Consider the following 55,642-nt stretch of genomic DNA (forward strand, 5'->3'; position numbering starts at 1 on the left):
TGAGTTTTACATTTAACAATTAGAGACTTTAAGTTATTCCTCAAGCAAATTAAAAAGAAAGAAGGAAAGATATCATTATTAGAAATGTGGCTTGGGCCAGGCAGTGGTAACGCACGCCTTTAATCCCAGCACTTGGGAGGCAGAGGCAGACAGATTTCTGAGTTGGAGGCCAGCCTGGTCTACAGAGTGAGTTCCAGGTCAGCCAAGGCTATAGAGAAACCCTGTCTCGAAAAAACTAAATAAATAAATAAATAAATAAATAAATAAATAAATGAAAGAAAGAAGAAAGAAAGAAAGAAAGAAAGAAAGAAAGAAAGAAAGAAAGGTGGTTCAGTTTGCCCAGAATTCGTGAAGTCCTGGGTTTTGTCTCCCAATACTTGGGAGGTAGAAGCAGGAAGATCAGAAAGTCAAGATCTTCCTTGGCTGCTTAGGGAGACTGAGGTCAGCCTCAGCTACTGGAAACGTACTACACACATTCGCGCACACACACAAATAATGGCCAGGGATTCAGACCGAATAGTGTCTGTGGTGCAGCAGGGACCTTGATATTGGATCAGCAGTCTCAGATTCCACTCTTCTCCAAGGGTTCGGGATCTGGCTGGGCACAGCAGCCAGGGGCTGGACATGTTGTGGAATGTGAGACCATAGCGTGCTCAGGAAACAGGTCTCCTTCATCTGGAGGAAGTCTTGCATGAAGGGCTGGTGTAGGGATGGCTGCTCCAGCCTGGGGCCCTCTGGTTTTGTCACATGGCCACTGCACAGCCTTCTCAGCGCCAGCTCCTGCAGGTACACCTGCTCTTGGCTCTGGCCCAGGCATGGTGTGCCATCTCAGACACTCGAAAGCCCTGCTGAGAAGGCAGGAAAGCCATGATTGAGGCTGGGTGAATAATGCTGAATGGAATTCACGCTAGAACTTCTGGTTCTCACAGCTGCAGATGGGGGAGATCACCAAGGGAATTCGAGGTATTGTTCAGTACTGACTGCAGCTTCCATTGTCAGATTCTGATTGCAGCTTTTGTTTCACTATAAAGTACAGTTATTAAATGCCAGCTGGGAACAAAGATGTGTTTACATGCCAGGGGGTCAGTGAAGGGATGCCAGATTTAGAGTTGCCTTAGCTGTTGGCTGGGGGTGGGCCCATTGTCAAGGGTGGGGGCAACCTAGGAGCCTTTAAATTTAAAATGTTCCTCATGGAGTCACGGGATGGTAACCAAGAAACTATTCCAGGCAAGCCTGAGTCTCTCTTTGTTAGCTTAGGTATGTGTTTACTTTTGTGGACCCCAGAAGACAAATCAAACCAGAATCCCTACAAACATTAGACACATCTGGAATCCTTCAATCTCCCCCCAGCACTGAATCTATCTGGTCCTGCCATACTAAACTCCCCAAAGCCCAAGCTGCCAACCCCATGCCAGTCTCCTTGATACATGTAGAGTCTGTAGCAGCTCAAGAAACTGGGATAAACCATTTAACAGCTCATAGTGATGGGGCCAGTCTGCGGGCCAGACTTTTTACAAGTATTATTAAATTTAAGACTCCCTAGGAAACCATAAAGGTCTATCATCCCCTCTATTTGCAAAGAAGCAATGTTAATGCTCAGAGAAGTCAGGTAATGGGCCGAGATCACCCAGCTGCTCAGATGGATTGTAGAACCCAGGTTCCTTGAGATCCTTTCCTGGGGTGGGACAAGGCAGCCATGGGATTGTTGTAAAAACCGACATTTCTATGTTCTCTTATTAAGGAGCAGATCGTAGGACACATAGGACACAACCCTCTGGGACACTTGAGGCTTTTAGCTCTTGTTGCTGAGTGCTAATAATTGCTTCTGGAGTATGGGGAGATGGATGGAAATAGCTACCTTTATCTGCAGCTGGAGTTTAGCTGAAGCAGACTGATTGGTGGTGATCTGAAAAGGATTTCCCACGATTGTAATGCCAAGATGGAATCATTCCCAGTCTCTTCTGAAAAGAGCCTTCACCTTCAAGAGAGACGGCTCAGTGGTTAAGAGCACTGACTGTTCTTCCATAGGTCCTGAGTTCAATTCCTAGCAACCATACAGTGTCTCACAACCATCTGTAACAGGACCCAACGCCCTCTTCTGGTATGTCTGAAGAAAGTGACAGTGTACTGAGTACTCACATAAAACAATTATACAATAAATAAATAAATCTTAAAAAAAAAATAGAACCACTGCAAATAGGAAAAAAAAAAAAAAAAAAAAAAAAGAAGAAGAATGCTCCTTACCTTACATAGCAAGGGGTAACTTAGCCATATGGTAACCTTGAGCTCAGAAAATCTTGCTTTTCAAGTCTGGTTGACAAACTGGAGCAAAGGGCTCATCTGTATCCCAGAACTGCCACATGTGCTCAGAGCATTAGACTAGGATACAAGCAGGCATCTCCTGTGCTTAGAAGCTCCTAGAGCCCAGAGATCACAGAGTGGCCGGGGACTCTCGGCACGTCAGTGGCACTAGGTGGCTTTCTGTCTATCACATCTATCCAGATGTAGCTCTGCCCTGGTTGTCTGATGATTAGAAATCAGGAAAAGAAAAAAAAAAAAAAAGAAGAAGAAGAAGAAACCAGGAAAGGCTTAATTCTGCTTCCTTCAAGTGGTAGAGCTGATCTCTCCCCCCCCCCCCCCCCGAGTGTGTGTGTGTCTGTCTCTCTCTGTGTCTCTATCTCTCTCGTTTTTTTCTTTGTGGGCCTGGGATTCTGGCTAGTTGCTGACCCACTTGGCAATCTTACTTTTCTTGCACCTGGCCAGGCACCAATCCTTCCAGAACAGTCCTTTACATTCATCCCTGGAGCAGGATTGTACTGAGCACGACATAGTTCCTGAAGGAGACTGCAGCCACCTCATTTGTAGTCTGGCAAGTCCCTCAACCCAACCAGCCCTGGGTAATTACCAGGAACCATCCTTCCTATCACTAGCTGGTTGCCAGGTGTGTGGGTGTGGCAGAGCGCCAAGGACCAGCTCCTTCAATGCAGCTGCAGAGCTAAAGTTCTGGTTCTCTCTCTCCTGGCTCCAGTTCACATTTACACCAAACATTAGAAAAGAGCTGGGTGGTTGTTGTTGTTTTTTGTTGTTGTTTGTTTTGTTTTTTAACTCTGCCTCCAGGTTTCTGGAGGGAACAAAGGACAGCACCGGGTTCAGAGAAGGTTCTGTTCATGCTTAATCCTTGTCTCACCTTGGTCCTGACGTCTGGCTAGACAGGGATTTACCTCAGGAATTGTTCCTGCGGTTTACCTTTTGAGTCTGACTGAGCAGAGAAGGAGGCTTGTGATGTTGTTCAGCACACATTTCTGTTCAAGACGGAGAACAGCTGTGAATTAAACATTAGATTAAACACTGTCAGGGTCGGGCTTCGATTCTGGTGGGACAGAAGGAAAATAAGGCCAACGAGGTATGTGGGTGATGTTCTGCTCAGATTTATGTAAATAATATATGAGTGCTGCAAAGGAGGGAAAGCAAGGCAGAAAGGTCAGGAGTGCCCTGGGAAAGGGAAGTCAAAGACTGTGTCCAAGATGAAAATGGCAGTTGGGAGACGGTGGTGCATGCCTTTAGTCTCCGTGCTTGGGAGGTAGAGGCAGGCGGATGTCTGTGAGTTTGAGACCAACAAGGTCTACAGAGTGAGTTCCAAGATAGCTAGGCTACACAGAGAAACCCTGTCTCAAAAACTAAAAATGAGAGAGAGAGAGAGAGAGAGAGAGAGAGAGAGAGAGAGAGAGACAGAGAGAGAGAGAGAGAGAGGACTAAGATGAGGGGTGGGGGTTGGGGAGGGGGAAGGAGAGAACTCAGGGTGTGTCTGTGAGGGAATTTCCAGAGAAGTTTACCAGAGGGGAGACCCATCCTGAATATGAGCCAGATGCAGTCTGACTAACCCTGATTCTTCTGCTACCATGTCTCTTCTACCAGGATGGACCAAACATACCCTCAAACTGTGAGACAAAAGAAGCCCTTCCTAACTTAATTGCTTTTCTCAGGTATTTTGTTACGGATATGCAAACAGCCACTCTGTTATATGCATCCTAATTACTCCCAATGGACTCTCCTAGGGCTCCAAGGGCTGAAAAGCCAGAAATTTCTTCCAAGCCAAGGAAGTTTAGCTGGTCCTCGGCAAGGCTGTGTAGCTGAGATTTCTCAGAAGGTATGGTGTTAATCATCTTGGATGTAAGGAGCTGGAGATGCGAGTAGGAGAGCCAGCACAGGGCAGTTGGCCAGTTACCTACGCCTCCAGCCTAGCATCTAGCTCTGAGACTAGCATATCCTAGTTATCTCACATACACAGCAGAGGAAAGGTGTCATGAGAAATGTTGAGAAACACTTTCAAGTGAGAGGGCACGATCCACAGTAGTGCAGACAGGATACGGAGGACACAAACCCCACAAATGTTTATTGTGAGCTTCAGTGTGTGCCACTCACTGGGAAAGGTGGGGTATGTAATTCTCTCCCAGTTCTTTGCATGTTTGAATATTTCACCTTCTTCAGGTTTCAGCTCAAATATCTCTTCCCCAGAGAACGTTACTGGACAAGCCATCCTCTCTGATGAAGCCTGCCTTCCCTGTCTCCATCTCTGAACCACATTTTTCTGTCCCACATATTAAAATGTATAAGGATTGTATTTTGTAAAGGGCTAGCTTCCCTTATGAAACACAGGCTCCACGAGGGCAGGGACTTCGCACAATGTAATTGCTCAACAAATAGGCTGAATGTTTCTAAATATTTCCTTGAAAGAATTTTGAGCAATCCTTTAGATTTCCTTGGTCTCCCGCACTATTACCACTATTATAAGGATGAGGTGAAATTGCATTTTGAGAAAGAAATGGTTAGGAGCAAAAAACTGATGCACAACCGGTGAATTTTATGTTTCTTGTACCCATTTGCAAATTATCAGCAAAGGAACCAAACCTATTTTTAAAGATCGTTGCGCCTCGCAGCTCTAGGAGATGACATCAGAGAACCCCAAGTTCCACGTCCCAAGCCGAGCCTCGTGGTCCTCGAAAACTGCAAGCCCCAGGATGCAGCGCGGCATGGGGAACCCAGCGCCCCGCGCGCGGCCGCGAGCCACCACCCTGGAACTAGAAAGACACCCGATTCCTTTGCCCGCCACGCCGCCGGGCCCGCGCGGAGCCTGTCGGGACTTGTAGTGTTCGCGGTTGGGAGTGCCCGCTCCGGAATCTCAGTCGCTGTCTGGTCGGGTAGAGGCAGCGCGTGCACGCGTGCGCAGTGCGCGGGCGGGCGGTCGTGGGCGCCGCTCCCGGCAGCTGGGTGCCTGAAGGAGCCGGGACCGCGGTGGCGCGGGTGCTCCGGGCGGAGGCCGCGGTAAAGTGGGGCATGAGGCGTGTAGCTCGGGTGTGCGTGTGTGGAAGGGGAGAGCGGGGCGAGGGATACGAGTCCGAGGCGAGTGTGAGGCGGCCACCGGCAGCAGAGGGGGCGCGGGGCCGCGCCTTCTCGCGCGTCCGCGGGCGCGCACACCTGGGCGAGGCCGGGCTCACCTGTGCGCGGGCTCTTCTGCGCTCGAGGCCCGCCCTGCGGGTCCCCGCCAAGGCCCACGGCCCCTAGTGTCCTCGCTGCGGTCGCCGCGGCTCGGCCCCTGCCCGGGATCCCGGTGGCGACGCCTGTCGGAGCGGCGCGCCTCCAGGGCCGTGTCCGCCCCATCCCCGCTGCTCGCTCCGGCACTGCCCCGCTTCCCCGCGTGTGCGGACAGCGAGTGGCAGGGTTGGGAATGCCCTGACCAAGGTCACGCGGGTGGGACCCGAGAGGCGCCTGAACTCTGGGCTCGGGACTTGGAGGAGGGCTGCCTTGCTCGGCTGGTAGTTCCTTTCGGATGCTTTCTATCGACCCTCCCGGGAGAGCGTCCGGGGAGAAAGTGGTGTCAGGTTGAAAGCGACCTGCTGTTCGTGGTGCTCAGCCTTTGGTAGAATCCTCGTTCTCCTCGACACCCAAGCTGAGGCTGGACCGAGGGCCGAGTAAATTCGGAAACTAATATTGTCTAGGGCCAAGTTCCGAGGACAGGTTTAAGGAACAGATAGATATTCAGGTAGTTTATGGCATTTCGTTTTCTAGTTCGCCTTCCCGTTCTTTCTAATACTTGCTTGGATGAGTTGGTCGTTACCTATTTTAGTAAGATTTTCTGTACTCTCATGAAGTCGTGTTGCCTTTTGTAAATTAGTTTTCTAGCTAGAAAAGCTTATTTCCTGTGTGTTTAATGACCGGAACAAATAGCCCACTCCAAGGTTTATACCATTGTCTTAAGACTGTAGAGCAATCTGCTCTCTAGCTTCCAGGCTTTCTACGTTGACGGCCACCGGACGAATCTGCAGCGAAGTTTAGGAGAGTGTTAAGTGACTCAGACTCTTTGGGAGTAAAGTGAAAAACCATTTTTAGTTTACAGCTGGAGTTGAGGAACTACTATTTCAAAAATAGTAACACGAATTTTGAATACAGTGCGTTTTAGTTTTTCATACCAACAAACTTACGGCAAAGCATTTTTCCTCAAATTTAAATATTCTATATTTTGGACTAACTCTTCCTACGGAAAGTTAACTTTATTTTTAAAAGCCGAGATACATTTAAACACGAATATTAAGTCAGGCAGAAATCAAATTAGTAGCTTATTTTATAGTGTTATAAACTCTACCCTGTGCCAAATGTCAGATTTTTTTCTGAAAAATAACACTGTGTCAAATAGACTTACTGTGAATCTGTGCTTGTAGTAAAGGGTCACTAGCTTGCCACAGCAGGGAAGTGATATATATACATGTTGCCTTCAGTCTCCCTTTATCTTTTTGGATGATAGTTTCACTGTTGCTGTTGGGGGGTGGGGGGCGGGGAAAGCAGCAGGTTTGTATCTTTTTTCTGTTTGGGTTTAGCAGTGTAGCAAAATAGGAAAGACTGTGCTGTGTACATCTGTTTGGCGGAGGCTGTGACAGTGGGACAGGATAAGTATACAATTGTGAGGAAACGGCCATGAGTTCATAAGCAGGAAGGACCTTTTTAGAAGTATTTAAGGATGTTAAGAATAGCATTGGATTCTTTAAACAGTTACTGTGGGCAGTAGTCAAAGATAGGATAAGATGCCTCGGGCAACGCCTAGGAAGACACTCGGGAAAGGTGGAAACTTACATCGTTGTGTGGACTTTGCTGCTGAACAACTGACTGCTGGGCCTAAGGCTGATGAACATTCTTTACTGTTATGCTACTATTCAGATTGTAAATCCTGCTCTCCCCTTTATAAATTGTAATCCAGAAGGGAATCTAAGAAATACTTTACTAGTATAATTTAAATCAGACTTTAACATGGACAGGTTGCGTGGTGTGCACTTGGTCTTGTTTAAATAGCTCTGTAATGTAAGAATGAGGAAGATGGCTTTTTGGTGGGATGTAGTGACTTCAGATGTGGCAGAGGCTACTCTGCTTTGACTAGAAAGTTTCAAGAGTTGTAGTAGTGATGCTTTAAGCATCCAATGGTTTCCAGCTGCTAGCTGAAGATACACAAATGACCACCTCCCACAGCCCTGAGCAGTGCATTTTTTGGCATATCAAGACTTTATTTAAAATTTCAAAAATTGGTTCTGATCTGCAATAATAGACTAAGATTGATTCAATAGGAGATAAACATCATATTTTAGTTTTATTTATTTATTTTTATTCATCTCTTTCCATCGTTTGTGAGTATGTAGCATTTGAGAACAGATTGACTATGAAATTACTTCATGGGGCAGAAACATTCAGGAGCTTTAGAAGCTTGCCTACAGTGCTCAGTTATTCTTAGAAATATTTGTATGGGATGTTTTCATGTAAGAAAAAGATACCCTGTTGAGGCCTCTCAGCACCTGGGAGTCAGAGGCAGGTGGGTCTCTGAGTTCTAAGCAAGTCTGTCTACATAGTGAGCTTCAGGGCTCAGGATTGCTAGCCAGAGCTACATAATAGAAAAAGCTTGTCTTAAAAAAGACAAAGAAAGAAAGACGTCCTGTTGATAACTTGCTGCATAACTAGGACTCTTTCAATTCAAGAGTAACTAAACAACTTAAGGATTAGTAGTTTTCCTGGGAAGTTCTGTGTGGTAAAGAATGTGTGCATTTGTGACTCCTGGACTATATTTAAATGAACATTTGATGAGCCGTTGGACAAACTGAATAGCTTTGGTCCCTCCCTCCCTCCCTCCCTCCCTTCCTTCTTTCTTCCCTCCTTTCTTCCTTCCATCCTTCCTTTCTCTCTCTCTCTCTCTCTCTCTCTCTCTCTCTCTCTCTCCCTCCTTCCCTCCCTCCCTCCCTCCTTCCTTCCTTCCTTCCTTCCTTCCTTCCTTCCTTCCTTCCTTCCTTCCTTCCTTTTTCAAAACAGGGTTTCTCTTTGTAGCCCTGGCTGCCCTGTCTCACTGTGTATGCAGATCAGACTGGCTTCAAATTTAGAGATCCACCTGCCTCAGCTTCCTGAGTGCTGGGATTAAAGGCATGCAGCACCACTACCTGGTAAATGGCTTTGATTTTTTTTTTAAAGATAGTATTTTGGTGATTTTTTAAAAATTATTTTTCTTGAATGTAAAAGAAATTTAGAGTCATTGAGGATTTGAATATTTTTTAGAGTCAAATAGTTTCCAAATAGAACTTTAATATGGCTTGTCAGTCTGATAACTTCACACTCCAAAAGTTTTGATTTTATACCTTTTGTCAACCTTGCTTCTTGGAGTGTAACCATGAGTTCTCAGTTCTGGATTTTGTTTAGCCTCTTCTTGAGGAAAAGATAGTTGTTAGCAGTGCAAGAGTGATCTCAGAGGGCTTCTGATGTAGCTTAGCCAGTACAGTAAATCCTCCCTGAGAATTTCCATGTCAGGTGTTCCCTCTGTTACTAAGGTTGGTTATGCAGGTCCATTTGCCGTTGGATTATTGAGCAGTCTGAGCTAGTGACAATAAACGTAAGTCAATTTTAATGTTCATCATTCACTATTTTTAATCTGTTTTGAATGATCTTTCTGTTTTCCATTCTTGCTCCATGAATAAGGATAGTTTTTCTATCATTTATAGCTGTTAAAAATGCCTTTAATCCTAGTACTTGGGAGGCAGAGTCAGGCCCACCTATATAGTGAGACCCTGTCTAGGAAAAGGAAAAAAAGCTCTAATCTAATGTATTCCAATTTAAAGCATAAGTCTCATATAATTTAGAACTCCTTTGCCCTCTTACCCAGCCACTTAACTGGCCACGTACTGCCTAACTCTTGGGCTATAGAGAGACTGCCAAATATTAATTACTCTGTAACCATTTTGCTGTCCCCCTTTGGGGATCTGCTTGGATAGGGACTAGTCAAAAGAATGGGAAATGTACTTATTTCCTGTCTGTTTCTCCTTAATTAATGGTGTAGGCCATTGATGTCTGAAAGACAAGCTGGTGTCTCTGCTGAGATTTTACGTGGAGACTCCCTCTTGCACAGTTCCTGGATATGAAATTTTTGTGGCCAACCCTTTTTCATTCCTCACTCCACCCAGTTGTTACCTTTAATGTGTGTGTGTGTGTGTGTGTGTGTGAGAGAGAGAGAGAGAGAGAGAGAGAGAGAGAGAGAGAGAGAGAGAGAGATGAAGAGTGGTAAGGCTTTTTTTTTTTTTTCTCTGTAGTTAGGTGTTTTGATAGTGGTAAGACCAACCACTTGAGCACAGGTATGCTGGCAATAACCACTCAGTCCACTTCCTTATGTCATGTGGTGCTTGCAGACTGCTGCTCTGCTGCTTTTATTTTAGTTTTTTAATTAATTTTTTAAAATCAGTTTTCATTGTTTCCTTGCTCAGGGAGGCAGAGTCTGTTGCACAGTCTACTGTGCAGGCTGAAAGTGAATTGGAAGATGCAATGTTATCTCCCAGTCTCCTAGGTAATGTAAATAATAATAAAATATCTTGGAGACCCTTACCACTATTTTGGATGAATACTTTCTGTTTTTCCCTGTTCTTTCCAAAGACACTGAACACTTCTCTCCTCGTTCTCTCTCTGTGTCAGTTGTTTCTAGTGAAGAGAAGGATGTTAAGGTAGTACGTGGGGAGTTCTGAAAGCTATGTGTAGTAGGTAGGTGAAGGCCATGCCTGACTGCACAGATGTATGTACAGTGTGGACTTTGTCCACAAATTTAGCCAACCATAGATTGGAAAGGTTTCTTCTGTTCTAAGGATGTACAGGCTGTATTTTTGTCATATTGCTATATTAACATCCATCTACACAGCATTTAAGCTGTGTTCAGTATTGTAAGTAATCTAGAAGTGCTTGCTGTACAGAGGAGGAAGGTCTGTGAGTTATATGCAAATACTGTGCCACTTCACATGAAAGCCTTGAGCAGCACCAACCTTGGTAGCTGTGGGAGACCTGAAACCAATTTCCATGGGTAAGGAAGGATAACTGAATGCCCTCTACTTTGTTTCTGTGAGATTCTGGTTCATATAGTATCTGATTAACAAATAATACAATGTTTTGTGGCCTGAGGAAGTCTTTCAGTATAGAATTTACTTTTTCATTTTTCTTTCTCTAATTTTTATTTTGTGTCTTGACTTGGTTCCTTACTGATGTGTAAAGTGATAACTATAAGTGTGAATTTGTGACTGGGTTTTGAATCTAACCATATTCCTTGGTGTAGATATCAAGCTGAAGAGTGGATTTGAGGAGGTGGGTTGATCATGTAATTTTGTCTTTTCTTGATGCCTGCTTTACTGAGAAATTAAATTCAAATAGGAATACAATACTATGGGCCTTTTTCTTAATGTCATCTAAACAAACTAGATTATGTGATTTTTTTTTTTTTTTTTTGGTCTGATGAAGAAAAAGCAGCTCTGTATCTAAAAACCTGAACATTTGACACAGTAATTATGGGTTACTTCATAGTTCATTCAGATGGTAGTTTGTGAATACCTTCCACCATGCTATTGTAGACTTTGAAGAAACAAAAACAAAAGCCTCTGCTCTCATGAAGCTTGCATTCCAGAGTGAGGAAATAGACAAGATGCAGGTGAACAATAAGTCCTCACCTGTTAGCTATTGATAGGATCTAAAGAGGAGAGTGAAGTAGAAAAAGGAAGATGAGTAGTGGGGTAGGAACTCTGCAGCTTCAGCTAAGGTCTTAGACATGTCTTCACTGAAGGAGTTGTGTTAGACGACTCTTTGCTCTACACTGGGAGCTTGTTTAGTTAGTCTGGTACCAGATGAATGTGTGGGTAGGTGGGTATTGAGGGAGCAGGGAGGTGAGGCCTTCTAGTTCTTTCTAAAGGCCCTAGATTTTACTCTGAGTGACCTGGGATCCTATTGAAATGACAGTGTTTTGGCCTTGGATGAAAAACTCTGTTGACAGGGTTCAATCCCAGAGTGTTTTATATAGTCTGTTTTGGGGTGTGTGTGTGTGTAGAGTGGAGCATGAGGAGGTCCCAGGCATCAGGGATTTCAGAAACTTGAAGGTAATTCTATTGAACAGCTGGTGTTGACATCACTGCCCAGTTCCAAGTGTTTTGAGCAGTAAGAGATACTATGTATAGTGTTAGAGGACATGGGTTCCCCTGTGGCCTTAGACTTTGCTTTTCTCAGATGTAATATTGTTAAAAGGATTAAACTAATATTTACAACAGCACTTAAAAAGAGGTAAATGTATGTGTTTTTATTGAATAAGCAAGTACTGAATCATGTTTTATTAAGTTTTGGGATTGCTTTCATTTCAGTGTTGAGAATGGGTTGTGATACGGTAGAGACCGAAGCAAGAACTATCTGTCTGTCCGTTCGTCTGTCCATCCATCCATCCAAATATATATGTATGTGTATATATATGAATATATATTTATATATTTTATACATTATATATTTATATGTGTAAATATATATTTGACTATATATATTCAAATTCTTTAAAAATATATATCTGTCACCAAAATTTTGAGTATTTGTATCACCTCTTCAGAGTAACCCATTTTCTATCCATAGCCAATTTTCCATTTCCTGCCTACCCTCCCCTAAGTAGACAGCTGCTAATCTACTTGCTTTATGCATTTATTCCTGATAGTTCTTATCAATAGAATAGTATAGTGTACTCTACTGAGAGAGAAGTCATATCCATTAAGGTTAAGTTTCTGGATTCATTTGATTTTAAAACACTTGATAAAGGTGGGGCTATAACATCTCTCCATTGCAAAGATACATTTTCTTTTCTTTCTTTGTTTTTTTTTTTTGTTTTGTTTTGTTTTTTGAGACAGGGTATAACCTGTCTCTGTATAACCCCCTTGTCCTGGAACTCACTCTGTAGACCAGGCTGGCCTCGAACTCAGAAATCCGCCTGTCTCTGCCTCCCAAGTGCTGGGATTAAAGGCGTGCGCCACCACTGCCTGGCAGTTCCAAACAGTTTGAATTGTGTTGTAAATTATGCAGCTTTTTGTTCCCTTTTTTTTTTCTACTTAGAATAGTAATGATTTTGAAATTCATCCAAATTGTTTCATGTCAGTAATTACTTTATACTATAAACTAATTTTCCATTGTTTAGCTGTGCTACATTTATTGTCTATTCACTTACTGAGGGGCATCTTTGTCTCTATGTCTTTGTAAATAAAGCTGCTCTGAGCATCACCAGCCTTTCTGTTCTTACATATTTTCATTTCTCTTGTGCTGATCTGTGGGATGGGATTGGGTGGGCCACATGGTAGAACTATGTCTGAACTGGTTTACTATTTTATATTTCCTATCAACAGTGTATAAATAAATCATGCATCTTTTATGTTCTTGATGGTACATTGTATTGCTAGTCTGCTTCATTTTGGCTGTTTTGTTGAGTATACATGGCGCTATTTGTTTAAGCTCAGGATAACTGAAATGTTATATACATGCAATCAGTTTTACCCATTTTAGTGAACAGTTCTGTAACTTTTGACATGTATATGACTGTGTAACTGCCACAATTAAGATATGTCCCTCCAAAAAAAAAGAAAAAAAATCTTTTTTTTTTTTTGGTTTTTTTTCGAGACAGGGTTTCTCTGTGTAGCCCTGGCTGTCCTGGAACTCACTCTGTAGACCAGGCTGGCCTTGAACTCAGAAATCCGCCTGCCTCTGTCTCCCAAGTGCTGGGATTAAAGTCGTGCGCCACCACCGCCCGGCCAAAAAAAAATCTTCTAACTCCTTTGTAGTTGGTTCTTTCCCTGGTCCAAGTACTGTGATCTTTTCTACCATGGTGGGGCAGCTGCTTTGCTCTTTTTATTTTGTATGTAATTTATTCTTGTAATATATTTTTCTTTGTCTTTTATAGCTTCATATATATATATATATGTGTGTGTGTGTGTGTGTGTGTGTGTGTATATATATATACATACAGATATGTATATATATATATATCCTTGTTATATTCACCTCATTATTGTCTATTATCCACCTTATTTTCTTTTTGAACTTATTATTCTCCCCAACCAGTGTGCCCCAGAGGCTGTAGCGTTAAAGCAAACATCACTAGACAGTAGCTTGTCAGGAAAGGATGGAGCCCCATACATACATCCTCTGTATGTTGAAGGGTCCAATCTTGTGAAGATATCCATAGCTGCTGTTCATAACTGCAATGGCAGTGTCATGTCTGGATGGCAGTATTTTGTGGCACTTCCCTCCTTCCTCCAGTTCTTTTAATTCCTTTCACTTCTGCATCTTCAATGGGCCTTGAGAGGTGGTCTGACAGCAAATGTGGACTGAGCTTTATAACAGTCGCTATTTCTCAGCCTTTTGACTAGATACGAGTCTCTGCATTTATTATTGTCTCTTCAAAAAGGAACTTCTTTGTCCTAGGCTTTCAGTGGCGCTAGTCTATAAGTTTATAGTAGTTTAACAACATGTCCATTTAGGAGAACAGTGGTAGTAAGTTCTCCCCTTGGATCCCTGGCCTCCCCAGTAATAGGCTTTGACCAGTTTATAATATCAGCTATGTATTTCTTCCTGTGGAGCAGGCCTCCAATCCAATCCCAGAGTGGTTGGTTATCCCTAAAGTAGTTGGCTACTGTTGCTCCAGGTGGCCATATCTTGCCTTGTGGGTCAGTGTTGTAGTACACATGTCTACAAGTGGGTGAAATCATTGACTGTTTTCTTCCTTAGTATGCGTCATCTTTCGGCACTATGAACTCAAGCCGGCTGGGAAGGATTCTACAACTCAACCCCAACTTGATTTCTACGTCCTGTAGCATAGATAAGCGCCTAGTTTATATTTCACCACAATCAAGGTATAGAACACTCCATTACACCTTAAATTTACCATTTTGAAGTCAGTCTCTTCCTTCACCTAGTAATCTGTTCTGTCTCCATGGCCTGTTTAGCCTGCCTTCTGTCACTTAGCACAGATGAGGTTTCTGTTGCTCTGTACATCAGTACTTCACCCCTTTCCAAATAAAGCGGCATTGCAGTGGCTAGAGGATGTGCTCACTCAGCAGCCGGTCGGTTGGGCTGCTCTGATTCTTGATATTTAGGAGTAATGTTGCTGTAAATGGTTGTTTACAGGATTTTGAGTGAGCAGACCTTCATTTGATTTGGATAAATACCCAGAAATAGAATTTCTGTTTTGTATTGTATGGGTATTTTTAACATTATTAGAAGCAACTCAGGGAGTGGAGGCAGGTAAATATTTGAGTTCGAGGCCAGCCTGGTCTACAGAGTGAGCTCCAGGACAGCCAAGGTTACACAGAAAAACTCTCAAAAAACCAAAACCAAAACCAAACCAAACACAACAACAAAAACAAACAAAAACCATTATTAGAAAATGTTGCTAATTTGTTTTTCAGAGTTGGTAAACCGTTTTGCACCCCAGCAGCATATATAAAAGTTCACTTGTCCTACATCCCCAACAGTAGGTATTAGTTTGTTGGTTTTTTGGGGAGCTGCCCTAGTAGGCATCAACAACATCTCAGAATTGTTTTTAGAAATCCGTTTTACCTCTTAAATAAAGAAGAGCATTATTTCACATCTTTGCTAGCTGATCTGCTAAGCTTCTTTCCCATTTTACTGCTGTCTTATTGTAATAATTAATTCTGGTCTTAGATACCAGTTATCTGATTGAGGTATACTGTATGTTTCCCCACTGTTTGTGGCTTCTTTTTCTTTATTTTTTGCCCTGGTAGTGGTAGGATCCAGGTCCTTTCTTGCACATGCTGAGCGAATGTATGCTGTAACACTTTTAGAGATTTATTTTTTATTTGATTTGTGTGGGTGTTTGGCCTGCTTTTATGTATGTACACCGTGAGTATGCAGTGCACAGTAGAGGCTGAAGAGGACACCAGATCCCCTGGAACTGGAGTTAAAAACAGTCTCATGAGAGTGCTGGGAATTGGACTTTGGTCCTATGGAATAGCCAGTGCAGTTAATTATTGCACCCCTCTAACAGATTAAATCTTTAGCTCCTCTTTACCTTCTGAAGAAATTGGGTTGTTTGTCCTTTTGTTCCCAGTTCGGCTTTTGCTGATTGGATTCTTGTGGAATAGTTGAGTATCTTCCTCTATCTTCTATGTTTCTTGTAAATTAGTAGTTGAGTATAGGAGAATCTAGTAATTTGATCAGATTTATATAAAATCTTTTCTTAGGTGAAAATCTTAGGTTTCATGGGTGATGTTTGAATGTCTTCCGGGTCCTCCTTTCTTTTTGTTTAGCTGTTTATTCTGATTGTTTTTGTTTTTTGTTTTTCGAGACATTGTTTCTCTGCGTAGCCCTGGCTTTCCTGGAACTCACTCTAGACCAGGCTGGCCTGGAATTCAGAAATCCGCCTGCCTCCCCCTCCCAAGCGCCGGGATTAAAGGCGTGCGCCACCACTACCCGGCCTGATTAATTTTATTTCGAACAATATAAAGAGTGCTTATTAGGAGTCTAGTGCCTAGGAATCTGTGTTTAAGCATTTGTTATTTTTCTGCTGTCTTTTATTTGTTTGTTTTTGAGACAGGGTCTCTTCGTGTAGCCCTGGCTGTCCTGGAACTCTATGTAGACCAGACAGGCCTGGAACTCACAGTGGCCCCTGTGCTAGGATTGAAGGTGCACCACTACATCTGGCCTTCCAGCTGTCTTAGTTGGGAAGCTCACTTCTCTTGTCAGTGTTGACTTCTGAGAAATGGAGATGCTGATGCCTACTCATAGGATTGCTTTGAAGATTGATTATGCTTAGAAGAGAACCGGCTACTGAGTCTAGAATACAGCAGTGGTCAGTAAATGTTAGCTATTGTGTGAATTTTAAAATGCTCTCAGGGATTGGAGAGATGGCTTAAGAGGTTTAAGTGCATACTGTTCTTGCAGAGGACCCAAATTAGAATCCTAGCACTCATAACCTCTTCTATCAGGCAGCTCAGGGTATCTGGCACTCTCTGCTGAATTTAGCACCTACACTTGCATGTGCACACCCTAATACAGACACACATACCCCTAATTAAAAATAAAGTAGATCAGCCAGGCATGGTTGCATATTACTTTAATTCCAGCACTGGGGAGGCAGAAATATGAGGATATCATGAAGTCAGCCTGGTCTACATAGTGAGTTTTAGGCCAGCCAGGGTTATATAGTGTGACCTTGACTTAAAACAAACAGAAAAGAAATCTTTAAAAAAAAATTTAAATCCATGAAATAAAAAGTAGATCATCTTGATTTATGAGGAAATTAAAATTTGAATAGCTATTTTTTAGTTCACTCGGTTTTATTTTAGGGGGAGATCAAGTGAGCAGAATGGCTCTTTGTCTTCACCAGTTTGAAATTGGATTTACTATATATATTTGTGGTAAGCTTCAGCCCTAAACTGTGCAGAGATTGGTATGAGCTTCTATTAACTGGCCTTACCTGCAGTGGAAACTTTGCTGCTTGTGGAATAGACTGCAGTGTGTCTTGACGTTCACTGAGGAATTTCTTCTTTCTAGGAGCTTACTGTTAATGTTTTCATTTTGCAGTGTAATGTTCAAGCCCAGAAATGCCTTATGTGGATCGACAGAATCGCATCTGTGGTTTTCTAGACATTGAAGAAAATGAGAACAGTGGGAAATTTCTTCGACGGTATTTCATCCTGGATACCAGAGAAGATAGCTTTGTATGGTACATGGATAATCCACAGGTTTGTAAAAACTGAAGCTTACCTTATAACAGCATAGAGAAGTTGTATTTATCACAGTCTTTGATATAGATGCTAAATTTGTCTTCTTTACAGTACAGTACATAGTTAGGTTTATTTCTACTGGTTTAACTTTCTCCCCTGTTGGTATCTGTGACCTGTACTCTTTTTTTGTTTGTTTGTTTTGTTTTTTTTGGTTTTGTTTTGTTTTTCGAGACAGGGTTTCTCTGTGTAGCTGTGGTTGTCCTGGAACTCACTCTGTAGACCAGGCTGGCCTCGAACTCAGAAATCCGCTTGCCTCTGCCTCCCAAGTGCTGGGATTAAAGGCGTGCGCCACCACCGCCCGGCGACCTGTACTCTTATTTGAACTTCAGAGGGTAAAATTAGCTTATTTGATTAAAATTTATACCTGAATATGTATCCCTCTTGTGAGGCAAATACTGTTTCTAATAGAAAGTGTTTTGACTAATCACAGGTTCAGATGCTCTGCCTAGGACTGTGAGTGTTACCATTGGAAGAATTACTGAAACATTGATACTCTTGGGCAGATGTAGTTCTTTGATCATGTGCTGTCCACTGAGTGTCAGTCATTGTGATGAGTCTGTGATGGAAACAGACTTTCGATTTTGTTGTTTCTCGAAAGTCTCTGGGATAGATGTAAGAAGTTGAAAAGTATAATCCTACTTTTGAGAGCTCAGAGAGAGCTCCGTAAGTAAAGGCACTGGGGCCAACTCTGAGAACCTGAGCTGACTCCTGGAATCCATATTGTAAAAGGAAAGAGCACATTTCCAAAACTTGTTCTCTGACCTCCACACATGAGCCATGATGTGCAGGCCCTCCCTCCCACTCTACTGCCCCAATAAACATAATAGAAGTAAATAATAAACAAACAAAGAAATGAAAGTCCAAGTTTTAAGATCCGTGAGAGACCTGAAGTTAAAATGATCTGTTGAATAGTTGAAAAGTTCTGTTGGTGGAACTTGTTATTTCAAATACAAACTATTCTAAAACTAAAAATGGAGGTATGTGTCACAGTGAAGTATGTGGAAAATGACGGGTGAGCTTCCTACCTGGTATGCTGGTCGTCCCGCACGGAAGAGAGCAGGAGCTTTAGAAAGGTCACCGTGCTTCACATAGCCAGAGACAGATCCCTACAACTAATCTCTATTCTTTATTACCTGTATGTGTTTTGATATGGTAATGTGTAAATATTCATTTATATATAAGACTGAGGGTTGCAAAGGATCTTAATTTAGTCTCTTCCTTTATAAAGAAAAGCATCTTTAGTTTAGATATAACTTGAATGACATAATGTTAAATATGTCTAGATCATATTTGAAATTGTCAATTACTACTTTTATTTGAGCTAAAATCCAGTTCTTTGGATCTTCTCAGCAGTCTTGATTTAACCCTATGACTGACTCTCAATCATGTAGGTTTAGCCCTTTATTTACAGGCCATCTTTGAAATTTGAGGAGATGGGGTATATTTTAATCCAGTTTATATTAACTGTGTACTCACTTTGACGAGACTTTTTAGCTAGCAGTGGCATGCTCTGGCAGTGTCCATGTAGACCTTACTGACAACTTTGTTTTGTTCCCTTATCCTTGAGTCTGAGGACCTTCGTTAGGAGGCAGCTACCTGGCTGAGCAACTGCATGGTTATTATCTTCATTTACTTGGTCTGAGTCAGTGGCTGAAATAACAGGGCAGCAGAAATCAAAAGTTCATGTTGACTCCTTTTCCTCAACATATGAATCAGATTGTTGTCTTTCACGGTCTTGGGTATTTAGCTGGGACATGATTCATAGGTAAAACTGAATCTTTGCTAGATCTCAGCTGCTGGTTCCTGCATATGCTGTCAGTGTAATTTCCCATTGACCTCTCTTTGCAGAGGATCTTATATATGATTCTCCAGAATTTTCCCTAAAACCCTTTTATTTATTTATTTTTTTATTCTTGTTCAGATTCTTATTCCAGTTTTCCCTTTTACCAAAACTTCTCACTTAACAGATATAAACAGATAGGTAAAAAATGAAGTATATTTGTTACCCTGTAAGAAACATGGACTTGGAATTCAGAAAAAAACATAACTACAAAAAGCAGAGGGAGCTGACATTGTAATAGAGATGATAACATTTAGAATTGACCTAAGATTGGATTTGACTCTGGCCCAGAGGTAGAGGAGTAATGATTCCAGGATTTAGAGTAGGAGGGCAAAGGCGTCAGCGTAGGAACCTGCAGTGTGTTTGGGTTGATAGTCCATCTTGGCAAGGAGGTATCTTTTAAGCTTTGCACTCAGCTAGGTCTTTCACATACACTTTTTGTGCATAAAGGGTGTGTGTGAGGCAGGTGCTGGTGATTGTCCCAGCTGTACTAAGATCAGGCTGTCCTAATGGTACTTCTATAGTCCAAGGCTGGTCTTGAACTCTTGATCTTCCTGCTTCTATCTCCTTTGTGCTGGAATTACAGGTATGCAACACCAGACTCAGCTCATGTGTACTCTTTAAAAGGCCTTTGTCCTTTTTGTAATTAGTACATTGAGTTTTTTTGAACATTTACATAATTTAAAGTCTCTTTTCAGCTTGTGAACTTACACACTTATCTCTGTCAGGCAGTGTACTAGCCATTAATACCAGATTTATTTCACCTTTTACAAATAAAAACCAAGACACACCTCTTCCTGAAATCTCATTGAGACCATTAGATTAAGCTATATGGAATTGCCAATTTAAAGCCATTTTGAATTACTGAAAATAACAATTCCAGATGATTCCATCTCACTGCATCTGTCCTAGTGCATAAGGGCTTCGGTAAAGCAGCAGCTTTGTTTTGTTTTTGTTTTGTTTTCAGCATTTCTTAGGGAGTTACTTCCTCCTTTTACTGCTTTCTTTACCACTAACCATCAGTTTAAAATCCACTGTAGTCTATTATAAGGACTCATTTTATGGCTAAGTTCTGCTGAGGAAGTTGGTAATGATACAGAATTAATAAAATATATGTACTAGAAAATGAATTTTAAGAGACTTGAAGAGTTTGGTGTTTGGTAAAAATGAGCTGAGGAACTTACAGCATATTTTCTTTTTTTTTTTTATTGAATGTTGTATTGACTTATTTTTACTCATTGTCAGGTAACACAGTTTGAAGTTAGTTTCTTTTTGAGCATTTTCTGATTGAGAGCAGTCATAACTGGGTATTTGAGTATATTTTATCTTCTAACTACTTATGTTTCTTCCTGCTGTGAACCTGTGTAATCTAGATTCCCATGCATCGTGCTGTGGTTTCTCATTTTTCTTCTTCATACAAGACTTAGAGGTCTTTTCAGATAAGTAAAATAATGGACTGATAGAAGACTTAAAAGAAAATGTTATTCCGAAGGGATTGTCATTTATATTATACAATGCTATATTTATTATTATACATGTATATTATATTGTAATATGTTATCACTTTGTATGTATAAATACACATAAATATGTGTTATACTTCTATATATGTTATATAATATAATGTTATTTATAATATATAAATGTTACATTGAAGGAGAGCAGTGTTTGAAAACTCACTTTGGTTATAGTTGAATATTGCCAAGGACATTTATGTATTTCATTTCCTCATCTAATTTTTTCTAACCCTAATTCTTCTCTATTTTTAATAAACCAAAAAATTGGAGTTTACTATTGTTCATCCCATCACAGTGTTTCATAATAGTGTCCAGCTTCCTCTTCTTCTTCTTCCTCCTCTCCCTCCTTCTTTTCCTCTTCCTCTTCTTCCTCCTCTTCTTCCTCCTCCTCCTCCTCCTCCTCCTTTTTTTATGATACAGATAAATCCCAAATTTAAGAATGAAAGTATTTTGGTATGCTAGGCAGTGGTGGTACATACCTTTAATCTTGCTTAGCACTTGGGAGGTAGAGACAGGCAGTTTTCTGAGTTTGAGGCCAGCCTGGTCTACAGAGCTAGTTCCAGGACAACTAGGGCTACACTGAGAAACCCTGTCTCAAAAAAGCAAAACAAAACAAAAAATTGTTCCAATCTATACACTTCTCTTCAGAAGACTTAAGAGAATCAGTTGATTGCTTGTGGTGACACACACCTATAATTTTAGCATTTGAGAAGTAGAGACAAGGAGGAAGGTCATTATTCTTGGCTGCATAATGAGTTTAAGGCCAGCCTGTGCTACATGAAATACTATCTCAAAACAGTAACAAAATAAAATGAAAAAAAAATATTAAAAAGAGAGTCAGTTACTATCTTTGAAAACATTTGAAGTAGGTTTTAGTATAGCACATATACCATCTAAATGATGTGTCTTCCATCCCTCTGCTCTCACACTCTTTCTGCCTCCTCTTCCTCTGAGTTCCTTGAGTCCTGGGAGGAGGGATTTGATGGAGACTTCTTATTTGATGGGCTTAGTGTTTTGCATACTGTCTGGCTGTGGGTCTCTGTTTGATCCCATCTGCTGCAGGAGGGAGCTTCTTTGAGAATGACTGAACAATGTACTAATCTGCTTTCTGCCTGGAGTCAAAAGAGAGATATTTGATAAAGAATTTTACTAGATCAATGTAAGATAAGTATTTTTAAAAAACATAACTGTATTTCTTCTCATTGCTTTTATAAATAGAATTTGATGTTATAAGGTTTTAAGCTCACAAAAAAATTATTAGTTTAACTACAATAAGAAAGACAGCACTTTAACTGTAGGATACACCACAGTGGAGCAGAGAGACTCAGCTGCTTATCCAAGTTGACATCTTTTTATTTTCTTTCACTTTTTTTGCCTTCAGGGGCTAGAACCTGGGTCTTCACACAAGCTAGGCAAGTGCTCTACCACAGAGCCACACCCATAGTCCTACAGTGTTATCTTGATGTCAGATCTAATAAATGTGTACACTGAATAAAGTATATTTATAAAACGTTATTTAAAAAATTTTCAAACATTTTTAGTTCATTATATTATTATTAACATTAAATGAATAAATAATGTTGGGTATTAATTGTATTTTAATAATTATTTTTAGAACCTGCCTTCAGGATCATCACGGGTTGGAGCCATTAAACTTACCTACATATCAAAGGTAGACTTTATATACTATTTTAAAAATTAATTAAATTTTTTGTTGATCTTTGATATTTCTGAGACAAAGTCTTAACTATGTAGCCTAGGCTGGCCTTGAGTTTTTAGTCCTCCTGAGTGCTGGGATTACAGTGTGTGCCACACATGCAACTCCCGTTGTGTTACTGTCATATGTGAATTCTGCCCCAGGTATGAGTGTGGATAGAACAGAGCAGCTTCTCTCGGTCATTTAGCAGTGATGCTCAGGTTCTGGGCATGCTGAAGATAGTACTTGGCTACTGTTGTTTGTTGTTAGGCAGTTCTTAAAGTTGATATAACTGGAAGGAATATGAGTTTAAGTTACGGGATATGGCAAATTACAGAAGTAACATTGGCTTTTATGATAAGGTACAAGAACGTCAAAAAGGAGAAATTGCTAAGGTCAGTGGCAAACCTGTAATCTAGCTATCAGGAAAGTGGAGGCAGGAGTGCTTGCTTGAGGCCAGCTTTTGTTACCTTGTAAGACATTGTTTGAAAATTAAATGATGAATAGAGAGAAGTCAGCTGACAGACTGTCTTGGAAGTTCTGAGGAAGAGTTTTTAAGTTTATATTAGTAGTTAAACATTTTCCCAACTTTTAAAATTCCATTGCCTCTGATATTTTGTTTTTATATATTTTTGAGATTTTAATTTTTATTGTGTGTGAACACATGTGCTTGTGTACATATATTGTGCTTATGGGTACCTGCAAAGGCCAGAAAAGGGCATCGGTTCCCTGGAGCTCAGTTAGGTGATTGTGAGCCACCTGGCATATGGGTGTTAGGAACTGAAATTGGGGTCTTTGAAAGAGCTCCAAGTGCTTTTAACCTGAGCTGTCTCTCCAGCCCCCGTGTTTTATTTTGAGGAAAATATGCACTGTCATCATGTTGAAGGGATAAGGCGGTTTTCCTTTTCACTTCGATTTACTAATTTCTGTTTCTTAAAATTGATTTTGTGGTACTGGATTTTAATTTTTACAAATTTGGATTATATATTTGTTTAATAGCTTTTTTGTTTCTTTTTGCTTCTTAAGACAGGGTCTCATTATGTACATAACTTTGGTTGACCAGGAACTCACAATGTAGACTAGTATGGCCTTGATTCAGAGATCCACTTGCCTCTGCCTCTAGAGTACTAGGATTAAAGAAAGGCATGTGATACGATTCCTGGACTGACTTATTTTCTTACTTACTTATTTATATATGTAAATATATATTTACATACTTAGTTGTTTTGTTTAGACATGGTCTCTCTTAGTAGTCTTGACTGCCTTGGAGCTTACTATGTAGATCAGGCTAGCCTTGACCTCACAGAGATACAGCTGCCTCTGCCTTTCTAGTGCTGGGATTAAAGGTGTGGACCACTACAACTGTTTGTTTTTAGTGTTTTGAAAAGTTAAGATTAAGTTACTGAGGTGTTAGCCCTGGGGGCTTGTCTGTGTGTAACTTTGTTTTACACAATAGCTATGAGCATCTGTTGGTAACTTAAATTCTGAGGTGCAAATGGCAGTGACACACTTAGTATTGTTGATGGTAGTAACACAAGTATTAATGGGTAACTCAGTAGTGATGAGCTAATGCCTTGGTCTTGTGACAGGTGTGGATTGCTTTAACAGTAAACCAATTTACAGAAATGCCTCTGTTTAAGACACCTATCTTTGTAGGTAAAATACTTTATCAGTTTTATAATAGAGGCATTTGTTCTCATTGCCAAAGCAGATTTCTGTTGTTCCTTAGACTAAATATATGATAGATTATATATTTAAACAAAATAAACAGTTCAGCTTAAGTTGAATTGTTAAATTTTAGAAGAAAAAAATTTTCTGTAAGTTGAGACATTGAAAATGTTTTTCAGAGTAGTTGGCAGCCTGCCTTCTGTAGAGATGGTTACTGGGAGAAGTAGGGTTCCATTGTGAGAATGAACTCTGACCCCAGTTTTGCTTAATTGCCTGTAGTACTTGTACACTAGGATACAAGCATACTGCCAAGTGCTTTCACTCTCAACAGAGTGATGTGGGAAGAGTTAGTTGAAATAAGCTGATGAAAATGGGATACTACCTATAACTCAGATATTGCCTTGTATTTTAAGATGGGAGATTGTTCTTGAAATGAAGTATTAGTTTAGGGAAGTAGGCAGGGAGTGGCCACTGTTTCTCCTCTGTTGCTACTCCTGTTACAATGTAACTTTTTGTACAGTACTTCTCTTTTCTCTCTGTCCTACAGCTTACTGTAGTTTGCATTGTATAATTTTATTGTTCCAGTTTAGGCATATTGTTTTTCCCTACAATTTATTCCCAGAACAAACTTTGTCATGACTGGGCTTTGAATTGTAGTTGGGATTCATCAGGAATTCTAGACTAGAATTCATTGTGAAATACAAAATATGGGTTCTGTCACTGGGAAATAGCCCATCAGTGATGGTGCATATGGTGCTGAAGGCATCGCACTCAGAGGGACAGTACTGAAGTCCTGCAGCTTGTTGTTTCACCTTGTGAGATGAGCTGCTTTGCATTTAATGACCCCTGAACCAGTGGAGATGGAATGCCATGTTGACTTCTCAAAGACATTAAGGCCTTCTGGAGTTTTGGACTTCAGATAAACAAGCATATAGTTCACCATCTTTGCTTACTGTTGGCTGTCAACATAGAAATATGAGGTTTGGGAATATTCAGTTTCTGCATTCTTTGAGGGCATGTTGTAGGTCATGTCAAATGACATACACACATAGTATTTGTGTGACATAATGTCTGCTGGTATACTTTCAACTTCTTTACATTTCCTGGAGAAAAGAAATATATCCAAAAAAAAATGTGGAAACATCATTTGTCTTATATTAAAATTGGGACCCAGGTTCTATATCTAATTTGCTATCTTTAGGTTGCTTTTAAATTTTAATTTCAGATTGGTATGCTAAGTGAGAAATTGTGCATGTGGATGATTGCATAGTATTGCATACTGAGTATTGTAGTGTGCGGAGAAGGAGTAACTCAACATCTTTTTCTTACTAGGTTAGCGATGCAACTAAGTTACGGCCAAAGGCAGAGTTTTGTTTTGGTAAGTAGCCATGTTTACATTATTTTATTTTCTAAATGATATCATTCTACCAACCTCCTCTTAGTTGTTTTTTAAAAAATGTTTATTTGTGTGTGTATGTATGTACATGCATGAGAGAGAGTATGGGTGTGAGAGAGTGTGCATGCACACAAGTGTCACAGTAGACACTTATGTAGACATCAGAGAATAATTTAGGAGTCAGTTACCATAGTCCACCATGTGGGTTCACGGGATTGAACTCAGGCTCAGTGCCTTTTCTTGCTGAGCCATTTTCCAGCCCTGCTTGTTATTTTGTTTGTTAGACTGATAAAATTTTTATCATATTATAAAGGAAAACAGCCACAAGACATAAACCTATGGCTTAATGAATTATACTATGAGATGTTCCTTTACAGCTATCATCCCTGGTGAGGGTGTACTCATGTGTAGCTCTTAGGATCTCATCCAGTAGTATTTCAGGTAGTTTTTAGCTCTGTACCTTGTATTCTCTATTAACCACATAAATAAAAGACTTGGTCTTGTGTGAGGGAAGGAGATACTTACAACTGGAGGCAGGAAGCACTGAGGGTGGTAGATTGATGAACAGGTGCTTACTGAGAGCCCGGACACGTTGGGCTGTGGGAATGTGGAGTGTTGGTGCTGGCTGACAGATAAAATGCCTGCTGTTACCATTCCATCAGCATTTTTCCAGCAGTCAGCAGATAGAGGGGACATAGAGGGGAATGCCTCCTTGGATGAGGATATCCATGCTGGGTACCCAGTAAACTGCAGACCATTTTTTACCACTTTTTAAGTGATAAGAAATAAGACCTCATGGGCGAAGGTGTGCAAGGGAGACCATGCTGTATAAACTGGAAGCAGAAGTCAGTGTGGTAGCTGAGCAGTGCATGTTGTTATTTTGAGAAAGGGAGAAAAGTAGAGAGCTCCTGAAGTGAGTGATGATCCTGGCTTCATGCATGGGAGTTAAGCAGATAGATGAGTCATGTGGCTTTTGAACTACTGTAAGGTCTCAGTCTGGGATGGGGCTGATGGTAGTGAGAGAAACTAGAAGACTATTAGAAGAGAAAGTACAGAGACTTGCAGACTTGGCAGCCGCCCAGCCAGATTCCATATCCTGGCTATCATGAATAGTACTGACAGGGGTTTGCAGGTATGTCTTTTGTATGCTGAATTCATTTTCTTTAAGCTTATGCCCAGAAGTGGTGCTTTGTTGTTGTTTTTTATATATGGGGAAAGTAGAGGCCTGAAAGTAGAGGGGGTTAGGGAAGAAGAGAAACAGTGGAACAGGATCCTGGTGTGTGATGCTTAATCTTGATTGTCAAGTTGGTGGAATTTAGAACCACCATGAACACAGCTCTGTAACAGAGGTGTGAAGATCATCCTAATGTGGGTAGTACTATTACATGGTCTTGAAGAGGAAGTGAGCAGAGCACACCGATCATCATTCTCTGCTTCCTGACTGCAGATGCAGTGCGACCCACCACCTCCTCTTCCCGTTACCATGCCTTCCCTGCCATGATGGGCTGTATCACCTGGGACTGAAAGCCAGAATACATTGTTCCTTCCTTAAATTGCTTTGTCAGATATTTTGTTTTTGCAGTGAGGCAAGTAACTAAAACACGGAGCAAGAGAAAGGTCCAGGGAACGTGAACATACTCCCTGGTACAGTGAGACCCTCTTTGCTTTTACAATTAATATGCATTAATAAATGGAGAAATTTAGAGTGTGTTAAGAGAATCAGTAGTAGGTCAAACAAGACTGCCACCCTCTCTACGTTATAGTGATGGAAGGGACAGAAGGTAAGATTGACCAATTGGTATAAAAAGGGACTATTGAAGTTAAAGAAAAAGGTATTTTGGGGCAAAATTAATGCTAATGTTTAAGTTCTTTGCTCTCTTCAGTATGTAAGGGTGACTTTGTCCTGCAGGTTGACGTTTAGAGCAGTATCTGATGGCAGCCACATGTGTCCAGTAAGGGAAGGTATGAACAGACTGAAGTTAGCAACTCAAGAGGCCTACTAAGAAGCTCTTGTGAAAGTTGGACATTCACTGCAGATTAGAATTACAGTTACTAAATAAGAGAATGTTTTAGAGCCTTGTAATTAAGGTGTCAGGGCTCATTAGCTAACAGAGAACTTTGATAGTGATTGTTTGAGAAAATAATATAAACTCAACAACCATAGTCCTTGGGCCTAGTTAGAATAGTGAGTTTAGTTGAAATTAAAGGTTAAGAGGAGCTTCTTGTTAGTCCTTCTGATGGTTTGATAGTCATTCTAAATGGCATCATATCTCTAATTGCCCAGAAACAGTGGGAATGAGAAATACTCAAACCTTACCTTTGATAATGGGAGGTGGTCCTATTTGAGCAGGTGGTCCCCAGTATATAAATATGGAAGGGAATGGAGGAATGATAGCTAAGTTTGCAGAGCAGAGAAAGACCAATGAAGAGCTAATCATTTCAGTGTCCTGCCCAACCTTTCTCTAATAGGCTTAGGTAATGGGGCTTGTTTGGGGGAATGGGGGAAGCTACAGTGAAGGGGGACTAAGAACAGGTTCTTTGGATGTCTTTAGAACAACAGCAACAACAAACAGCCTCTAGTCTCTGTCTCCATCTGGCTCCCGTGGGCAGCCACCCTTCCCCCAGCCCAGCAGGGAATGGGATGTGTGGTTTCTCCAGAAATAGAAACTAACACTAATCCCAGAGAAGGGAAGGAATGAGGCATGAAACTGGAAAGGAGGATTAAAGGAGAATCTGAATACTGAATGCTGCCCTGTCCTGCCTGCAGCCCCAGGGAACCTGCAGCCAGCTGCTGCCAGTGATAGGTGGGAGCCTGCCTATCCTCAAGAACTAAGGAATGATGCTGACATCTGGATATTTCCACTAGGAGAGCTTGCTGACAGTGAGTGAGCTATGCAAGGTCGCAACCCCACAACCCAAGAGGGTACAACCAGCCTTTTAGTCCTTCCTTTAAGAGAGTAACAGACCAGATTATTTAGTATTTGAGGAGAGTTATCAGACAGAAAAAGAAACAAGTAATGTAAAACTCGGGAGAAAAAAATTTTTAAAAATGGGGAAAAAAGTAGAATCAGCAGAATTTAAGAGTGGTAATAGAGAAAGCTGTGTGGCAGTCTCACTCATAAACCTCCAGTCTCAGCATTCAAGAGGATGGCAGGTCCCAGGCCAGTCCGGACTACCTACTGAGCCACTTTCTCAAAAATTAATTAATTAATTAACTAACTAACTAATTAATAGAGGAAGAGAAACTGGGCAAGCGAGAAAGGACCTGATGTGGCCACACTTGCGTCAGAGAATTTTTGCTGCAGTTACATTAATGTCTGTGCTGTAGTTTTATACATTTGCTTTATTTGCTCTGTTTGAGCAAAAGTTAAGAAATAATAGTAAAAAAGATTTGAATAAGAATGTACTCGGATGAAAAACCAGACCAGCCTCTGATACTCAGGTTCATGTGAAACTCTTGTCTAAAAAGCTTGGCAACTTAGAGGGGTCCTGGCCTTGTGTTTGTAGTCAAGGCTTCCTCTTCCTTCCCCAGTCTGCCCTCTTTCCTGCACTTCATACACACCTCTTTCCAGTAATTCATGCTCTTTGGAAATCTGAAGATGGTGATAGAAGAGGAGTATTGTGTCCATTTCTTTACACTGTCCATGTTTCTCTGGGAAAGGTGATTGATTCATAGATGAGGAGATCAGGACTCAGCCTAGACTGTTCTAGAACCCTGTATAAGCTCAGTCGCTGTGATTCCTGGCTTCTTGGTTTGTAGCAGATGTCTGTGCCCCTCTTGTCATGAAATAAAAACATATGAGATTGTACTTAAACCACAAGTTATGCCAAGAGTTGCAGGTTTTTTGTTTGTTTTAGTTTTTAGTATTGGGGGCTAGAAATGCAATCCGGAGCCTGTGCATGGTTAGCAAACTTTGAGCCATATCTCAAACTGCACTGCAAGGAGGTTTATTTATTTATTTACTTATGTTGGCCTCTTTTTTTCCTTAAAAAAGGCCTTTATATAAATATTTCTCATTAGAAGTATGTGTATTATACTTTGTGCCAACTGTTGCAGTACACTATTAGATTTTTTTTAATTTTTATTTTTTATTTTATTTATTTATTTTTTTGTTTTTTCGAGACAGGGTTTCTCTGTGTAGTCCTGACTGTCCTGGAACTCACTCTGTAGACCAGGCTGGCCTCAAACTCAGAAATCTGCCTGCCTCTGCCTCCCAAGTGCTGGGATTACAGGCGTGTGCCACCACCTCCCGGCTTAAACTTACTATTTTATTTTGAGTATATGAGTGCTTTTGTTGTAGGTGTGTCTGGGCACCAGGTGTGTGCCTGGTGGCGCCTGTCAGATTTCCCTGGGACCGGAGTTACAGACAGTTGTAAACTGCTTCAAACAATATTTTGGAGAAGTTTTGAAAGCATACTGAACTAACTGCTGAAGTTAACAACAGTAGCTGTTTGTTGATAGACACAGTGTCCTTGGGAGTTCTTAGTTGTGCTGAAATACACACACACACACACACACACTTTAATTTTCCATTCATACACAAGTACAATTGATGACAGTTTTATTGCTTTTCAGATAAATTTTTCTGTGGTACTTCATAGAGTGTACTTTGATTTCTTCCTAAGCTTAGTATCTGAGTGTTAGTACATTAATTATTCAGTGTTATGGTGGAGACTCTTCAAAGTTTTTTGTTTTCATTTGGTTTTGAGACAGGGTTTCTCACTCTGTAGTCCTGGCTGCCCTAGAATTCACTGTGTTGACCAGGCTGGCCTTGGACTCACAGATATTGGCCTGCCTCTGCCTCCCAGAGTGTTGGGATTAAAAGTGTGTGTTATCATATCTGGCCTTGGGAATTGGTATTTGAACAATTTCAATATTGTGGCTATTCAGATGCCTTGGCTCCTACAGTAGTATTTGCTTTTCTACACAAATGCATATGATATAAATAGGTGTGATTGAAGAGCTCCTTATGGCTTGTAGACATCTGTTTACGGATGTGTTTTATGAAGTGGGTAGTCTCAGGCCCCAAGGGGCCATTTGTAAATTTCATAGAGAGTGTGCCTTTAATCCTAGAACTTGGAAGGCAGAGCCTGGTGGATCTCTGTGAGTTTGAGGCCAACCTGGTCTGCATATTGAGAATGTAGGCCAGCCAAGGATACATGATGAGACTATCTCAAAAAAAAAAAAAAAAAAAAAAAAAAAAAAAAAAAAAAAAAAGGTTTGTTTTATATTTTTTGTTGTTGTTTTGTTTGGTGTCTCTCTCAGTGTCTGTGTTTGTGTAAAAGCTCCAAGTGTATTTAAAATTAAGTACAGTTATTATTTTTGGGCTAAAAATATTATAGAGGCTAAAACATAAAGATGTTTATAAGCCTAAGTTATGGAGGTTTTGAAATATATGAAATCTACAAGATTAATGGGAAAAATGATAGGATATTTGTTTTGTCAAAGACACCATAACAAAGTGAGAATTCATGACAGACTAGGGAAAGTGCTTGTGATAAAACAATAAATTAATAGAAAAGTCTCTTCAGATCAGTAAATTACAACTGAGCAGCTCAAGAGAAATGAACAAAAGAATATACAAAACTCATGGAGCAAATGCAGGTGCCTGATACATACACAAAACTTAAATTTAAATTTAAATGAGGTCTGGTTATCTACTAATTGTCAACTAATTAGGTCACTAATAGTATGCTATATCAGTTAGGGTCTGTTGGGTAGAACACCATTTGAGGCACTTGTTGCTCCCAAGGTAATTATTACAGGTGGTTAGCTGTTGCAGTGACTCACACATTGGAGACAGTATGAAATGCTCCACTCTGGGGCGAGGAGATAGGAGGAAAGAGGTAAGACATAGCCTTAGATCTGGAGGAGCTGCTACCCGGAAGCTATGAAATAAAGGTTTAGACTCAGCCCCCAGGCTTCAAGACTTTAAGCAAGGATGTTATTTAGCACAGATGCTAATAACAATACAGATGAGAGGTATTAGAAACCTTGTGTACATAATTGGGAAGATGCTTCTATATAGGGATTCAGGTTGTTTTTTTGTTGTTTTTTTCTCCGAGACAGAGTTTCTCTGTGTATCAGCCCTGGCTGTCCTGGAACTTGCTTTGTAGACCAGGTTGTTCTCAAAGTCACAGATCCACCTGACTCTGCCTCCTGAGTGCTGGGATTAAAAGCATGAGCTATCATAAAAAGAAAAATTTAAAGTTCTGTTTTAATAATTTTAAAAATTAAAAGCTATTTTATTAGTATGGGTATTTTCCTGGCATGTATGTCTGTGTACCATTTGTGTGCAGTGTTCGGAGACTAGAAGAGGATAGTGGATCCTCTGGAATAGGAGGTTCAGACAGTTGTGAGCTGTCAGGTGGGTGCTGGGTATTAAAGCCAAGTCCTCTGGAAGTATAGCCAGTGCTCTTAACTGCTAAGCCATCTTTCTAGTCCCCCTAAAACAAAATTTTTAAATGTTAATTCTCTGTGACTCAGTAAGTCTGTATGAAGAAAACTATTCCACAGAAATACTGGCCGAAGTGTGGAGGAATATTGTCAAGTGATATTTCATTGTGATGGCCTGTCTTAACTGCAGTGTGCATCATTGGAGGACTGACTCACTAGTTAGCAGTATATTCATTTAGTGAAGACTGGCCATAAAACAGTTTTGCCTATGTAACTCAGTGATAAAAACAGTGTTTTATATTTTGTAAAATCCAAGAGTTGCAGTAAAACTTTTACAGACGTTCTAAACAGAATTTAGAAGTAACAAGTCTAATATTTCATACATTTTTTTTGACAGTTATGAATGCAGGAATGAGAAAATACTTTCTACAAGCTAATGATCAGCAGGACTTAGTGGAGTGGGTAAATGTCTTGAACAAAGCTATAAAAATTACAGTAAGTATTTTTTTTTGAAAACTTTTCCCTTTACAAAAGTAATGTTTACATTATAAAAATGTGTCTAATGTCCTCAGCTTACCAACAGGATGCATATTCAAGCTTGGTTTAAAAGTTGTGTTCTGAATGTGAGCCATTTTCCAGTGTGTGGGGACTTAAGGCCTTTCAATGGCTTTCACTTGTGTCCCTAGGGAGGATCCACATTTCTGTGCTTTCTGATTGTGTTTTTGTTTTGCATCTAGAGTAGGATAAGAGGTTTTGACCACCTACTATGAGGATGGGATAAACATTCTCCTTTTCTAAGTCATGACAGGCAAAGGAGAAGGTGGGTGTGGCCTGGGGAAGGTACAGGTCTCAAGAGTGATTCTGAAGAGCTGTGGTAAGCAGAGGGTCCTGCCTGTGTGTTCTAGTGATGTCTGAGGCTCTAAACTCCTTCTCTCCCCTGCCCTTTCCCCTGGAGTTGCAGGGCCTGCTATTCTTCCCTCCTGCTGATGCTGTTAAGCTTTTTTCTTTTGGTTGGTTTAAAAAATGAACACCAGTACTTACTGATTACTTACACTGTGCTAGCAGGCAGGCTTCAGATGGAAGTTTCTCCTTAGCTTTCCAAAGGTGAGCTGTGGGTCTAGAACGTAGGCAAGTTTATTGGTCCCTAGACCCTGAATCTGCTGTGCAGTGAGCAAAGAACCCCTTCTTAAAGTCAGCCAAGCTTTTCTGAGCAAGTTGCTGCTGCTGCACACATGGACTGCCTCGCTGCCTTGGTGCCTCGCTGCACCTTCCCTCCTTACAGAGTAGACTGCCTGGGAGCGGGCGGGAAGGAGCTCCTCCTGTGTGGGCTTGTATAAGTAAAGTTTGTTCTCACCGAGTACAGGCATTTACTGGTCCTTATCTACTCAGGGCCAAAGAGCATGTGCCCTGAAAATCAATGCATAATGTCCTCATCTAAAGGGAATGATTCCATGTTTATGTCACACTGCAGCAGAGTTAAGATAGCCAACCAAGGCTGTTCTTAGTTAGGTCAAATTTTTTTGTATTGCACCAGAACAGCTTGTTACCACATGACAGAAAACGCCCACACACCACATCTGATCTGTATGTGAAGTAGAAGTTATTTTGGGCTTGTGCAGTTTCAGGAAAGCAATATTTTAAACAGATTCAGAAGTTTAAGTTCTAACAAGGTTTTAGTTGATCATTTTGAGCTTCTAATAAATTTTCCCCACCAGGAAGATATCTTTATGAAGACTGTATGTAGTACTTTTTTACTTTCTTGAATTCATTTTTCACAGTTTACAGTAATAAGCAGAACTGGCTTCTTTTAGTGATTTGGAGAAAAGTAGAATGAATAGACTCAGCACTTTCTCAAGTTGGAATGCCTTGAACTGTTGCTTCATTTATTTGTGGAACTGAGTTTTTCACGTGCCACTGCACATTTTTCAGCACAAAGGAGAAACTAGCAACGTTTAAGGTATAGACCTTTAATTAGCTCTTGTGATCTTGCAGCTTTATTTTGTGTGACATTTTTACTGTTTTTGATAAAGGTTTTCATGATTTTATAGTTCATATTTAGAAAAGTGGGATGCAGAAGTCATCAGTGAAGTAAGTGATGTGAATATAGAACTGGTAATTGACTGGAGCCAATTCCAGGCAAACAGGAGAATGAGAGTCCCAGGCTTTTAAGAAGTTATGTTTTGTTGGTGCTGGAGAGATGCTCCGTGGGTAAGAGCACTGGCCGCTCTTGCAGAGGACCGGGGTTTGGTGTCCTGCACCCATGTGATGACTGTTCATAACTATCTGTAACTCCAGTTCTAGGGGATACATACAATACCATCTCTGGCCTGCAGTCACAAGGCATGCCAGTGGTATAGACATATAGTCAAAACACCTATACACATAAAATTAAATTTAAAAAGTTCAAAATAGATATTTTGTTAAATTCTTTAGAATAGAAATTCTGCCAGTTTAGTCCTTATAGGCATTTTGCACATTTAAGTATATTGAAGTGCAGTATGTCTAATTTCATATTTAAATGGACAATAGTTTACATATAGGATCTTTGAAAAATTAACATTCCCCATTTTAATACACATGTAGTTTACCTTCCTCTTGAACCATTCCAAATGACATTTTGATCAACTAATTTAGTTGCTGAGTACTATGTAATCTATACGTTTAAAATTTGCAGTTTGTTTTTCAGAGTGTGGTTTCAGCTCAGGGATTATCAGCGTATTGTGGTTAAGGGCATGGTGATTAGTTGAGTGTTCAGTGGTAGTAGTATACTACCATAGTGCACTGCCCTTCACAGTTACAGTCTGTCTGTCCAACAGTGTAAATTTCCTAAATATTTAAAGAAGAAAAAAAAAACAGATTTCTAAAAGGTCAATGTTAAAAGAAATAATCTTGAAGGATATTTTTACTGACTTGTTTTAAAAGTCAAAATTGGAAGCAGGCTTTCAAATATGTGTTAGTCTACGGTCAGTGTAGTAGCTCCTGGTCCCTTACTGGTTGAGAGAGTGATGAAGATGGCCATAGTGTTTTTCTAAGCAGAAGTCCACTATTTCTAAAATGTCTTTTTTCATCATAAGTTCTAACTTACAAACTAGACTTTTAGAGTTGTAGCAGAAGTTTCACAGAGTTATTATTATTATTATTATTATTATTTTTTGAATGACACTGGAACAAGTAAGCTGAATATTGGTTTAAAGAACGAGTGTTAACCAGGCCTTTGCCAGCCAGGCAGATCAGATGGAGAGACTGCAGGTCCTGCCACTCAGGAATGCATCAGACACTTTAGTTGGTTCTGTCCTCCAGCTCTGCCCTCATTCCTGCTGAGTGGAATGTCATTCCCCTGTAACTTTTGAGAGGTCTGTAGCCTTTTATTTATGTTAGTCATAAATGCTGGTGTGTGTTTTACTCAGTTTTCCTCCTCATTATTTTCTTTTCTGATATTGGAACAGTCTGTTGGGGTTACAGTAAATGCCTGCTAAGAACACATTCAGATCCCTCCTAGGAAATAGTCCCATAGCTGGGCGGTGGTGGCACACGCCTTTAATCCCAGCACTTGGGAGGCAGTGGCAGACGGATTTCTGAGTTTGAGGCCAGCCTGGTCTACAGAGTGAGTTCCAAGACAGCCAGGGCTACACAGAGAAACCCTGTCTCGGAAAAAAACAAAACAAAACAAAAGTCCCATAAAAAGCAGGTAGAACAGAAACATGTTTGGTATCCAGCGTTTGTCCTCTGCCCTTTGGTTTGGCTCTCTGATGCTTACTAACTAACATTGGCTGATTTGCAGGTGGGGTGGGGGTTCTTTTTCTTAGTGTTTGGATTTGACTCACTTTCATTCAGACTTGTTTTTGTAAATTCTAAGGGAGTTATTTTATTTCTGAATTCTTTGAGAACAAGGTAATTTCAACTTAAATAATTTTTATTGTAAACTGTAGCTCAAGTGTTGGGAATTGTGCCCTGTTTAGACTTCATTTGAGGGCTGTCTGCAGTGGGCCAATTGCACAGGAAAGGGTTTTTAGCATGACCTGTTTTGTTTGTATAAAGAACTTTTCAGAGATCCTTAGGAGTGGCAGAACCCTCACCTGGAGGATGACTGCTGCTCCTCTTGAAGGTCAGCACAGAGCACCAATGTTGGGTTGTCTGCTGGGTAGATTGTTTCTGTGGCTCAGATTCTCTTACCATTGCCCTTTGCGGATTTCAGTGAGTTAACAGGACCACACTTTACAAAATGACTGAAATAAATTGAGTGATTCTAAAACATGTACTAGATTTCATCTGCAAGTTGTTCTAGTGTGTGGTATCTTAATTCTAGCCAATACTTTGTCTACTATTGTAATCACCTTTATAAGGCACATCGAATATGGCCTCTGAGGATTCCACAGGCTCGAGATTGACCTCCTTCTTTCTCGCTCTCTCTCTTTTTAGTTTTTTGAGACTTCGTTCTCTTCTTTTCCCTTTGTGTCTCCTTTCTTTTCACCAGTGATTAACACTGTATTGTGCATTTGATGTTAAAGAAAGCTGCTAGGGCCTGAGGAAAGCCTGACAGGGGAAGCAGTGGGAGAAAATGACATTACTCATACATAAGCCATTCTAACCCAGGAACAGCTAGGTTCATAGTGTGTGTTGAGATTTTCTTACACAGCCTATGCTTACTCAGTCCTTTGAAGAAAGCTTCTTTGTAAATAAAAGTGTCTACATTGTACACCAGCTTCTTTCCAAAGCCGGTGAGCATAGTGTTATGTACAATGACAACACAGTGTGGACAGTTTGTGAAATATAGCCCCTCAAAAGTACCTGTTCCTACTTAAACTGCAATTTGAGGGAGATGTTTTAGAGACTGGTTCTGGGGATGGAGCCTGGCAATCTACAGTTTTTAGTGGTGTTCCTGTGTAATGTCTTACTGTGCATACCTACCTTGGATGGATTCACATTAGTACATGTAGGGCCCATGACTGCAATATTAATAGTTCCTCTGTAGTTCACAGGGGATGAGCAAATGATTTAATTTTAACTTAAAGATTTTTATACCATTACCTTTGTAGTCGTTCATATTGTTGATAATGTTTCTGAAAAACTAAGGACACCTAAGTAAAATGCCCTTTAAATCATACTCAGTATGTAATTGATGCTGAGAGTGTTTTATTTCATTTTATTGTATAAATTTGTCTAGAATGTAGTACAGCAGGGATCTCAACCTATGTTCCTCACTGCCTCTAAGTACCTGCTACTTAAGCTGCTGAGAATTGGCCAGGGAGGAAGAAGGAAGTGCATGAGTAGAGACTGCACTGGCCCAGCAGTGGTGATACTGTGTCCTAAAGTGTTGTCAGACCAGGACAGTCTACTTAGACTCTGGTTAAAATACTGTAGATTGATTAGTGTATGCCAGTTATCTAAAACTAGGTGAAACTCCTGTGATGATGGGGACAGTTGTAAATACACTTCTTGTTGGACAATGATCTATCTTACTCTCTCAGGTACCAAAGCAGTCAGACTCACAACCAGCCTCTGACAACCTGAGTCGCCAAGGTGACTGTGGCAAGAAGCAAGTGTCTTACAGAACTGATATTGTTGGTGGTGTACCCATCATCACACCAACACAGGTAACAAGTCAATGCTTCTGTTACATTGAGGTCTCAGGACTGCATATTGATGCTTTTATTTCCTTTTTTTGGGTGGTTTTTTTGTTTTTTTTTTTTGTTTGTTTTTTTGAGACAGGGTTTCTCTGTATAGCCCTGGCGGTCCTGGAACTCACTCTGTAGACCAGGCTGGCCTCGAACTCAGAAATCCACCTGCCTCTGCCTCCCAAGTGCTGGGATTAAAGGCGTGCGCCACTACCACCCAGCAGATGCTTTTATTTCCATCAAAGCTGAAGCAGAATGTCTTTGCTGAGTTAATTCAATATTTATATTCTACAAAAACTTTTAATTTGATTTCCTATTACAAACTTGTGTGTTGATTATAAAAAAGATGGGAAGTCACACAGATAAACACTTGGTCCTTTAAGCTGAATTCTTGGTATTTTCCCTGCAGAAGTGGATTTGGGAGTTACATGTCAGACTTTGTAGCAGCATATCTCACTTTAGTCTTCAGAAGTTACTCTGTCTCACTTGTAATGACTGCAGAGTTCTGCCATGATTTACAAACCTCTCTTAGTAAACAATGGAGAGTTTTTTTCTTTTATTTTATTTAACAGTGTTGTGATGAACATTCTTATATCTTAATCTTTGGAGTTTAACTCTAGGGGCCTATACATTCTAGGCAAGAGCCCTAACAATGAACTATATCTTAGTTTTAAAAAATTTTTGTTTATGACAGCATCTAAAAAAGTTGCACAAGCTGTCCTTGAATCTACTTTGTAACCTAGATAAGCCTTGAACCTTAGCTCCTCCTGCCTCAGCTTCCTGGATAGCTAAGGTTACAGGTCTACACCAAGATAAATTAATTCTTATAAGTAAAGTTGCTGGATTAGAGTCTGCTAATATGTGGCTAATTGTGTATGTATGTATGTATGTATGTATGTATGTATGTATGTATGTATGTATGTGTTTGTGTGTGTGTTGTTTTTCCCTGCAACCTGAGGACTGTAACTCTGGCTACATTGTATCCTAAAAGTACTGATATGCCTGGGTATTTGGAAAAATAAATTTATGTACTTTTAAAAATGAACTTGAAACTTTTATATGGACTTAAGTTTCATATATTGGTATTGAGAAAATGTACTTTTTTTGGGTAAGATTTATTTATTTTATTTATATGAGTACATTGTAGCTGTCTACAGACACACCAGAAGAGGGCATCATATCCTATTATAAGTGGTTGTGAGCTACCATGTGGTTGCTGGGAATTGAACTCAGGACCTTTGGAAGAACAGTCAGTGCTCTTAACCGCTGAGCCATCTCTCTAGCCAGAGAAAATGTACTTTTAAAAAAAAGTTCTTTTTTTAATTTATTTTTAAGATTTATTTATTTATACATACAGTGTTCTGCCTGCATGTATGCCTGCAGGCCAGAAGAGGGTACCAGATCTCATTATGGATGGTTGTGAGCCACCATGTGGTTGCTGGGAATTGAACTCAGGACCTCTGGAAGAGCAGTCAATGCTCTTAACCACTGAGCCATCTCTCCAGCCTGAGAAAATGCACTTTAATACAAATTCAAGTATTATTAGTTGTGAAACCAAGAATTTGAAGTGATATTTCCAGTGTTGGATATGCTTGTTCACTACTTCTGTGTCTTTTGATCGTAACAGACTCTGATGCTCTATATTGTAGCATATACTATCTCTTTTCAAGCCATTTGCCATAGGATATGATTAGTGGGAAGAAGTCTCATAGCATCAGTAAATTACTTTGAGTATATTTTTCTATGTTTGGCAAAGGGTATTTAATAATCTCTGCTCTGGGTGTAGTTTATAGGGTTTTGGGTTTTTTTTTGTTTTGTTTTTTATTTTTATTTTATTATTATTTTGCCAAAGTTAGATTTTTTAAAATTAAGGAAAAAGAGAGGGCTGTGGGAAGATTGCTTTTTTTAAAAGGAATGATTTTAGTCTCCTAAATTTGTGGTTGGTAAGTAGCTGGGCTGGGCTTGTTTCCATACCATGGCTTATGTTGGCTGTTGGTATGGAGATGAGTTAAGACACTGGTACAATGTGCCTGTGGCTGCTGTAGATTAGATTCTACAGAAGATGTCATTTAAAAACATTTCAAAGAATACTACTGTTTTATTGTAATACAGAATTTAAAATTACAAAGTAGCATTTCGACAATATAGATTCAAGAAAATGTTAAATAAATTTCATTGGGATGGTTAATTTATTTAAAATCTAGTAGGTAAGCATTAAATGTTGAATTAGTGTTGTTCTATTAAAGTGTATTACAGTTGAAAATTCCTTATGATATAACTGACAATTGAGACTTAATTGTTCTTTGAAGTTTTTTGCAGTTTTAAAAAATTTAACTGATTTATTTGAAGAATTGTAGCATATAGGTGCTGTAAATAACCAGGAAGTCTTAGGCATGGTTATGGATAGTCATTTAGCTTTAAATACTACAAAGATTAGGCAAAGAACTTTTAGGCTTGACATCAGATACGTTGTCCATAAAAGACTGATAATTGCACATCTTCAATATTTCAAATGCTTGTTTTGTAAGAGACCCTGTTCAGAGGATTAATAGAAAAGATACATAGAAGAAAAGTTTATAAGCTACTTATCCAACAAAGAACTGTTATCTACAGATAGAACTCTCAAAACCCAATACTTAACAAAGCAGAAAGTCCTTTTAAAGTAGAGAAAATTCATGAAGACGTTTCACCAAGATGTGAAATGTATACTAATGGGAAAGATAGTCACCATCTATAGCCAGCAGAGAAGAATTTGAATTAAGGACCCAATGAAATACACCCAAGCAGAGGTGCTTACACCTCTCACCACTGCTTACGGAGACGAACATAAAACAGTTCAGCCACTCTAAAAAACAAATTGCTGTGATGGTTTCCGAAGTTCATTGTGAGTAAATTTGCAATCACTCTCCAGCCTAGTATATACTTTCCTAGGCATTTATCTTAAAGATGTGCTTAATTATGTTCACACAAAAACCTTACATGGATACTTACAATGGCTTCATTTCTAGTAGCCAGAAGCTGGAAATAACACGCACTGTTAATTGGGTAAGTGGCCAGCAGCTTGGTATGGTAGTACACCCACACCACTAAATATAGCAACCCAGATAGACAGTGGACTGTTGATACTAAGAGCCACCTGAATGAGCCTTCAGAAAGCTATGCTGAGTGAAATTTTTAAAAATTCTCAAAAGCCACTGTGTGCTTCCATTTGTATTCACAAACTGTCAGGATAGTTGAATGGTGTGGGGAGCACTGCGAGGGCACACAAGCAGACCACAGCCGTGGGCAGCTCTTCATGTTGATTATGGCGACTGTTGAGTGCATGTGGAGATGCCACATGTGCATATGCACAAACGAGTGCATATGTAACTGTTGAAATCTGAGTAAGGCTTACTGATGCTTGGTTTGAGTGCTATATCCTAGAAAGATGTACTTTCTCATTGAAAAGAATTTGGTTGAAGGGTAGGGTCTCTGGTACTTTTTATGTTTATTGTAAATTTCTATGGATCTGTTTAAATCATTTCAATATAAAAAGTTAGACCCAAACTAGGCAAGGTGGCACACGCCTTTAATCCCAGCACTCAGGAAGCATAGGCAGGTAGATCTCTGTGAGTTTAAGGCTGTCCTGGTCTACAGAGAGTTCCAGAATAGTCAGGGCTACACAGAGAAACCCTGTCTGAAACAAACAAACAAACAAACAAACAAAGTAAGTAAGTTAACCTCACCCCAAGAAGAAGCACCAGAGACAGAAGTTTTGCAGAACTATAGAAATGGGTGTTTGTGTGATCAATAACAAAGTTGTGACTAAGTATCAGAAACTTAACATTCTTCTGAGGTAACAGTAAATTTAAGTATTTAAACTTACAGCAAGAAAAACCATTTTTTTTTTTTTTTTGCTCCATTTTAGAAAGAAGAGGTAAACGAATGTGGTGAGAGTGTTGACAGGAACAGTTTGAAACGGTCACAAAGCCATCTTCCTTACTTTGCTCCTAAGCCGCCTCCAGACAGTGCCGTTATCAAAGCTGGGTACTGTGTGAAGCAAGGAGCGGTGGTGAGTAGCCTGCCCGCACATGTGAGGTAGGGAAGATGCGTGTGCCAGCAAGCTTGCAACTCAGAACTCAAGTTGTGGGCTTTATTTTCTGAAAGAGGCAGAGTAGAGAGCAGGCTGCTGCTGGGAAGGGTGGAGAGGGGTTGCTCCGTGAAGACCACCCAGCCGTTACATTTGGGCAAGTTATGCCTGTATCCACCAGCACTCAGTCTAAGTGAACTTTACTAAGTTAGGTTTATGAAAGGTTTTCTCATTGTTGTTTAATTGAAAACTTCGTGTGTGTGTGTGTGTGTGTGTGTGTGTGCGCACGTGCGCGCGCGCACATATGGGTAAAAGAGGGGAACAGGAGCATCATGTACGTGCTCTGAGATCAGAGAACAACTTTATCAGGTCTCCACTTCCACCTTCACCTAGATTCCAAGGTTCATATTCAGGCAAGAGCCTTTACCTGCTGAGTCACCTTTGCCATCAGAATGTCCTTCTGTTGATTTCCCATGCCCTCAGTAGTGGTCAGGAGGAGAGCCCTAGGAGAAGTGGAGGAGTAGATGCTAGTTTAAGTTTGGGGTACCTAATTTCCCAGCCTTCCAGTTTTATTTTATGAGAAAGCTGTTTTATAAAATGTAGCTTTTGAAAGACGTAAATGAGAGGTACAGCTTCAGGTGTAAGCACCATCACCAGTAAGTTCAGGTTGTCCTCAGAGTCAGTGTCAGAGAAGAGATTTCTACAGGACAAACACATTTACCAGGTTTTCTTTTTTCTTTCTTTTTTCTTTTTCTTTTTTCTTTTTTTAAATTTGTTTGGTTGTTTTTTTGTTTTTTGTTTTTTTGGTTTTTTGAGACAGGTTCTTTCTCTGTAGCCCTGGCTGTCCTGGAACTCAGTCTGTAGACTTGCCTTGAACTCCCAAATGCTGATTTTCCAGTATTTCTAAGGTTCCAGACACTTGTCTGCCAGGTACTACAGTTCACACCTATAATCCTAGCATTTGGGAGGCTGAAGAGAGATGATACAAAGTTCTAGGTTAGCCAGTATAGTAAAATCTGTGCTTATCTAATCAGCTTTTCTAAAGTGTATTCTGCATGAACTAAATCCTGAAAATCTCAAGAGAAGATAAAGTTTAGCATTTGAAAGCAAAAGGAAAAAAATGTGAATATAAAGAAATACTTCAAACTCTCCTGCTATTTATTTCTGCTTGATTGTTTCCTAGCAGCTGAGGTAGGGAAAATTTTTTCGCCTGTTGAACCATTGGTTCCAGGGAAAGGAAAATGAGACCAGAGATTTCCCAAGGTAGACTGTCTATAGGTTGAGGCAGAATTTCCCTGAGGCTGTAAGGCTTTGTTGTGGGCTAATTAGGCTTTTAAGGAGGTCACCTTTATTCCTAAATCTAAAAAATAATTTACAGATTTTTTTTCTTAATTTTAAAACCAATTTTATTTTTTTATGTGTATTTATTTTTATTTTATATGTGCTTATTTGAATGTACATGTGTGTACCTTGTGTATGGAGTTCTAGTGGATGACAGAAAAAGGTGTAAGATCCCCCGGAAACGGTTCCTCCATAGAAAGAGTTGTGAGCTGCCATGTGAGTGCTAGGAATTGAGCCCTGGGTCTTCTGGAAGAACATTCTTAACCACTGAGCCATATCTCCAACACTATTTACAGATAATTTAGGTTGCTTAAAAATTGATAGGAATATTTGTGTAAAAGTATATTAAACATTTTCTGTATGGTTGTGTTCTATTTTGTATTTATTGCTGACCTGTTCTACATGAAATACTTGAAAAAGGATTCATGCATGTTGTAGATAGAGAAACCTGATGGCTTAATGACATTTCCCATGCTGATTTTTGCCTTGTGGGCTGGGCTGGCAAGAAGGGAAGAGAACACCTCTTCTTTCTTTTCCACTGTTTGAGAGCAAAATCCTAAAATATCACAGTTATTCATAAACTCTAGGAGTGAGCTGCCCAAGGCCGAGACCGTCATTCAAAGCCTGGTTAGCAGGGAGAGGCACCATTTACCATCTCCCTTGGGAAGGGTGTATTGTTTCTGAGTACTTGGCATTTCAGATTGTGGGTTCATATTGGAATGATTAAGGGGTGATGAACATTTGACATTCTCTGAAGTCTCTGTCTGTTCTTCTCTGGTAGATGAAAAACTGGAAGAGAAGATACTTTCAATTGGATGAAAACACAATAGGCTACTTCAAATCTGAACTGGTATGCAATCATGTCATAAATATGCTTTCATATACTTGTCAGGTCACACTGCAGAGCTTGTGTGATTGTATGCTTGTATGCTGTTCTTCTAAGGGTCCAGTTCTGGTTTAAGTGCACCTGTATTTCAGTCTATTTGGTTGTAATGCATTTGGTTAGTCACATATTTCTTAAATGTGTTTTAAATAAAACTACCTTCAAGGAAGCATTCCATCTTAATGGATCTAAAATTATCAGCAGCCCCACATGTAACTCTCTATCAGAGGGATATTAGAAGAGGTGGTGTAAGAGATCCTCCAGAAGCAGCATTCACCCCTCTGCATGTCTGCCTTCTCTTCCTGCTGCCTCTTAGCGCTTTTCCCATTTCCTATCGCCTCTAAAGTTGTTTCACTTGGGATACCTTTTACTGAAGGCAGAATCAAAGACTGAGTCTCCCTCCTTCCCTGTTTGAGTAACGCATCACTTAAGATGTCAAGTAGCCTAAATCCTGCAGAAGATACGTGCATAAATTAATGAAATTCTCTCCCTCTTCTATAAGACTGTGGGACTTTCATATGCTCCATACTCTGAATGAAGGCATAGAACAACATCATGAACTTCCTGCCCTGGTAGATATGTTCCATACCTGTGTTGTTCTGTATAGGCTGTGTGTGGCTTTTGAGTGCTGGTAATGTAACTAGTGTGGTAAGGAGGTAAATTTATTTCATTTTAAAATTAAAACGAGCTTCATTTTAGTAATTTAAATTTATAGTTACTCATAGACAGTGTTCTGTATTGGGAGCATCCTAGGGGTCAGTTATTTTAGGAAGCTGTAAAAGGCAGAAGCAACCTATATAGCCTGCTGTAGACAGTCAGAGCCCATGTGTAGTGAGAAAGCAGTTCTTCCCTGCCTGAAGAATGAGGGCAGGAATGCACAGGAAGTGGGTAGTAACAGACGAGAATGGACACACACATACTTGTTGATAAAATGAGGCAATACATCAAGGAAAATCAAAACCAAGGTTCTTGGGATAAAAGCATAGCTTTTTGATATAACTCAGCAGACATAGAAATAGGTCCTTGTGTGAGTGTATGTAAGTATAAAACATACTGTAGCTCTTTGTCTTGAGAAAATGATCCTTTCTTCCTGAAAGAAACCTAGATTCCATGGATGGCAGATTCTGTAGCTGGGCAAGAGAAATGAATGCAAGGTGAGCTGGAATGTCTTATCAGAAAGCAAGAACATGCTGAGAAAATGCTAGTCACTCTGAAGTCACTTTACAGACGGTTCCCTTACCAGACCATGGACAGTGAGAGAGTATCAAAATACACAATGATTATAATATATTACAGTGCATGCATATACACATATATATGAGTAAATGATTGGGTGGTGATTGAGCTCATATAACTACAGTGAAGGACAAGATGCTTAAACAGGATTGACATACCAATCTGAAATAAAAACGAAGCACGGTGGGAAAAGAGCAGCAGTACAGGAAGAAGCCTGGCAACATCACTTCAATCAGGCAGTCAGGTTCAGTGAACTTCAGCGGAGGTGAGAATGTTGAAACCATGTACCGCCTTACGGGATAGCATGAAAAGCACACCACATCAGTTCTTTGCTGATCCTGCTAAAGGGATATAGTTTGGGTTTAATCACCAGGTAACAGTAGCCACATCCAAGGGAGGAGGCAGCCTACAGAATAAAGTAATTGCTGCGATCTGCAGGATTCTGTGCTCCTCTTTCTAGAGGAGTGAGGAACACTTCTATACAAAATAGAAAGAGAACACAAGACAATATGGACGTCACCTGCTGACTGTGGTGGCTATAACATGAGGACTTTAAGCAGCAGCTCAGTTCCAAGTGACTGCTTTTAGTCTTTTTTGTAAATTCATGATTTTTTCAATATTCAAGAAAGAGAACTATCTGATAGAAAAACAAAGAGAAAATATAAATGGTGCATTCAGAAAGCGATGAGGCTGAGTGTGGAGTGGAGTGGTAGCATGCATCCCTAGTGTGTGTGAGGCCTTGGATTAGAGCCTCAGTACTACTAAGCATTACAAATAACTAAAGTGGTGTTCAGAAGTATGTGTCAATGCTCAGAGTCACTCAGACTTTGGGAAATAACAGGTGTGGACCGCACAGATAGTATTCATCAATCGTGAGGAGGCTGTGTCTGAGTGAAAAGATCACAGATCCTCTGTCCTCAGAGAAAATAAGTAGAGAAAAAATAGTATTTCTTCAAATTCCAGGTTACTGTGTAGGCAGTGATGTTAGAAGAATCATCATTTGGCAGGCAGCTATGCCAATAATGATTTCATGTAAGAATCCTTAATATTTGGTAAAACTAGTGGAATATTTTTGTTAGAAAATAAAGTTCTGCATAGGTTCCAGGTATGTCAGTAGTGACCAACACGAGTCACACACTGCCTATACACCTTGCACCTCCTGGTAGGATGGCTGAGAAGTATTCAGTTGCAGTGGTTTCCTTCCAGAAGCGTGTGGCCTGCACATCAGGATGAATAAACATCAGACTGGCCCCGACTGGGACACAGTCTGTGAAATAAGTGGCCTAAATGTTTTGCAGCTTTACAGGATTACAGAAGACCAAAGAAATAACCCATGAAGTAATGGAGACTAAGAGAAGGGACAGTGAAACAAGTCTGCCATAAACTGAACCTTAGACAGAAACTATGTCAGCTTGTCTTCTGCCACAAAGGACACCCATGGGGTAACTTATAAGATCAGAACGTGGCCTATAGATTGTGGTCATACTGCAAGGATGCTGAGGTTTAGGATCCATAACTGTTCCATGATCATGTAAAATTTATTTTAGAAGTCAAACATGATACCTAGTAGTATAGATGTATCATGTCTTCAACTTGTGTGCAGATAGTCCTGAAATGTGTGTGTATTCAGACACATGTACACAGGCTTAGAGCAAAGCTGGACTTACTATCCACGGTACCATCTGTCAAGATAATCTTCCAGAAGAGGAAGTAGAATACTTACTGGTCCTCATGGATCAAGACTGGTCCACCATGACCAAGTCTGCTGCTTAGTGACTATCAACTTCAGACAACATTGTGTATGATGGCATAAAACTAGAACTGTCCTGCGGCTGTAAGTCTCAGAAGGTGTAGTTGTGACTGAGAATGGCCTGAGCTCCAAGTAAGATAGCTAGCTTTTGACAGGAAATGTCCTGTATTTGCTTTTTTGCCAGGAAAAGGAACCTCTGCGGGTAATACCACTTAAAGAAGTTCATAAAGTCCAAGAGTGCAAGCAAAGGTAAGGACTGCCTGATTCTGGCACAGCACAGTATGAGGAACCAGGCCTCCCCTCACTGATGAGCTTACAGTGTGCTTCTTTCTCTGTTCTTGTGTGGATTTGTAACTATATAACTTTTTTTTAAATCTGTAAAGTGATTTAATTTTTTATTTAAAAACAAAATTAGGAAACAACCCATTAATACACTGACATTTCAGAGTTAGTTCAGTAATGCAAAGGAAAAATTATTTTAAGCAATTTCTGAGATTTAACAAATTGAGGTATTTTTAGTTTTCAAAGGTGCTGCAGAACAGATTGTTGCAAGAAATTGCATCAGTTGTGCCATGATGAATTGAATGAACTGTGAACACTTGGACTCTAAAGTTGCTTTATGTATCTTTTCTAAATGAGTTGTGTAAAGCATGTGAATAGTAATGCAAAACTGGGAAGGGACAATGTGATTTTGTTAAATTAATGTTTTCTTTCTAACATTTATTGACATATACTTGGTACTTAGTAAACAGCTAAAACGATCAAACTGACTTACCTACAACTGAATGATCGTTTTTCATGACAGTGACATAATGATGAGGGACAACCTGTTTGAAATCGTGACGACGTCTCGGACTTTTTATGTGCAGGTAAGACACTTTTTGGGGGGGTCATAGATTCTCTTAAGAATTTTCCGACATTTAGAGGTGAAATAAATGTAAATAATGCTTGTTGGTTTTAACAAATATAATTTACCAGCTTATTGAAGGATGTCATCCGGCGGTGCGTATAGGATCGGATGTGGGAGTGTTCGGTTATGAATTGGTGTTGGAAGAAGGAAAGTGCTGTTTTACTTAGGTTGTAGCATGCACCTTCAAATGTATTCTCTTTTTGTGTTTTTATTTAACATCATTTTTGGTAATTTTATGAGAAGGAAAGTCTCGAGTATAAATGAAATTATTGAAAACATTTGTTTTTGTTTATGAGAATTAACACATTTGCTTATTGCAGAAAAATAAGAAAACAATGGTTCGTAAAATAAACATACTCCCATGTTCAGTCGCTGATAACTTGCAGCAAGATCATTCTAACTGTATAACGTTTTGTTTGCTTTCATATATTGTCATTTTCCCCATGTCATTAAAATTTCTTTGGAAATAGGTGGGTCTAGAGGCTCATATCTTTAATTGGAATTAAAGGCATTCAGGAGGCAGAGGCAGGTGGATTTTGGTGAATCCAAGGCTAGCTGGGGCTGTATAGTGAGATCCTGCATCCAAAATGTTATCTTTGGAAACATTTTAGAATTGTATCATACTTCATATATTATGACTGAACATTCATATGCATAGTTTTCATACATTTACTGTACAAGTATGCCGATGGCAGCATCTTGTGTAAAGTTTGGCCTGAATTTCTGAGTCTTTCAGATGTTTCTAGGTCAGACTTAACCATCGGAACAGCTTTCCTGTTTGTGGCTTTGACTTTGATCGTCGTCCTGGTACTAGCGCAGAATGAAAGCACAGTGGCTCTGTGCCTTTTCCGAGTTCTACCCTTTGAAAAATGCTCCTTGAAGTTATTGGCATTTGATAGATTTGGGGAGAAGAGGACTTAGTTTTCTTTAGTGAATTGATCATTGGTAGGCTGACGACACACCAGAACAGGTTCCATTTCCAAGATTAGCTGTGCAGTGCAACCTGGACTTGATGGAGAAAAGGGTTGGGGAAGCGAGACATCTCAAAAGTCGAGTGGGAAGGGATAGGAGAGTAGAGAGGAAGGAGTTAGAGAAGGAGGTGAATATGTTCAAAATACATTGTATGAAATTCACTGTTAATTAAATAGTGCTAAACCCCACAAAATTCAGCATACAGTTTACAAAGTGCATAGAAAACACATGGCATAAAAATTAGAATCTAATTTTAGATCTACTTCTCAAGGAGTGAGGTCTTCTGAAAGGACAGAGTAAGAAGGTGCATGCTTAGGGCCTTCTCAGCCTCATGCTGTGTCCATTCCACACTCGGAATATTCTGATCTTGTGACATTTAAATTCACACTGGCCAGTCTTTATCCAGAAAGAAGACTACTGCTGAATTTGACTACCAATGTCTGTTTAAATTCACTGTCCTATTAGAAATTATTTCTAAAATTAATATGTAAGATGGTGCCAGAGTGCCTTTGAAAGTGGTAGTTATTTATGTAGCAAGTTTAGATACAGCGTTTGACAGCAAAATAGGAAAGTCTTTGTTTCTTCCTCTTATTTCCTTTCCAAAAGCACTCATTATATATACTTTGATGTATTTGATTTTAAACATGCAGTGCCTGTCTTATATCTACATATAGGACCTGGCTCAGAAAAACCTGGGTTAGAAATAGTGCTTCTAGAGCCAGGTTTGGTAACATATACTTCTTATAACCCGACTGCTCAGGTTAAAGAGTGAATTGAAGGCCAGCCTGAGCAATTTAATGTGACTCTGTCAAAACTAAAACACAAATTTTAAAATAAAATAAAGCCTCAATGGCTGAGTGTTTTTCTCAGATGTGTATGTTGATTGTTTCCCATGCTCACCAAAAAAGTGCTTTCAGGGGTTGGAGAGATGGCTCAGAGATTAAGAGCACTTTCTGCTCTTGCAGGGGATTGAGGTTTGATTCCCAGTGTCCTTGTTGGGTAGTTCACAACCGCCTATAACGACAGCTCCAGCAGGGTTCCGTGCCCTCTTTTGCGCTCTATAGCTGGGACTAGCTGGACCAATGATTGACAAATTTGTTGCACCCCACTCTACACACACACACACTCACACACACACACAATTTTAAAGCTGGATAAGGTGGCATACACCTTTAATCCCAGCACTTAGGAGGCAGAGACAGGAAGATGACAGGCGTTCCAGGACATCCGGGGCTATACAGAGAAACCCTCTCTCTAAAAACAAGTCAAAAGTAACATTTTTTGAAAACATTTTTTAAAAGAAATTATTGCCTTTGAATGTGCTTGCAGGTGACATTATACTGCCAAGGTACAGAATTTATGGAAATAGAAGGTGATTTTTGAGAAAAAGTTGACTGAAATATCCCTTTTATTTCCTTTAGGCTGATAGCCCTGAAGAGATGCACAGTTGGATTAAAGCAGTCTCTGGCGCCATCGTAGCACAGCGGGGACCTGGCAGATCATCGTCCTCTGTAGGTTTTCTTCTTGGGGAGAAACTCTACCGGGCCTGCATCCTTGGAAGTTGTTTTCTTCCTCTCCCCTAATCCTTCAGTTTCTTTCTTTGTTGAGATTATTTGTATGTTGACTTTCATACCAATTGGACTTGCAAAAATAATGTACTCTAACTGAGAGCTTCCTTGTAGTGTCCTGTGCATAGCTTTCTGTGCACATTGTATTCACGCACAATCTGGGTGGCTAAAAAATAGAGCCTTCCTTCCTTTGTTCTTGCAGTTAGCTTCTTGTTAGTGGGTCAGGGTGTAGCAGTTTGAGACCCTTGGTGTGTCACTGGCCTGAATGCACTTGCAGTTCTACCAAAACAGGGTTTTGTGATGTCCTGGTTTTCCCTTTACTTGCCAATTTTCAGTTAAGATGTTTTTTCCCTTGGTGGTGTTCCACTGACCAAGCTAGAGGCTTAAGTACAGTTTTGTGTTCCCATTCATTTTTTTCTATTTCATGTTATTTCAATTTTCTATTAGGTTGATACAAAAGCTTGTTATCTTTTCTGTAGTTTGATAGTAATATTGGAACAACTAAATACTTTGCCATTCAGACATTGCCTGAGAAACACGTGTTATTCATTTTGTTCAAGTGTATCCTAAGGAATAGTTTGGTTTGGAATACTTTGGCCATTCATCTATGTTCTAAAAATGCAAATCTTTTTGAGAAATTTCACCTTAAAAGTAGCACTGTTGTCAATTGTCCTGGTGTGCCTTACCATAGCCTTTATGATGTGGATTCTATATATACCTAGATAGACCCGAATTGTCAGTACTTTACTGTCCTATTTTCTGTTAATGATAATGACAGATCAGTAGATAGTAATCCACTTTTCCCATTAACAGTCATTTATTATTATAATAGTATTCCTTTAGGAATTCCTAAGAAACCTCTTTCATGGGTGTTAGTTTTGTAACTGCCTGCATTTTATGTGACTCTTTCAACAGTCAAGTATGAGATTCTCTGCAAAAACAATGTCTGTTGGGAAGAGGGAAAGTTGGAGAAGGGTGTTTGTGCTCTGTGCTTTGTGGTGGGGGCAAATTGGACTGTCCAGCTGTGACTATCAGCAGAATTCTCTCTTTTCCTCCCTTTCCCAATATAGGTTAACTCTAATCTTAGCTTTGCACTGTGTTCCAGATGCGGCAGGCCAGAAGGCTGTCGAACCCTTGTATACAGAGGTATACATCAAGAGCTGGTGAATGCAGCACGTATGTGGGCTCTCATGCAAATGTGCCTTCTTAGTAGAAGGCCTGGACTCGCTCCTCCTTACAGCTGATCATAGAAGGTTGAGTTAACCAGACTGCCTTTTGCAGTTGTCATCACTAACGCAAACTGTTCTACTGTAGTCATCAGGTTGAATATATATAGTTTTAAAAAAAGCAACCATACTAATAGAAGCTTCCAGAGCTTCTGAAACTAACTGACTGAATTGCTGCAGGAGTTTTGATTTCCATGTTTTGTGTATTTTGAGATTTTTTTTTTTTAATACTACAACACTTGAAATGAGCCTTTGTTCTTCTGATCCAGGCAAACTTCTGCACACATCCATGTTGGATAAACTCTGTCATCAGAATTGCATGGTGTTTTATAGCTCTGGTGAAGTTTTACCATGTAGTGGGAGCCTGTAGTGTTTGCTGATTGTGGTGCTGTTCTCAAAGCAGCTAGTGCCCTGAATGAGCGCGCACTGCAGTGTCGACAGATTCGTCCTTAGAAGGACAGTAAAGATCTGATTTCAGCAGTGTTAAAAGTCATTCAGTTGTACCCTTTTTTACTTTGAACATCTTAAGCCACACGAATGTGTGACTTACCCAAAATAAACCAAATTGAAGCAGCTGCAATCAGCTGCAGTGAAATTAAGAGAAGCAAAAAACAAGTGTCAGACTACGAGACAAAATCTTGTCTGAGAAGTCTTGATTTTTGTTGATTAGTCTATGGCCTTTCACTTTTATGTTTTACATTTTTTCTTTTTTAATACTTGAGACAATCCCCATAACTCTTAAATGCTGGTAGACTTTTTTTTTTTTCAACACAATTCAGTTGCAATTGGAACACTGTATCTCATTTTAGGCTGACTAGTGCCATAAGCTGCCAAATTCAGCTTTGGTGACAGAACTAGTTTCTTAGTAGAATTGGTTGTTGGCTATCGTTGCTTTGAACTCACCCCTAAAATGCATTGCTTTGGGAAGGAGCTTGCACATTTATGCTGCATGGCTCATGCTTCTGCTTTGCGTGTATGTGTGTGTGTGTTGCCGTTTGTTTTTCAGAGAATCAAGTCTCACACTGAGTGACTAACTTTGTTGTTGTTGATTGGCTGTGTCTGACCACCATTCCTCTTTCCAGGAGCATTCCGGCTGTCCTTCAGAATCCAAATACACTGTCCTCCGTCCTGCCGGGCCAGCAGCAGCAGCCGCCTCACATTCCGCAGCCTCTCGCAGCCACTCTCTGGTCTCAAGCTATACCATGGAGAAGCGAGGATTTTACGAATCTCTTGCCAAGGTCAAGCCAGGGAACTTCAAGGTCCAGACTGTCTCTCCAAGAGAGCCAGCTTCCAAAGTGACTGAACAGGCTCTGCTCAGACCTCAGAGTAAAAATGGCCCTCAGGGAGAAGATGGTGAGCCAGTGGACTTAGATGACGCCAGCCTGCCAGTCAGCGATGTGTGAGGTGGGAACACGTGGGCTGCCTGCGCACTCACCCTCAGTGTCCTTCCATGAGGCTTCTCGCCAAAGATGATAGAGGGCGAATGATTTGAGTGCATATGTTATACTGCCTGTGGGTGTACTCTCTAAGGTGGCAAACCAAGAATCTAGGGAGTGGCCAAGTCAACATAATTTCTTTAAGAAAGAAAGAAAAAAAGCTGTGTCCACATTGACTGTCTGAAGCTTTACATGCTTGGGTGGTAAAAATGTGTGTGTGATTTTTTTTTCTTAGTGACTTTGCAATTTTAAATAACAATTTAAAACATTAAAATTTCTTATTATTTTGGTCATTTAAACATGCTAATATGACTCCCTATGAAATATTCAATATTTACACATTCTTATCAGCTAACATTATCAAGTGGGACATTCCCAGACAAAAATTCCTAAACTCATGATGTCTGTGGTGCTGCAGAATTTTTATCACAATGTGGACTATTTAGAAATTCTAACCATTTATGATATTCTGGCTGTGCAGGTGAGTGGAAAATTTTTCATAGAAGATTTGATTAAGCCAGGCAGTGGTGGCGTACACCTTTAATCCCAGCACTTGAGAGGCAGAGGCAGGCAAATTTCTGAGTTCGAGGCCAGCCTGGTCTACAGAGTGAGTTCCAAGGACAGCCAGGGCTATACAGAGAAACCCTGTCTCGAAAAACCAAAAAAAAAAAAGATTTGATTAGACAGTTGGTGCAGGTGGGAGTTGAGCAGGGTGAGCAGAAGGGGGAGATTGGAGGTCAGCTATAGCTAAGATTTCTGTTTTCTTTTGTGGGGAGGGGACTTCTTTATTTTTATTTTGAAGACTGGATTCTCTGTGTGGTGATGCTGTCCTGGAACTTGCTCTGTAGACCAGGCTGCTCTTGAACCTGTGGTGATCCTTCTGCCTCTGTTGCCTCCCAAATTATAGGGCTGTGTTAGCAACTTGCAGCCTGAGACACTGTTTTAAAAAACTCAGTATTTTATTTCAGTAAAAATTATTTGGTCATAAATTTTGGGAAGATCTGATTTTTTTTTTAAATCAAAGTTTTGTAAATAGATCTTATTTCTGAATTATCAGTGAAAGACTTCAGTTCACATGCTAAGTCAAAATGGCCCTTAGTCATGAACTTGTTATGGCTTCTCCCTTGTCATCAGTAGTAACCTATACTCAAGTGCCTGTGTCTTTTATCTCACTTAGAATTGTACCCCAAAGTCCTACATGATTGGCTTTAAATATCTGAATAAATTAATTTCAGTAGAGTAGTTTGATATGTTAAATAAGATAGCATTTTATATCAGAGACACCAGAATGTTGGTGTTCAACTACCTGTGCAATATTTATGTCTTGAAAACCAGATCCGAGTATGCATTGAAGTGTGGGGATATCACAAATAGAAGCACCTCTCTGAAGAGTACCCAGTTTCCAGTGTTGAGTAATAGACTGGTTTGAGCAAGTACTGTTTTGTGGCGACATCTTAGGTGTTTGCTTCCCCAGGCTGCTGCTCTATGGTATTTCCAGTCTCAGACTTGTGTTTTGGAGTCATGGTGTTAGTGTTTTGCCTTTTTGTGTTCTAAGACTACTTGTTGGAGGATGAAAGATTCGCTACAGTGGTTTAGGGTTAAGATGTTCTATTTAGTTGCCCAGCACAAGAACGTACCACTCACCTTTCGTATTCATAAGCTAATATATTAGAGTTCTGTGTAGTTTTCTCTTGTGCACCTGCATTAGAAAACCATAGGACAACAAGGTTGTTAAGCAGTGACAACCCTTCTGCTGCCGTACTCATCACCCAGTCTCTCTTAGAAGTTCCTTTTTCATGAACATACCTAGGGACCCTTGTACAGACTCTTGGCAGTATTGATGAGCCTGGCGCTGTTTGCTTTGGTACAGCCCCCACAGTGTGTATTCTTTTTATCATATTTTGGTATCGGTAATTTGATATATTTCATGGTGGTAAAATATTAGCTCTATTTTGGAACTTTTTATAGAATTACATTTATTCAAAAGCATAGGAATATGTTCTTGTGATTATCAGGATCTTCTAATATTTATCTCAATTCTTTTGTAAGCTTATGGAAATTATTTAATTATTTTAAAGCATATTTTCTTGTAAATATATCCTATTTGAAGCGTCAGCAGTTACTTTGAATACCGTACTATTTGCTGCATTTTTTCCTGTGTGTATAATGTATCTCCTCCCAGAACAGGAATGTGCCTCCTAATGTTTACTGTTACACCGCTATCTTTGTATGTCCAGTTGGTTGAACACTGTAATGACTTGAGAATAAACTGCTCAGAATTCATTTTCACTCAGTTCCCATTTTGTTTGGTTCAGTGCTCACATGGACAAGTCAGTAGAACTGGTAAGAAACATTTTTGATTAGTTCGTTTACTTACCTTTCAATAAACAGATTTCATTCCAAGACAGCCAGGGTTAAACAGAGGAACCCTGTCTTGAAAAACCAAAAAATAAAATAATAATAATAAAAAAGAATTCAGATCCTTGAATTCTTGGAGTTTGTTGTTGCTATTTGTGTTTGGAGACACGTTCTCATTTTGTAGTCTTAGCTGGCCTGAAACAGTATGTAGAGTATGTTGTCATTGAACTCACAGAGATCCTCCTGCCTCTGCTTCCTGGGTGCTAGAATTGTAAGAGTGTACCAATAGGCCCAGCAGATCCATGAATTCTTAAGATAGTTTCATATGAAATTGTACAAAGAAGATGTCTGTCTGTTTAGAAAGCTCGCTCTTTTTATTTAAAAACAAAACAACATGTTTTCAAATTAAATGTGAAAATTACCGGTGAAGCATGTTTGAATCATTGAGCTGCATAGAGCTCAAGGTTACTGGTCAGGCTGAACTGAGACTGATTGCAGAAGACATAGCTCCCCGTGCTGCCTGCCAGTGGGGAGTGGTGGGGAAAGGGGCTGAGATGTATAGTCAACTTCCCCAAACAAATGCTCAAGAGCCTGCTTTTTGAAATTTTTTCTTTATGATAATGGGCTGTAGTGGATTGTATGTCTAGAGTTTAGCCCAGTGCCTGCTG

At 40.1% G+C, this 55,642-nt stretch overlaps 1 protein-coding gene across 6 annotated transcripts; it reads left to right on the forward strand.

The window, feature by feature from the left end:
- The first annotated feature begins 5,164 nt into the window (after positions 1-5,164).
- On the forward strand, positions 5,165-54,905 carry Plekha1 (pleckstrin homology domain containing A1). Of its 6 annotated transcripts, none has more exons than XM_076911703.1 (13): positions 5,165-5,322; positions 16,894-17,054; positions 22,069-22,125; positions 25,150-25,195; positions 32,008-32,105; positions 37,079-37,204; positions 41,133-41,276; positions 43,417-43,485; positions 46,689-46,753; positions 47,310-47,373; positions 49,808-49,897; positions 51,060-51,207; positions 52,263-54,905. In XM_076911703.1, exons 2-12 carry the CDS (start codon positions 16,914-16,916, stop codon positions 51,162-51,164), a joined length of 1,005 nt encoding a protein of 334 aa, XP_076767818.1. In that variant the 5' UTR covers positions 5,165-5,322; positions 16,894-16,913; the 3' UTR covers positions 51,165-51,207; positions 52,263-54,905. The 6 variants fall into 6 exon arrangements, with proteins under 6 accessions (XP_076767818.1, XP_076767807.1, XP_034358596.1 ...); XM_076911692.1 differs by having other exon boundaries at positions 51,060-51,130; XM_034502705.2 differs by having other exon boundaries at positions 51,060-51,100.
- The last annotated feature ends 737 nt before the right edge of the window (positions 54,906-55,642 follow it).

This window comes from Arvicanthis niloticus, chromosome 1 (genome assembly GCF_011762505.2).
Source record: "Arvicanthis niloticus isolate mArvNil1 chromosome 1, mArvNil1.pat.X, whole genome shotgun sequence".
Lineage (NCBI taxonomy): Eukaryota > Metazoa > Chordata > Mammalia > Rodentia > Muridae > Arvicanthis > Arvicanthis niloticus.

Coding starts and splice junctions, on each gene's coding strand:
- Plekha1 (XM_034502697.2), top strand. CDS start 16,914: ATGCCTTATGTGGATCGACAGAATCGCATCTGTGGTTTTCTAGACATT. Junction 32,106..37,078: donor ACAAAGCTATAAAAATTACA/GTAAGTATTTTT, acceptor TTACTCTCTCAG/GTACCAAAGCAGTCAGACTC. Junction 47,374..49,807: donor CTCGGACTTTTTATGTGCAG/GTAAGACACTTT, acceptor TATTTCCTTTAG/GCTGATAGCCCTGAAGAGAT.